The 72,089-nt window shown below is 35.4% G+C and overlaps 1 protein-coding gene across 3 annotated transcripts; it reads right to left on the reverse strand.

The window, feature by feature from the left end:
- Positions 1–14,336: 14,336 nt before the first annotated feature.
- LOC131161977 (tubby-like F-box protein 8) lies at positions 14,337–31,212 on the reverse strand. Of its 3 annotated transcripts, none has more exons than XM_058118057.1 (6): positions 30,960–31,212; positions 30,234–30,310; positions 29,050–29,514; positions 28,847–28,934; positions 20,215–20,347; positions 14,337–15,300 (listed from the first exon to the last, which is right to left on the reverse strand). In XM_058118057.1, exons 3-6 carry the CDS (start codon positions 29,395–29,397, stop codon positions 14,592–14,594), a joined length of 1,278 nt encoding a protein of 425 aa, XP_057974040.1. In that variant the 5' UTR covers positions 29,398–29,514; positions 30,234–30,310; positions 30,960–31,212; the 3' UTR covers positions 14,337–14,591. The 3 variants fall into 3 exon arrangements, with proteins under 3 accessions (XP_057974040.1, XP_057974042.1, XP_057974041.1); XM_058118059.1 differs by having other exon boundaries at positions 29,050–29,383; positions 30,960–31,176; XM_058118058.1 differs by lacking the exon at positions 30,234–30,310 and having other exon boundaries at positions 30,960–31,194.
- Between the last annotated feature and the right edge of the window lie 40,877 nt (positions 31,213–72,089).

Raw genomic sequence — 72,089 nt, forward strand, 5'->3', positions numbered from 1 at the left:
GATTGAGATTGTGAATACATAGAAAAACCCTAGGTTTGTGAAATACTGTTTGTTAGATTAGTTGAACCTAAGGGATTAATTTTTGAATACCCAATTCACCCCCCTCTTAGGAATACACCAAGGCTTACAATATGTTTGAAAGCTCAGAACGACCTTAGGCTGACCATAGTGGACCCAAAAATAGCACCAAAACTCTTTTTCTAAAAGGTTAAAATTAAACCAAGATTTTTGAAATAGCTTCAAGGTCAAAATTGGGGAAAAAAACAAAGCCTTTGGTCTACCAACATTGGGTTTTTAGGCTTCATTCAAAAAGTCTTAGTCGACCTAACCCTTTTAGTACAAATCAGCTCGATTGACCAAACTAGCCCTAAGTCAAATGTTTGACTTGCTTGGTCGACCGACTCACCTTTGAACTAACCTTCCTCGATCGACCGTCCCCAGAGAATTTCACTTTTCACCTTCCTTGGTCAATCAAACTCAAAGTTCAAAATACCCTTGGTCGACCAACCCTCATAAATGGTCAACCAATATTTTGCCTTGGTCGACCGAACTCAGGAAGGGTTCATAATCGCCCAAAAATGGTCAACCAAACTTGTACTTCAAATTTGCATTGGTCGACCGAACTTATAAAAGTAGTGACCGAACATTTTCCTTAGTCAACCGAACTTCTCGGGTTGTCAGGTTTTTACCGTGGTAAACAGGGGTTGATTTTTAATTAAACATGATTAAAAATTTTCCAAAATTCCCTTTGTATCCCCAACGGTCATCTTTTGGCCAAAGTCTATATATACCCCTTCATTTGCTTAGATTAACAACTTTGATTAGCCATAATTTTCTCTCAAATTTATTTTAACTTTTCCTAATCAAAGTTACCCCAAACCTATTTTTATTGCAAAAATCTCTTCTTTCGGGCAAAATCTTTTAAGCAAAACTCTCCAACTCTCTTTCACTCTTTCATTTCAAAATTATTCTTAAAAAGTATATTTATTTTGGGCATTTATTTTTATATTTACATGGACTTACTCTCACTTAGGTTTTATCTTGAAAATCATTTTTGAGAGTAGCCTTAAGATTTCTTCCAGTTAGTTTTTCTTGATAAATATTTTTGGAAGAAATCCTTTACTGCACAACTATTTTTCTTAAGCTTAAACTCCAAATTCTCCAAACATTTTTATCAACAAAAATCTTTGTGGAAGAACATAATAATCATCTGATATATTCATATATTTATTTATACAAAATTATTTGATAGCACCCTTACTTTACTGAGCATAATGCATATCATTAAAGAGTGCATGTATTGAGCTTAAATGTGTACATTTCTACTTGTATGTTTCAAAAGCATTTTTATGTACAAAAATAATTTAATTATTTCAATTGGATTCAACCCGTAATTGAACTGGGGAGTCTCAGCCCCATAAGTTAGATTGGTTGTGTTTAGCCCGTAAATTGAACTGGGGAATCTCAGCCCTGTAAGTGAGACCGATTGGGTTCAACCCGTAATTGAGTTAAGGTTTACCTTGCCCCGTAAGGAAAGGTTGTAATAGCTTCTGCTCCGCCTGTTTAAGTGAGAAGGGATAGTGTAATCCTTGGGGGGTTATGCCCAAGTCGGGGACGTAGGCTAGTTTGATCGAACCTCGATAACAAATATCGCGTGCGCGCGCGCGTGTGTGTGTGTGTGTGTGTCTCTCTCTCTCTCTCTCTCTCTCTCTCTCTCTCTCTCATTTACTTTATGCACAATTTTCATATTTGTACGTTTTTTTAGTTACTGTCATAATTATTTGCATGCACACATTTGAGTTAAATGAGATATGCCGCACATGTATGTTTGAACATATATTTTTCATCATTTTTCATACATACTATTATACTGAATGAGATATGAACTGTGGTGAATTGGTGTAAATCTTTAAATTAGCCGAAATATTTTTAAAACCCAGTTCACCCGCCCTCTTGGGATCACACTAATTCCAACAAATAGTTTTACCACTATTTTCTTTTGGAAATAAATTTTATTTATTTATAATTTTTAAAATAATTAAAAAAATGTCACCGTGTTTTCCAATTTTCAAAATTTATATCAAAATGTTGAAAAACACTTTTTTTTTATTAGTTTTATAATTTCTAACTATTACTTTACATTTAGGAGCATTGAACTCGTATCTTGGACTTTCTTTTGTATGCATTATGTTTATAGTTCCTTCTAAATTTGCACAAATCTAAATTCAAACCCCAAAATCTATGATTTCGAATATTACCTAATATAATTTTTTGAAAATTGAAAATAAAAATTGTAATTATTTTGAAATCTAGAAATAAAAATATTTTACACATTTAAACAAACTCTTTATTTTTTACATTTTCTGTTAGTCAACAGCGTTACGAAATCCTATCATAGGGCTCCAAATCCTTGTGAGCTTTGTATGCATAATGCTATTGTTGCATTTGGGGGCATGAATTTTAGGTATTAGATTTGGACTTGTGTGGATTTGGACAAAATATAGTATAAATTTGTATTGGATTTTTTTCAAATTTTCATAAATCCTAATTCAAGGCTTGAAATCTTTGCTTCAAACACTACATATTGTCACAAGTCAAGCTTGTTCAGAGTATTATACTTGCCTATGACCACCTGCCTTGAATGGACGAGATAGGTTATCATCATGTAAATACTAGTATAAGTTTTATGCTTTGAGCATATGTAAGCCACAGTGTAAAATGGGAGTATGACTTCTCGGCCAATTTGATGTCTCTTAGTGTTAGAGTGAAAAGAGCATATAAAGCTCTTTAGGCGAGGGTGAGTGTTTATCAATCTTGTAAAACACACTAATTTTTGTAAACATGTTTAGTCTGCTTGCCTCTCTTGCTAAACATATGTTACTTATGGAGGTGTTGTTATATCTTTGACCATCAATCAATTGACTAAGTAAATTAATAGCATCCCAGTTTTGGCAATTACACATTTAGTTAAATAATAAATTATATAAACACAATTAACTTTGAAAAAAAAAACTTTATCATTACTTTTATTCCCATCAAGGATCACAAATTAAATATAGTAGAATCCACTTAGAAGCTAGTGATACCAAGTGTCACGGGCCAACCATTTTCACACATTTGTGATAGGACCGTGCAACGCTAGTTAAAGCACTCCTACTTAATGATTACGCGTCTAAATTACGTAATTAGGTGTTTAAAATCATACATTAAATATTATATTTTTAATTAAATACTTAATTATGTTCAATAATTTAACGTTGAGCTCGAATTACAATATTTGGATCATTACTCGATAATTTACATATTTTTGGTAACTTATTATTGCAGGATAATTTTTGGACATTAAAGCCGAGATTAAAAATGTACATGCATGTACGTGAGATGGAGTTCAAATCAAGGTCATGTGCATGAAGCCAAATATCGAAGACCGGACTGTGAGCCACATGCCTGCAAATGATGAATCATGCATGCAGTTGTTTGAAGTCGTGTGCGTGTGTAAAAATTGAAGAATTTGTGCTATGCAATGTGATAATTTTTAAAATTAAAGGAGACATAAAAGAGAACCGAGTGCCATGTGATAAGACTACGTGGGCTTCATGCACATGAATTCGTGTTATGCAATGAAAAGTGGGTAATAATCCAAGTCCGAAATTCACTAAGAGACATCCTAAACGTATTTCGGTAGTTTAATCATAACTCTTTCACTTGACATCGGATTGGTATGATTCAAGTGAAATTGAAAAGCTTACTAAGATATCTACAATTCATTGTAAAATAGCTTTTTGCTAATTCAAACGTTTACTGGGTCAAAATTGGGCTTGAAAGTGAAGTTGTTGCGTTTGGCCGTGTGCAATGCTTAAGGAAAAAAGGAGTCTTGGGCCACCAAAAAAATGGCCCATGCACCTATCTCAATAGGAGACATGGCTAGGGCAAAATATTAGAGGAGGAATAGGATATTTTATGGAGGATGAGGGTTTATGGGGGAAGAGGGAGCATCGGGAGGCGGCAGTGCATAGGACAGCAAAAGACTCTCGGCCTCTCTCAGATTTTCGGCTATCTCTCTTCTCTCTTCTCCCTTACTCTCTCATCTCTTTGTCAATTACTCTGATGCTGACTTTCCCGACAGTAAAGTAGATAGAAAAAGCACGAGTATCACTTGTCACTTTTTAGGACAATCTCTAGTTTCTTGGTTCTCTAAGAAACAGAACTCAGTTGCACTATCCATAGCCAAGGCTAACTATATAACAGCTAGGAGTTGTTGTGCTCAAACACTCTACATGAAGCAACAACTTATGGATTATGGATTGCACTATGACATGATTCCTATAAAATGCGAACTAAGTACATAGAGATTCAACAACACTTTATTCGTGACCATGTGCAAAAAGGGGATGTGGCACTTGAGTTTGTGTGCACAAATGAGCAATGGGCCGACATATTCACGAAACCACTTCAGGAGGATAGGTTAATCCAAATTAGACGTGAATTAGGCTTGATGCATAGTAGAGAAGTTGCCTAGACATAAATTGGAGTGCATAACTGAGGGGGGGATCTTGAACTAAATTGTTTGCATAGATGATTGATTGCACTATGATTTCTTGCTCAAAATGATATTTTTCTTCAGAACAATTTGTTAAGGAGATTTCTCTAAGCTAATGATGTATTTCAATGCTTATATCCTTTTGCCTTAGCCCTTTTTTGGTTGATGTCAAAAGGGGAAGAAATATCCTAGCAAAATTTAGGCATAAATCTTGAGTAAGCAAACTTGGGGAAGACTAAATTGTGTAACCTGTTTCAAATTACATTATTGAATATTGTTATTGTCTTAATTCTACAATATGTTTGGATTACATTGCTTGCGATATTTTTTTAATCATGCATATTCTTAGGGGGGCTTTTTTAGGCTGAACCTAATTTTTTTGCTTGTATAATTGTCATCATCAAAAAAGGGGAGAATGTTGACTCTATGAGTTCAATCCTGTTTTGATAATGACAAATCACATAGGATCTTACCTGTGCATTGAGCTTTTGAACAGGATCATTACTTAGCATGCATGGATGGTAAGGATAGTATGGAAGCCATAAGTAACTTGAAGCACATACGGTTTGGCCTAGTCCATGGAAGTAGAAGAGCAAAAGGATGAAGAAAAATTAGCCTTTCAGTTGTAATTTGTATTTAGTCTTATTTGTATTTACATGTCTCATAAGATATGATAGGAAGCTCAAAATGACCAATATATTGACCCTAGAATGCATGTTTTTCATGAAATATTCATATACACTTGACCTAGGTTGGATCTGCATTTTAAAAGGTTAATAAGGCTGAAAAATAGGGCACTCATCAACTAGTCCCCTGGCCTCGTCAACGAGCAAATACCGAGACCCTAATTTTCTCAGACAGACCACTCATCGAATAATCCCCCGGTCTCGTCGACGAGAGAGTGAAGGACATTCGTCAACTAGTTCTCCACTCATCGACAATTCTGTCGAGCAAACCTGATGCTCCAGCGCTAAACAGGCAAATTTTTTTTTAATTAAAATATCTTTTATTGATCCAACGGTTAGAAAACGTCCACATGCTGAAAATTCCTGTAAATATCAAACCCTAAAACTTATTTTACAACCTTTTGTCAACACTTTATCAGATTCAAACAATTTTGGGCATTCTCTACTCTTAGTTTTCAAAGGGCATTCACTCACATCTCTTGCAAGCATCTTTGGTATTGAGGTTTGATAAAGAAAGTATCCTTTGTTTTCAAAGGGCATTCACTCACATGTCTTGCAAGCATCTTTGGTATTGAGGTTTGATAAAGAAAGTATTCTTTGGGCATTCAATCTTCATCTTCAAAGTTTTTCTTCTCTCATACTTTTATATTTAAAATCTTATTGAGAGCAAAAACCCTAGTTTTCCATATATCCTTTGTTTGAAAAATATTTTGGAAAAAAGTTTAAACTAGGGCTTGAATCTTTGAAGTATTCACTTTCATATTTTTATTCAAAAATTACATTTTTGCAAAAGCTATTTGAGAGCAAACCCTAGGATCTCCAACACATATATTATTTGAAAAATCATTTTTTGGTGATATATTGCATTAGGTTTAGATTTATACAAAAATCATATTCTTTTATTACAAAAATCATATTGAGATCAACACATTTACTCCATTGAACTTCAAGTTATATCTTGTGAGAGTGTTTAGATTACTTATTGGGAAGCATCTGAGTGTATTCAAAATTATCTTTTGTCACTTGTATTAACGGTTCAGATTATGAACCGGGAGGAGGAAGCTATGCCTTTTGTAAGTAGTAGATTGCAACGAGAAGCTCCATACCAGGTTAAGGAGCAGTATAGTGGAATCCTTGAGTAGTTTGCCTAAGACGAGGACGTAGGCCGAGTGTGGCCGAACCTTGTAAAAACCTTGAGTTTGCATCTCTCTCCCTTATCTATTTTTATTTCTTCTTGCGTTTGATTATTTTTTGAATTTTTGAGTCCAATCTCTGGTTTTGATTATGACAAACTGCATATTACTAATGTGTGTACCTAGTACTTGAACAGGTCATTAATTCAGTGCACACACATGAGAAAGGATTGATGGAAGCCTGAAAGTCTTAAAGATCATCCTCTTGGCATATTCAATGAGAAAATGAAAGGCAAAAGAAGAAGACCTACTTATGCTTCATTTGTAATTGCATTTATTATATTTGGGTTTGTAATAATTTGTATCAGTCTGTAATAATCTCTACATGTCATGCATGTAGGTAATTGTAAGTTCAACATGACCATAGATTGACCATAGGTACCGAATGACCTTAGGGCACCCTTCGGTCAACGGACGCCAGGTTTTTGGGACTAACTCAAAAAGGCCTTTGACTGACCTTAGGTCCTTACACAATCGCACAAAATAGTCCCCAAAATCACTTAACATATCAAGGGAATTAATTGAAGTGAAAATGAACTTAATAGACAAATTTGTGAGAGGTTGGGCGACCGAACTCATTGTGCTCAAAACACTTTGGGCGCCCGAACGGCTGAGAAGTCAGCGGGTTGACTTGGTTTTGGGTGACCGAACTAAATATGAACGTACCGTCTACAAGCTGTTAGATTTATCATGATCCCAAGAGGGGGGGTGAATTGGTATTTTTAAAATCTATCCCCTAGGTATTCCTCCTAACAGCAGTATATTCACAATCCTATAGTCAATCTAGTGCAAGTAATATCAGAAATTAAATAAAGCAGTTTAATCAATTTCACAAGCACTAGAAAGCAGTAAGAGAAGGGTGACACACAGATATGTTATCGAGGTTCGGCCAACTGCCTACGTCCCTGCCTTGGCTAACCAGCATAAGGATTATCACAATGACTTGCTCACTTGAACGGGTGAAGCAGCACCTATACAATCCAGGTCAAATTAACACAGGGCTAAGCTCAACCTTTACACCAATCCTTACCGGGCTGGATTACAGCCCCCTCAGGCCACGCGTGGAATCTCTCAGATATACAATCAAAAGGTACAGTATAAGGGTGCTTTCACCTAAAGCAAATTTGTACCACAAATGCGCACAATCACAAAGACCACAGATGATTTAAAATGTAAGCTCAGTGTGGTCTAAATAGTTCAACTCTCAAAAATATTTTCCATCAGTGTAGTGAGTACGTAAGAGTATCAACAACAATCTGTGTATTTCAAAATGTTTTAATCAAATGTGTTCACACAGAATATCAAGCAAGTCTCAAGAATATCAATCACTAGAATATCTCAATCACATGAATATGTATATGCTTGGATTGTAAAATAGATAATCTTTGTATTTCAGCAAATGATATAGACTTGAATGGATATTGCCACAAAGATTAATGTAACAAACACAAATATCTTTTCACAAATAGTTCAATAAAGATTCCACAAGATATTTGAGTAAGTTTGAAAATGTTTTTGCAAACCAAAAACAAATACAAACTTCCAAAGATATTACAATGAGAATGCAATACTTAGAAGTTCACCACAAGCCTTCTTAGGGTAGGCTTATTAGTAAAGCCTCCTAAGAATGCTTAGGTTATGCTTTCGCTAGAAAAATCGATTCAAAATACTTCAAACAATGAGAGCAAAACCTTTTTGAATATACACTCAAAGCTCTTACAAATGATTTTCAACTTGAGAAGGAAAGCTGGAGTGTTTGTAGGGAAAGTATGACCAATAGGAATCAAAAGAGAGTATTTTTTTTCTTGAGAGAGAAATTTTTAATCCTTTTGCTAATCAATGATCAATTCTCCCAAATGAAGGAGTATATATAGACATACCGAAATTTTTAACCGTTGAGGACCTATTAGGGATTGTTAGAAAAGTTTAATGACATTTAACCAATTTTAAACCTGTTTAAAAATTTTAACTATGGTAAAAAATTAGGTGCAACCCGAGAGGTCCAGTCGACCAAAACAAGTTCGGTCAACCAAGTCTTATATGGTTCGGTCGACCAAGGGACTTTTGAACTGAGGGCTCGGTCGACCATGCGAGGCCTATTTTTTAATTTTCAGAGGTTCGGTCGACCAGGCCATTTTGAACTAGTTGGTTCGATCGACCAAACCGTTGGGAATTTTCCCAAGGACCCTCGGTCGACCAGGTAGTTGGTGTACAAACCTGGCTCGGTCGACCAGATGGTCAAAATGTTGACTAGAGAGGGTTTCGGTCGACTGGGGCTTTTTGAACTATTCTAGTTCGGTCGACCAGGTGGTCAAAAAGTTGACCCAGAGAGGTTTCGGTTGACCGGGGCTTTTTGAATTGCATAGGTTCGGTCGACCAGGACCTTAGTCAACAGTTGACCCAGGTCTGGTTCGGTCGACCAGGCCAAAATGAACTGATTTGGCTGGTCGACCGAAAGTTCACCATGTGTGCATTTCAGTCCAATTTTGAAACATACAAACCCTATTCAAGTGTCTAACAAACATAGGTGCAAATGTGAGTGCCCTAGGGTCACTTGGGGTCTAATTTGAAGACACCGAAAAAGTTCGGTGTCGATCAACCGAAGGAAAAACCCTAAGGTCACTTTTAGTTCGCATCTGGTTTAGGCTTACAAAATAAATCATACATGTGATGTGTGTGAGCTTATTACAAACCAAATGTCCTAATTACTATTACAGACCAAATAGATATGAAATGATTACAAAAGGAGATTTGGTCTTCAACTTCACTTTCGCTTCGTGCCATCAATGTATCTGCTAATGTAGACCTGCACAAGAACTAGATATTCATCAAATACAAGAGTATTTGTCATTATCAAAATTGGGCGTGACTTATAAGATCAACACAAGCGACCGAAATCCTGAATTGACCTTTTCCACCAATTCAGCCAACTGAACGTCTACATTCAAATTGGGCCTCGGGCGACCGAACACATGTGTTTGGTTAACCGAATCATAGATCGGGCACCCGAATTGCGGTGTTTTGAGGAATCGCATAATTCAGCAAACCGAACTTATTTTCAGGCACCTGAACTTCAAATTTGCCTTTTTCTGTTGTGTCTATTCGAGCACCCAAAAGCTCTCAGGTTGCTTATTTTTTATCGAGGTTAAAATTTATTAAACAGGGTAAATTTTCCTGATTTGTTTTAAAACAATTTTAATAAAGACCCCTATGTCCCCAACGGTCATAATTTGGCCAACTTCTATATATAGGGCCTCATTTGTGTGGATTAGCAAGAGATTAGTGAAAATCATCAGTAAAAATCCTCTCAATCTCAAAAGCACATTTTAGTGCATACTACTCAAAATACTCTCATACATCTATTCCTTTGATTTATCCTAGCTTTGTGAGAGTTTTTAGTGTGCTATAGCTATATTATTGATTGCTTAATACTCTCAACATTGTGTTTGATTGTTTGTTAATTTTTGAAAGTTAAGCAAAGAGTTATCCCACAGATTTTATTTGATAAATCTAGTGTTGGAAAAAACTCATTAGCTTGTGGATCATTGCATTGTCATTGCAAGATTCCTATAACTATATTTTTTTTGTGCAAATAATTTTTACAAGCTATAATATTTTTCAAACAACTCTTGTGCCTATTTCATTGAAGAAAATATTTTTAAGTTGATTTGAATATTTGATTGACATCTTTGAAACCCTGATTTATTGTTGAGATTGAATATCTTGTTTCAAAGAAATAGCTTGTGTGTACACTCTTGAGCATACTTGTGATCATACTTTGCCGAGTGTTTGCTTGCACAAAATCATATCACTAAGCTTACATTACCTATACTATTGATGTGTGGTTGATTAATTACATTTGGTACATATCTTCTTGATTGAGAAGCATAATCATTGTACCCAGTTTATTATAGAAAAATATTGTTGCATTCTAAGCGTTGCCTAAGTGGGCGGTAATCCATCCCAGTAAGGATTGTATGTAAAGGTTGAGGTCAGTCATATGTTATTTGACCTAATTGTAAAGGTTGAGGTCAGCCTTGTGCTAATTGACCTGGTTGTTTAGGTGCCGCTCCACCCGTTAAGTGAGCCCATAGTGTAACCCTTGTACTGGTGAGCCAAGGAGGGGACGTAAGCAGGATTGGTCGAACCCCGATATCATATTCGGTGTCACTTTTATATTTCCTACATTATATTCTTCTTTGTGCTTGATTTAATTTTCCCACTGAATATACTGCGTATCTGATTGACACTAAATTATATCTGGTTGAGAAATATTTAAATTGTGGTGCATGTACTGAGAATTATTTAATATATTGTATCTACAATTTCATATAAGCTTAGACTGCTCCTAGGTTGCATTATACTGTTGCTAGATTAGCTTAACTTAGGAGGAAATTTTTTAAATCTCCAATTCACCTCCCCTCTTAGGATTGCACTATTTCAAATTTACTGCATTTGGAATTTATTGGGAAATAATGATTGGTTGTGAAATACATAGCTTGAATCTATTAGGTTGTGTAATACTAAAATCTGTGTATCTCCAAACTTGTGTTTGTATGGTTGTGCTATTTTAAAATTATGACTTAAAGAATTAGAAATTTTAAAATACCCAATTCACCCCCCCCCCCCTTCTTGGGATTACACCTAATTTCACAGAGGCTAGAAGATAAGAGAACAAGGTTAAGAACACAGTCAAAGTCTTGTACACAAAGTTATCAAAATCATAATTCTAATCATGTAGGACTTCCCAATCTAGTTAGTATTTTCAAATCCTAGACCTAGGATGCCACAATAAAAATCTCACATATAATGTCAAGAAAAATAGTCCAAATAATTAAATCTAAAAGGTTAGAGGTTATAGACCAAATTCAATTACCAAAATGAGGATTTGAAGTCATATAAAAATTAAGGGAAAAAAAAAAAGAATAATACAGAGAGAGAGAGAGAGAGAGAGAGAGAGAGCGCTTTTTGGCGAAGTATCTCTTAAAGGTACAACCAATGAGGCATGTAGTCTAGCGCAGATGATAGTAATGCACAATCAATCTTGGTACTATAACTAGCACAAAGAAAGGATCAAAGAATGATTAGAGAAGTATGGTTGTTAAAGAGAAACAAATAGAGATTATAAATTGAGAGGTAATAGGCTTACTGTAAGTGCGATTGGATCTTTGTAGTGGTGGTGATAGGTTTGCTTCTTATGCTTGACTACGAATCTAACCATAAAGATGTGAAATGAAAGGTCTTCGATGAAGATTTGAGGATCAAAGTGATGATGGACGAAGCAACAAACGCGATCTTAAGCACTAGTGAAGGGTTGGTTGATATATGATGGTGAACAATGTTAGCCATGAAGGCAACAATATGCTAACAAAAGAGCTTTGAGGTTCGAACCAAAGGAGCAATTGAGTCAATGCACAAAGGTCGGCATAGCAACATCGCAGTGACCATGGAATCGAGAGGCAAAGGTGCAACGACCCATTAATGGTTGTGGTTTAGGATTTGAAGAAAAGGATATGTAAAAAAGATCAAGGTTTGGTATGACATCTAAAATTTGGTGTTAATGTTCAAAGAGGAGGCTAAGGCTAGAGATGACCAAAGCTAGGGATTGAAGAAGGTAACAACAAGATCTTGAGTGAGAAGAGAAGAAAGAAATTAGGGTTTGAGAGTTTTAGAATGAGAAAGTTGAAGCAAGGTTTTTGTAGGGGTAGGGTTTGGGTTTGAGTGCATCATTAGGTTTACGTAGGGACGATTAGATAGACCGGTCAATCCCTAGCTAAATTGATCAACCCGAGGTCCAACCAAATAACTAGTTCATCTTTTAAATAATTTTAAAAACAATAACAATAAAATGGAATTTAGGATGTTAAAAAATAGGAAAATTGCAAATAGATTGGAGAAAATTGAGGAATACCATTGGAAAATTAAAATTGGTTATAATTTAGGTTATAAAATCCCTTGATAAAATGAGTATGAAATTAGAGGAAAAAAATCATTAAAGATCCATTAAAATTATGAAAAAAAAAATGTGTAAAAATCTAAAAAAAAATTACTGAAAGAAATTTTGGATTACTAAAAATACTTTAGGGGTTATGTCTTATGTATGCCTTTATTTAATTAAAATTTAAAAGAGAATTCTCTTGCTTGAGTAGGTTTTCTCAAATTTTAAGTGATTAAATGCATAAAATAATAATTCATATAAAAAAAACATGTTGAAAATTAAAATTAAGGTGACGTCTTATGCATACCTCTAGAATCGAGGATAAAGAAAATGCTCTATTCAATGCAGCTTTTCTTAAATTTTAAAATGGCTAGATAAACTAATGATAGTTCAATTAAACAAAGATTACTTCAATAGAGCAGGTTATTGAAGTCATCTCTTGAGCATACTTCTAAACTTAAAACTATGGTTATTATCTGTTCTTATGCGAATATTCCTAAGGTTAAAAATGAAAAATGATAACTAATTTAAATAAAATTATTTAGACAATTTATTTCAAAATTGTATCTTGTGAATATCTTGAAAGAGAAAACAATGGCTTCTATCTTCTACAGAGCAAATGAAATTAATGATTGAATAAATGAAAAAACCCAAGTCATAATCAATGGATTTCAAGATAATTTTAGACTAATCGGGGGCGGGTGCGTAGAAGGTGCTAATACATTCTCCTCGCATAATCAGGCTATGAGATTAAGGTATTCTAACTGCAAACAAGAATAATATAGGCTAGTGACAATTTCAAAAAAATCAATCTACAAAACCCTCAAAGACAAGATTTACCATCCATGTCAAGATAATTCGGAATATGTCCATCCGGTGGGCAGCTGACTCGTCAAGACGCCGCAACACTAATTTCCAAAAAACAACTCACACGACATAGTCATCACTTCACTTGTTGAGTCATTTTTTTCACAGAATGAATTAAAATCCTCCAATACTTTGATACTATATGTTGATATGCCCGTACATTGCACCTCTGTTTTGAATGTTTTAGATTTTGATGCGCAATGGATAAAATATCTTATTTAAAATTATATACATAATTTAATTCATATTTTGTGATATTCCTTGTCAAATCTTAGGCATATAGAGTAGGGGTGCCATTTGCATACATAACAAAAGAGCTAGCAACATTAATATGAAGTATCAATTTTACATCAACCGCTATGCTAGTTAATTAGATCCCACTATAGATGATATAATAATAGGGCAAATGGGATTGACGGCAAATGGAGTTTTAAGATCTTCTTCTATTGTGACATGAGTTGGGGAATGCAATGGGCCATTTTGACGTGCTCAAGATGCCATGGTCATAGGTGCTCTTGGCTTGCCAAGAAGCATGGAATGTACTTTTTGTAAATGATTTGGCAATAAATGAAAATGCATAACTTTCAAGGCTTTGAGTTTCAATTTGAACATTAAAATTCCATGCTTCAAAAAAATAAGATACAAAATTAAAAATATAGAAAACAATTAAAGGATATCTTTCAATTTCCCTATATAAACTTTAAAAGTAAAAAAAAAAATAATAATAATATGCTTTTAATTACTTCAAAAATTAGAAATGAAAAGTAAAACTATTTCCACATACAAATACTGACTATTTTTTTGTTATCTTTTTATTTTTAAACAGATCATGAACCTAAGCAAATAGCCCATTTTTTTTTTTAGATTAAAAAAAAATATATCCCAAACAGGCCATAGTCTTAAGTAAAAAATGGAGCTGAAAAACAATTATCGACGGGCTAGTTATAATACCGTATTAGCGTTGTTGTAATAAAGTATTAGGGCTTGCCAACCAAATGGAATGGAAACGAGAAACAAAGTCTCACCTGACAACTAAAGGTATCATCAGGTCACGCCCTCGAACGTCCACATTCCCTCAAAAGCTTTAGCTTCATGCTCCCCCCAGACACAAGTTTTAAATCCCATTTGATTCTTAAAAAGTCGAATGGGAGATTGGATGAACACCAATCCAACAAGAAAGGGATGAAGGGTTTTGACAAGGAAAAAGAAAATTACAAAATCCTCCCAGTGCACACATTGTTTTGCACCCTTCAAACTGCAATGACTTTGCACATTAACTGCACAACCGCACGCCATGCCATGCAATGAAAAACCATTAAAGACTAAATGTTCTACCATTTTAATTGTCCTTTTCCCCTTGTTTTCTTCTATTCACAGGCTAATTTGGTGTCAAAGCTGCTCAAACAGATGGCGAAAGCCTGAAATGCAGAAAGTGGATATCTGTAATCCATGGTAAACATATCCTTACCAACCTTACCAAACTGCAGAATGATCTTGTCATGCTCGGCTGGGGCAGGCTGGGATGGTGTTGGTGCACCGGCAGCAGGCTGTGCAGCAGCAATCAGCTGAAAATTTTTGACAGAGGCAACAGTTACTCTTCCCCTGAAGTTAAGACACCAACACTGCAATTGCTCATGCCATCTTGGTGCCTTGTTCCGAAGAGTCAAGGGTCTCTCTTTACCCTCATTTTCTTCATCACGAGATCCAAAAATGTCAGAGAAACGGGAACTGCTAAACTCCGTAGAGTTGTCAATTGATTTGGAGAAGGAGATGCTCCGGAAAGAATCCTCAAGGGAGCAAGGCAGCAGCTCAGGTTGGCCGGGAACAGTACCACCAGGATCCAGAGCAGAGGCAGGGATTGAGTGCATTGTGCAGTGCATCCGGCGAGGGCCTCTTGTACCAAGCACATTCAGCTCATAAGTCACCTGCGCAATGTTGTAACTTCCGGATGGGACTTTTGGAGAGACCTTTTTTGAGTAAAACCTACGGCTTGTATGGCCAGGTGTAGAAAGGTGGCCACTGTTATACGGAGGCTGTGTGTCGTAAATTATAAATTTTGTACCTAAGAAGTTTGACCTGAAACAATAAAGAGTACTTTTTCAATTAAATTTTGGACCACATGCAGGGGTTAAAACATGTGAACAAGATAGTAGCATTAAAACTGCACATATGAAGGAAAAAATGAGGCCCTTTGCATCACAACTTTTAGCATAGTACAGTAGGCTCTAAAGAGAAATAATATGGGTGTACAATAATTATACCATTTATTAGAAAAAATTATTTGAAATAACAATCAATTAAAAAAATACAGCATCCCACCTAACTGATGAATACTCAACAGTCAATGGGTAAATATCTCCATCAAACGACAAGTGGAAAAACGAGAGCAGCTGTTATGACAGGACATGCAAGATTAAATAGGAAATAAATGTCTCAGCGAGCAGCCATAGGTAGCTCAAACTGATGATGAAATGGGGGGAAGCCATCTAACAGTGAATATTATAACTATCAACAGAATTCGTAAGGCATATGTTGGTGCGACTCATGCAAATCACAAAGGAGGGAGTAACCAAGTCAGAAAACTACTGTCAACATGTGATTACAAGGGGAAAAATAAAAACCATATAAAGGAGATCAAGCAAGATTCATGCAATCAACCACAATATTGGAATCTACATTCATCTGAATTCAGAGATCTGTCCATCAGTGCATTTATTATATGTTGCTCCAATCATCATTGCAGGCACATTCGCCTTTACACCAATACACCACCCTTCATATCTTTTCATAGTAGAATATGCCCAAAACATTGACCATATCCCAACAATTCAAACAACCCAAAATATCAATTTCGAGAAATTTTATCAAATGTTTCTCCAAATATATTTTTTAAAAAATTAATGACTAGCTCCAAAAAATAAAGCAATAGTTTACATATCAAATTTGAATTTGTAAATCCACACCATGTAAACCATACTATCAAGTATAGTATAGCATCTTTGAAGATAGAACAACAACAACAACAACAAGCCTCGAGTCCCACTAGGGCTACATAAATTCTTTTCCACCAATTCACCCAATCAATGGCATTATCCTCCTCTAACTTATCAGCTATTAAGTCTTCTCTCTTAATCTCATTCCAAGTTATTTTAGTTCTACCCGTACCCCTTTTAATAACCCCCAACAATAACTCACTAAAGTGCTGCTTGGCCTCCATTTTAGATGCCCAAATCATCTACATCGCCCATCCCTTATCTTGTCTTCGAACGATGGTATGCCTAACTTATTGCGTATATGTTATTTACTCAATTTATATTTTAATGTTATACCTCTCATCCACCTTAACATTCGCATTTTGGAAACTTTTATTTTTTGCACATATTGTTTCTTAATTGCCTAACATTCTGATCCACAAAGCATGGCGGGCCATATAGCAGTCCTATAGAACTTTTCCTTTAATTTTAAGGATATTCAACAGTCACAAAACATGACTGACGCACTCCTCCATTTTACCCATCCTGTTTTAACCCTATGTGTTACATCCTAATCAATTTCTCCTTCCGCTTGGATAATAAATCCCAAGATAACAAAGTCTATTAATGTTATTAATTTCTTGATTATCAAGTTTAACCTTATCTCCAATACTTCTCCTTACATTACTAAATTACGTTTCATATAGGCTCTTATTTCTAGTTATACCATTTTAGACTCTAAAGCAGTTCTCGAAATTTCTAAATTAAATTTAATTTCAAATCACTCGTACTTCCATCAATCAAGAAAATATCATCTGCAAAAAACATACACCAAGGGATCTCGTTTTGGGTACTCCTAGTGAGTTCGTCAATCACTAAAGTAAAAAAAGATAAGGGCTCAAGGTAGAACTTTGATGTACACCTACTATAATTGGAAATTCTCTAGAATCCCCTCCTATAATCATAACACTAGTCGTTACTCTATCATACATATCCTTAATAACCTTAGTATATCTATAGCAAACTCCCTTCTTTTCTTAACCCGCCAAAGAACTTCCCTAAGTACTCTATCATAGGCTTTCTCTAGGTCAATAAAAATCATATGCAAGTCCCTCTTCTTTTCCCTAAGCTTTTTTTCATTAATTTTCTTAAAAGATAAATAGCTTATGCTTTTGATTTCATAGGCATAAAACCAAAATGATTCTTTGAAACTCTTGTTTCTAGTTTTATTCATTATTCAACTACCCTTTCCAACAATTTCATCACATGACTCATAATCTTAATTCCACGATAGTAATTACAATTTTGAATATTACCTTTGTTTTTTTATGAAGGTATTAATGCACTTTTCCTCCATTCCTCTAATATTTTCTTGGTTATTATAATATTGTTGAATAGATTAGTTATCAACATATTTCTTTTATCCCCTAAACATTTTCCAAACTTTAATTGGTATGTTACCTAGTCCTATAAATTTCCCACTTTTCATCCTTTTTAAAGCCATCTTAACTCCAGTGACTCTAATGGCGTCAATAGTTCTCCTATTTTTACTCTTTTCCTCTTTTGTCACTTCCAAGTTCAAGCTTTCAATTTTATTTTCATTAAACAACTTATTAAAGTATCTCTGACATCTCTCTTTTATGTCTTCTTCTTTAGTTAATACATTTTCATTCTCATCCTTTATACATTTTACAATAGCTGAATCTTTGCATTTTCTCTAGCTCCTGCAAGTTTATAAATGTCTCTTTCTCTTTTTGTATCTAGTCTAGCATATAAAGTATCATAAGCTTTATGTTTAGCTTATGTAATGGCCTTTTTAGCATTTTTTTTTTCTTGCCTTTTTATACTTTTCAAGCTTTTCTATGTTCCTTCAACTTTGTCATGTTTTATACTAGTTTCTTTCTGCCTTAACGGCTTTTTGGACATCTTGATCCCACCACCAACTTTCTTTACTGCTCGAGTATCTTTCTCTAGATTCACTTAAAATCTCTTCTGCCAGCTTTGTGATAGAGTTTGCCATTCTATTCCATACAATGTTCGCATCTACCTTACCCCTATTTTTCAATCACTCTCATCGATCATTTTATCCTTTTAACTTTTACTATATTTTCTCACTTCAAGCTCCAACCATCTCGTCCTCTTACGTTGATTTATGTTACTCTTTCTCTTCCATTTTTTTAGAATATATATCTAATACTAGGACTTTACATTGTATTGTCAAACTTCCACTCAGGATAACTTTACCATTCTTACATGATAGATAATCCTCCTTCCAAAATAAGAAGAAATCTCTTTGGCTTTTATTTTACCCACTTTTGAAAGTTATTAAGTGTTCTTTTTTTATAAAACAGCCAAACAGGTAGTCAATATAACCAAATCATAAGACATGGCAAAATCTAAAATCGTCTCACCAACCTCATTTTTGTCTCCATGTCCATGACCTCCATGAATCCTCACATAACCTATACCATCATTTTCCAATGAAATCATTTAAATTAGCTCCCATAAATGTCTTTTCAGACCTTGATATCCCTTGTGTAATACTACCCATATCTTTCCAAAATTGTCTTTTTAAGTTTTGTTGCAAAGCCTAATTGGGGAGCATACGCACTAATGACATTTACTATATCTAGGCCTAGAACTATCTTAATTTTTATGATCTTATCCCCTATTCTTTTAACATCTACTATATTATCTATAGGTCTTTGTCTACAATGATTTCCACTCCATCTTATCTTTTCTAGTGTACCAAAGTCTAAATCCTGATTTTTCAATTTTCTCTAACTTTCTTCCCTACCCAATTCATCTCTTGAAGGCAAATTAGGTAAATTTTTAATTTTTCTTCTAATAATTGCATCCAGAATCCCCAAGCTTTTACTTGTAGAAGTCTCATATTCCAAGTTGCTAATCTGATCCTAGTTATTTGTGCTAACTTTTTAGCTCTCTCCCGTCTAGAATAACTCAGTCTAGTTTGCAGAAGTCAAGTTTCAAATCCCAAATTTAATACATAAACTGTACTAGTTTGAAAAGGACAATCTAAAGCAATTTCCCTCACTCCACTACCTAAATACTACTACTTGGGTGTTATTGGTTTCCTAAATTTCGAGGGGATCAATATACTAATGCAAGACCATGCACTACTTAAAATCATAGGGCACCCACACTCTCTCCCTCGGTTTGGTTTGAACATGACAATCTAAAGCAATTTCCCTCGCTCTACCTAAACACTTTCTTAAATGCTATTGGTTTCCTGCTTTATGCACAACTCATTTTGTGATTGCTTATGGAAGATAGAACCAGTTTCCATACTTTTGGATGCACTGCTGTGTTCTGATAAACATGAATTACGAGAGAATTGATTTTCTAATTCAATTATTCAACATACCAAGCACTTGGATTCACTGATATGTTTTTTTAAACACAAATTTTGAGGGGATCTAAAGCAATTTCCCTGACTCCACTACCTAAACATTGTTTCTTAGGTGTAATTGATTTCCTGCATTATGCACAACTCTTTTAGTGGCTGCTTCCTCAAGGGGATCAATTTTCTAATTCAATAAACCATGCACTTGGATGAACTGATATGTTACAGTAAACATGAATTTTGAGGGGATCAATTTTCTAATTCAATAGACCATGCACTTCTTGAGCAATAATAGAGCTCCCTCCCTTTAGACAATGCGCTTGAATGCACTGATGTTCTTGTAAACATGAATTTTGAGGGACCAATTTTTAATTCAATAGACCAGATGCGCCTCTTGATCAGATGTTCCTCCCTCCCTCCAATGATATTCTTAAAAAATTCTCTACTAGTCACAAAAAAGACATTAGCTGTAAACCATGGAAAAGCGTATACTCCTTGAAAAGTTTTGTAAGAAATAAAAAACAATATTGTGCATTTGGGATATTTTTAATTGAATGACATATTTGTCCAGCTATCATGCTGCATAATATTCTTCCATCAACAGGAAAATTAAGCATGCAGCAGCACACAATTGGGGCAGGGAGTATAGAGTACCTCAGTTTTCCAATGTATGTGCTGCTTGATCTTGATATATGGTCTGCATCCATGGAGATCACATACTCGGTGCAAGTAGTTCTCCGAGTTCGCTTTGCAGAAAGAAGAAATTTCCCATTTTCAACAAGCAAAGCTGGAAAAGCAAAGCATTGTAAAAGCATATCCCGAGAAAATTTCATACATCACAAGAAAAGAAAAACATCACCAATATATGTGTTTATTAAGTTCATTCAACAGCAACGTTACAATACAATATCAATTTTATTGACATTGTCGACATATGCTTTAATTTAATTTTGAGCTGCTAACATATGCTTTAAATCATTGTTATTATTGTTATTATTATCACAACACCATATCCATTTATTGAAAAATGACATATGCAGGCGCATTTGTGTATTTTGGAAATGTCAAATGCTCAGATGATTGAATGAGATGAAAAGGTCAGTGAGGATGGTTGTCTTAAGGGGAAAAATAAATGGAGTTTGATTAAAATGGTAATGAAACCAGCGAGTTTGCCCGTCATGAGGTTCAGGAAACATAAGATATGTTTCCATTCCTCTAATTTAGCGGGTGATAATCTCATGTGCAGCAACTTCACTTCATGGTCTGGAAGTTGCTCCTAGTTTCATGGAAGATGATATAGGTGACAAGTACCTTGTTATGGAATAGAATAGGGGTGGTGTTTCACCAACCCATCTCATCTGCAGTATCAATGGGAAGGATATTGAAGCCCAAAAACTTGTAGATCATATGGACTTGAGTTCACACCAGTAGGTCAAGTAGATCAACTGAGAAGTGGTAACTAAGTGGTAACTGGTAAAGAATAAGACGCATTCAGTTAATTATGGAGGAAAAGATTTAAAAAGAGATTTTTTTTGTTTAGGTAGCTTAGGTAATCTTTTCATTTTTTTTTCCCCCATCAATCTTTTTCACATTATTTGTCTTTTCTTTTTGTGGACTTCTCTTGATCCTTTCATTGAAAGTCTTTGTTGGCCTAACAAGGCTTACGAATCTTGTTCAAAGCAAAGGATCTTAACATGTTTTGCTAAGATACGTTTCAGGATTCAAAAGCTTTCATAAAGAGATCAAGCTCAAGTGTTTGTAAACAAGCTCACATGAAGATTATGCTTGGCCCATGATGAAACAAAAGAAAATTGAAGAAAGAAAAGTTTGGATTCAAAGATAGAAAAATCTAATGAAGCTTAAAGTATAAACCGAACCTCGTAAAAAACTCTGTCTCACTCTCTTTCCCTAAACTCTCTTTAATTTCCTGCACATATATAACTGCGTGGTTGTTCATTTCAAATCTATAAATTGTGTGGATTGGATATTAAATAAATCAAAAATTAATTTGACCTTGGGATTGCAAAAACCGAAAGGGAGTACGTTGGTTGATAAATACTTATTGCGAAGACCATAAGGAAGTACGTTGATTGATTAACACCCAAAACTTATTAATTGAAAGTTTATTTAAAATCTGAGTTTCGGAAGAGTGTTGAAATTTTCAGTTGTGCTTCATTAAAACAGGGCTTTTATCAAACTCTACTTTGAGTTACTCAATCGCTGAATCTCGGAAGCTTTGCTGAATTCATTCTTTAGTGTGAATCTTGTTTTGGTTATCTTGTTGAGAGGATTGAATTATTCAAAAGCTGAAAGCATTACATTGTGAATCATTGGTTTGTGTTGATTGAATCAATTTACTGGTTGGGTGTTAATTGACATTACTGCAAGATCAAGTTGATTTACTCATTCTTAAAGTTTTAAAAGTGAATATTGATTCCTAACTGATATTGTAATACAAATCATCCTTGTTTGAGTACTAAATTTACAATAAGTTGTGAATCTATAAAAGGAGTTAAAAGAAACTTTTAAAACCCAATTCACCCCCCCCTCTTGGGACTACACCTTACTTTTCAATTGGTATTAGAGCAAGGTTGTAACAAATCTTAACCTAGAAGTGACAAAGATCTTTATGGCACACCTAGGCGTAGCTCCCTTTGCTGAGGGTCAATCCTCATATAGACCTCCTCTCTTTTGCGGAGTCAACTATACTTTTTGAAAACAACGAATGAGGATATACCTGCAAATCATGGATTGGAAGGCTTGGAAAGTTGTCACACACAGTGACATTGTCCCTACCAAAAACATAGATAACAAAGAAATAACTAAAGAGGAAAAAGAAAGGTCCGACAATAACCATAAGATGTTGCAAGTAAATTCAAGTGTTATGAATGTTTTATATTGTGCTCTTGATGTAAATGAATTCAATAGGGTCATGGCATCTAAATCAACTAAAGAAATATGGGATCAACTAGAGGTAACCTATGAAGGAACGGTTGATGTTAAAGATAATAGAATCGACATGCTCACAAGCGAGTATGAGGCCTTTAGGATAAACCCGGATGAAACCATCACTAGTATGTATACTGGGTTCACCTATATAATAAACTCACCCAATGCCTAAGGAAAGAATTACTCAACTTATGAGATGATCCGAAAAATTCTTAGAGGACTTCCACCGATTTAGGAACCAGAGGCCACTGCAATAAATGAAGGAAGAAATTTGAAAAACACCTCCCCGGATGAATTAATAGGTTCTCTACTCACTTATGAAATGGCAATAAACGAAAGAAGTGGAAAATCTAAAAATAAGGAATCCATTGCATTTAAAGCCTCGAGTGAAAGCTCTAGCGATGAAGATGAAGACGTAATGGATGATAACGATATAGCCCTCATAACCAAGATACTTGCAAAAAATCCTTAGAAAGAAGAATAAAAGAAAATTTCGGGACTCAAAATCAGATGAAAAAGAAACTAATAAGAAAGAAACAAGGAAAGAACCTCCTACATGTTATAATTGCAAGAAAGTTGGACACATAAAACCAAATTGTCCATAGCTTAAGAGGAATTCTAAGAGGAAAAAGAAAAAGACAATGAAGGCAACTACATGGAACAATATAAGTTCCAGTAGTTCAGAAAGTGAATCAAGTGACCAAGAAGTTGCTTATACTTGCTTTATGGCATGGGACGATGATGAAGAACAAAGTTCCATATCCAAATCATTAAATGACTCATACAATGAATCTTGCTCATATGATGAATCCAATGATGAGAGTGTGCCATTTTATGAAGAATTAAAAAGTGAACTATTCAAGGTTCATAAAATTCTTGTTAAAGTAATTAAACGATACACTTCATTGAAAAATAAAAATGAAACTGTTATGAAAGAATTAGAATCTAAAAATCTTACTGAAAGAGAAAAGGATTTAAAACTTAAGAGATTAGAAAGCAAGAATGAAAAAGGTGATGAAAGAATTGGAAGATCTAAGATCCCAAACTTCCATTGATAAGGAGAAAGATCTATATATTTCTAAACTAGAAAACAAAATCAGCAAAATGTCTCAAAATCAAGAAAAGGGTAAAAATACACAAGACCCGAAAATCTACGATCTTGAAAAGAAAATTAAGGATCAAAATAAAATAATTTACAACTTCACTAGAGGAAAAGTAAATCTTGATAAAATGATTGGTGCACAAAGAATGTCCTTGAATAAAGAAGGCATAAGATTCAATGGAGTTGAGAATACAAGGAAAAAGAACCTTTACATGGGGTACTTTGCAAAAGCCTCAAAAGACTATGCTAGCACCTCCTCAAATGCTTACACTCACACCACATGTTTTCTATGTAAAGAGAAGGGACATATAAAATTTGAATGTCCACTAAAGAGAAAGGGTGTGAAAATTAAACAAGTTTGGAAAGTAAAAGAAATATTTCTTGGTAAACCATCCGGACCCAAGAAAGTACGGGTACCTAGATAAAAAACCCAGTTCACAAACTAAGGACTCCAAAGATATTAGGATTAGTCATTCCCTTTTTAGAAATTAAGAAAGCTAAATCTATACTAAATTGAAAAGGGATGCCTCCATAGCCTACCAAATTCAAGATAGCCAATTCAAATATAAGAAGAAAATTTCTCCTTGTTCAATATATGGAAAGCTACTTAATCCAATTTAATACAAGGATATTGAACTAGTCAAAATGGAAAATCTTAAAGAAGAGATTATGAGCTTGTTGACGACTATAACATTGAAACAAATGAATACAAAAATGGTATTATTGGTCACAAATCAAGAAAGCTTGGATTGTACAAGGCTTATCTTCGAAATCAAGAAAGTCATTTGAAGCTTTGATAAAATGATAAACCAAAAGAGAGAGAGATTGAGTTGCAAAATTGAAATAACTTGTTAAACATGAGCATGTTATGATATTGATGATATTGATATGATATTAGTATTATTCTTGATATTGGTATCCATGAGCACTTACATGAAATTAATTGATATTTGAGCATGGCATGATAAATTCAAAAGCATGATTGATAATCTTGACACCTTCATGAATACATAGTTTATACTTCATGAATGAAATTATAAATTTATTGAATATGAAATACATTTCATTTAGGGGGAGTTAGATTTGTTATGTAATGATATCATGACTTATGCAAATCACTAAAAAATCTGATATAAAATCATTTATATTATATCATGTTATTTTGGGGACTTATTGTCTATCTTTTTATGCATGATGAATACAAATTTTTGCTTATGGTTGCTCATTGCTTGATATTTATAATTTTTTTTTAATCTTTTATTGATGTCAAAAGGGGGAGAATTTTTTGACAAAAATTAAGCATGACACTAGCATGACACTGCATACCTAAGCATGTATATTGGCTCAACTATTAAATGATGTACATGAGCATGACAATTAATCTTGATATATGAGCACGATATTGAAATTGATCTTGATATTGCAAATGGTGTTAAGATAATGCTTATTGAAAGGGGGAGCCTTTTTAAGGCTTACTCAATTTTTTGCTCCTTATTTGTCATTATCAAAAAGGGAAAGATTGTTGGCCTAACAAGGCTTATGAATCTTGTTTTGATGATAATAAAGCAAAAGATCTTAAAATGTTTTGCTAAGATACGTTTCAGGGCTCAAAAGCTTTCATAAAGAGATTATCAAGCTCAAGGTTTGTAAAGAAGCTCACATGAAGATTATGCTTGGCCCATGATGAAACAAAAGAAAATTGAAGAAAGAAAAGCTTGGATTCAAAGATAGAAAAATCTGATGAAGCTCGAAGCTTGAAGACAAGATGGAGTGAAAGAAAGACAAGCATGAAGACTTAAGTGCTTAGAATGTCAAAGTCTTAATAAGTCTTTATGTAAGTATTTCAAACAATTTCAATACGGATGCATGAAACTCTTAGGTTAATTTCTTAGACCTAGATACCTTTTAAAATACCTGAAAAATATTCTTATAAGGTCAAAAGTTATTTCAAAAATGTTACAATTATTTTTGGAATGAAAAGCACCAAAACAAGACTTTCTAAATTATGTTATTTTTTCTATATCCGCATTGATATACATTTTTCTCTATCAAACACTCCTTATCTTAAAAAGTGTTCAACATGAAAGTTGTGGAATTTTCTCTAACTTTCTGTTGATACCAAAAACGTCTTATTTCAATTGTACAAAAAAAATTACGATCAAAATACAGAAAGGTGGTCGAAGCTGTCAGGCGGCTGACCTTATCTGTTCAGGCGACTGAACGCAGATAGAACAACTTCAAGCGACTGACCCTTGTCTGGTCAGTCGACTAACCCAATACTGACTTCAAAAGTACACTGAATTTCAAGTTCAGGCGACTGAACCTCGTAATGGCTATTTTAAAACAGCGTCTAAAACTTTCCAAAAGTGATTTCTTGGCCACCAAACTTTGAGAAAACTTGGGAAATACTCTAAGCAACTTGGACAACACGAAAAATACTCTTTAAACTCTATAAATAAATGATTAAACCCAAGGATCAAACACACCAACAACCTACAAGTAGCAAATCAATCAAATTCTTTCTACTCTTCAAAGCTACCTTGCCTATACTCTTGTTAAATTACTTGCCGCAAGTTTGCTGAGAAAAGCTCACGGGTCTTTGCATTTTTACTGAGTTATCCAACCTAAGAAAGAACCCCAGTGATATATAGACTTGAGCTTCATATTTCTATATTGTTATTTGATTGAAGTATATTGTTTTTAAATTGTACTAACCAGCTCTTTTGAGCGTGTCTTGTACACCAATTTGTTTCTTGATTTTTCTTTGACGATTCGGGTTATTGGATCGTTGTACCAAACGTGAGATATTATTTGGAGAGACGTGCTCTAGCCTATTGAAGGAGAGATTGTAAAGGCTGCTCCTACCCGTCAAAGGAGTGTAAAACGGTTTGTTCCAACTTCCACCCATAAAGGAACGCTATAGTGGAATCCTTAGGTGGTAATGCCTAAGGCAAGGACGTAGGCTGGGTATAAACCGAACCTCATAAAAAACTCTGTCTCACTCTCTTTCCCTAAACTCTCTTTGATTTCCTGCACATATATAACTGTGTGGTTGTTAATTTCAAATCTATAAATTGTGTGGATTGGATATTAAATAAATCAAAAATTAATTTGACCTTGGGATTGCGGAAACCAACAGGGAGTACGTTGGTTGATCAATACTTATTGCGGAAACCATAAGGGAGTACGTTGATTGATTAACACCCAAGATTATAAATTGAAAGTTTATTTAAAATCTGAGTTTCAGAAGAGTGTTAAAATTTTCAATTGTGCTTCATTAAAACAGGGCTCTTATCAAACTCTACTTTGAGTTACTCAATCGCTGAATCTAGGAAGCTTTGCTAAATTCATTCTTTAGTGTGAATCTTGTTTTGGTTATCTTGTTGAGAAGATTGAATTATTCAAAAGCTGAAAGCATTACATTGTGAATCATTGGTTTGTGTTGATTGAATCAATTTATTGGTTGGGTGTTAATTTAACATTACTGCAAGATCAAGTTGATTTACTCATTCTTAAAATTTTAAAAGTGAATATTGATTTCTAACTGATATTGTAATACAAATCATCCTTGTTTGAGTACTAAACTTACAATAAGTTGTGAATCTATAAAAGGAATTAAAAAAAACTTTTAAAACCCAATTCACCCCCCCTCTTGGGACTACACCTTACTTTTCAGTCTTTTTTCTCTCTCCCTTATTATATTCCTTTTGTTTTAAACAATTGTCATATATACGTTAATTAAGTTTATTGAAAAGCTAGCTTGTGCCACCATATTCATTGATTTTATTAAAATATATGCTTAATTTTGAGTTGCCTGCAGCAAATTTCTAATTAGACCATAAATTACCACCTCCACCATAACCACCCCTACTACTTCTATTTCTATCAAAGGCCACATCCACACCTTGATGCAAACCATTTGAGAAGCACATACAGATAGTTTAAACAGTCAATAATTGATGATTTCCAAGCAAACATGCAGAACAAATTCTTTATGGTACGAAAGAGAACGATCCTAGACATTGTTAACCTTGCTGACCTTTGAGTCATTTAGGAGAAATGGGCCAGAGTGCATAATCAACCTCAGTTAGCTAGTAATCAAGACAATCAGAATTTGATTTGCCCTAAAAATTAAGCAAAGTTTCCAATAGCTACACAACTACCTACCATGGAATTATTATGTTTCATTTGGCACTACCCACCACTCCCCCTCCCCACTAAACAACAAAAAGTGATGGAAGAAAAAGGGATAGAAGCCATATGTGGTTAGCCAGACATCTTGTTTTCTCAAGCAACCCTAACTTTTGCTCCCACAGTTATATATTTCTAAGTAATCAAATACAGATGAAAAGGTCCAACATGGAATAACACATAATGGATATGAGGTCACGTGCATGAATTTTGTTTATGATAAGGCAACATCAATGCGGCAACAATGCTTACCTGGCTAGTTAAATGTCTTTTTCAGTCAAGAAAGTTCCATGTTTCTATCATTCATTATCTTGGATTGCACATACGCAGAAATAAACTGTTTGGGCTATTAAACTGGTAAGAGGAGAGAGAGGGAAAGATTTCTATTAGATGTCATGACCGTTTTTAACAGATGTGTCACTATCTCTGCAGCAAAGAATAGTTAATTGCTCCAAATGCAGATAAATCATCTCCCCTCATTCGCCACATAGATGTACAAGAGCGACTCCCACATTGAGAGAGAACCATGCAAAAAAGAAGAGTAATGCAAAAAGCATTTGGTTTTCAAAATTTTCCTCATATGCAACATCAGCTCAAGCTTCAACTGTCAACTCCTACTGCATTGCTCATCAGCACCCTTTTATTATCCATGTGTTCCAACTGTAATTTTGTTTGCTCAAATTTAAAAATATTCCCACCCACACCCCCTCTATTCCATAACATACACCAGCAGAATGGGTGTTACATTCTAAGCCAGTGTATAAAAGCGGCATGGTTCCAAATAGCAATATATTAATAATCTCCTATGATGATCAAAGATAATTAGTACTAAAATTATTTAACCAATTAAAAATTTTTACAAAAGAAGACATAAATTCCATAATTAGGTTCTCATCTAAAAAATGTTATTTTACATAATTATACTGCCGCACAAACTATTAATGAACTTTCAAAACCACATTATGCGACAATGATAACTGACTGCTAAAAAGCATGACAAATTCACAAATTAGTTGCACTTGAATCATTGTAACAAAAGCTGACCTGGGCTAAGGCACAAAAAAAGGTGGTAGGTTAAATTAGATTTATCCCTCTTAATGAAACATTGAATGGTTCCATCCCGAGGCCCCGGCTGCAAAAGACAAAACTTTTGATTAATTGCAAAGCAGCTGCATCAAGAGGGCAGTTCTTGTATAAAACTCAATAACACATAATAATTCAAAAAAAAAATCAAAACAACACAATACCTGCTTCAGGGAAATTGGAAATGTAAGCTTCCCAGAAAATTCAGGATTTCTGACAATTTCTTTGCACATTTCTCTCCATGACCTGCAAACAGCAGCACAGGCAACAACACTCTTGCGAGCAGGCCATGTGCCCTCACTAGCCTCCAGTCTCTTAATTACATCGCGTAGGAGCTCAGGTGGGAGGCTAGCCCAAGGGCTATTCTGGATTACCAAAGGCTGATCCTGCAACTCATGGACTGATCCATGGGATTTCCCCCTATGTTGACCAGGAATCCTAACCTCAAAGCTCCGTCTTGATAAGCTTCCAAAACCATCCCTTACATCACGAACAATGCTGCGGAATGACATCTATGCCAATGTAAAGACACCCCAGAAACTAATATTTCTTTCAATATGATTGCATAAATTACAATCCACCTAGGTTGAATGATGGACACAGGCAATTACATGCTTATATCCATGCATCTGCATTCCAAAAAAATTAATTCAAATTTCTGCTACAAAGCATAAAACTCGAAGGAACAAAATAAAGGAGGGGGGGGGGGGGGGGAAAGTAAAGAGGTCAAATGGGGCAGCACAAAGCAAGTAAAGGTGATTCCTAAAGAAAATAAACTCGTACATGGATTTAAGGATGCCTAAAATAACAGGTTTTATTAGAAGCAATTTTGCAGTTCTTAAACTTTGTTATAGTTTAATCTATTTCTAGCAAGCTCGCTCTTATCAAAAAATAAATCAACTTAAACAATCTCTCTTTATATCATCCTAAGAAGCAACTGAATTAAGCTTCTATTAAGCAAATATCATTTGAACAAATAGAAAATAAAACAAATGCTCTACAATTCTAAGAAGTAACGCATCAAATAAGGAGAAAATGGCTTGACAGATCCCCAAAACGAATGATATATACAGAAATTGAGCATGACAATTGCCTGATTGTAGTTCAAGAGTACAGCATCTAGAATGCAGGAACACTTGTATTTTCAGGACAATGAATCAGAAAAAACCTACAGAATGGCATACCTAGATGTGCATGTGATGGTGTTTGGGTGGATGTCGGCTTGTGATTCATGTTAAGTGAAAGAACATACATACGTAAAGAATTATTGTGTGGAATAGAAACTGTAGGTTAGAAAACTAATCCGCAAATTAAAAGGTTACAGAGCTCAAACAGTGAGGAGTCTAACCAAAATCAAGATCCATTGTTTCAACTGCGATTTTCAAATCTTAGTAGAACCCCAGATCAGAGGTTTCCTCGACAACACTGCAACAACACAAACTGGCCTCAGAAACGAAAAGGTTCAACAATTCTAACTCTATATGCATACAGCTAAAGCTAAAATCTATGCCAACTTCAGAATGTCAAGAAAAACCATAAATTAAAACCCAGAAAACATTTTCACGCACATAAATCGCACGAAAAATTGCAGTTAAGAAGCACTACAGTCAAAAAAGGAGGGAAAAAAACTCTGCACAAGCAACAAAAACTAAAAGGAAGGAGAGTCTCAAAGTCAACAAAACAAAGGGAAATGTGGATTCTGTCGAATACCTTGTAAGAAAAGGCAGAGAAACTTTAAGAAACCTTAGCTTAGCAAAAAAAACCAATTAAAGAAAAGAATGCAAAACAAAACAGTGAGAACTCAAAAAATTTCTGTTTGTTTTTTTCTCTTGTTATTGCAAGAAACTAAGGAATCAGAAGACAAACATGAAAACCCAAAGTCCAAACAAAGTCGTAGAAGGTTTTTTTTTTCTTAACAAAAAAATTCCCCTGAAATTAAAACATAAGAAAGGACAACCAACAACAAAAGGAGAAATGAAATCTGAGAGATCTACAAACTGAAAACGAAGAGAACCCAAACAGTGGAACCAAAAAACCCGAACAGCCCCGAAAAGAGAGGATCAGAGTATCTCACCGTCTCCAAGCATCAACACTATTACCAGATCCTTCGCTTTAGCACACGGTTTCTCTCCCTCTCCTGCCTCCCTCTCCCTCTCCTATCCGGAATTCAACCCTTATTATCAAATCCCATTCACGAACGACTTAGAAAAAGTAATTTATTTGTGCGTATTAATAAAGTATGATTATAATAAATCCGCCAATACTTTTGAAATTGACGCTATATTAATCATTATTATATTTGTATACTACATTTTTAAAATATACACATGACAGACTGCCTAGTTCCTACTTTATAAAGTTAAAGGAGTGAATTAAACTGCAATTTCCTAAAATTCAATTTAATTGCACTTTATTCCTTAGATTTTTAAATTGTAATAATTTTTATTTTTTAAATTAAAAATTATAATAATTTTAAATTCTTATTAAAGCTTTACATCTAGTGTAGTTTAAATTCCTTTTTATAAATTTTATCAAAGTTAAAATTTATACTTTAAAAATTAAATTCTCACAATTTAAAATTCAAAGAGTCAACTACCTAAAAAAATATTAACTAAAATTCTCTTGCCATGATTAAGTCAACGAATTTACTCTAATTAGATTATTAATTTTCTTTTTATATGCATTCATAGATGAATTAGCAGGCTTTTTTACATAAATATTATTAAATATTTTGTGCATAAGCAATTTGCAGGTGACTTGTATGTCGGTAGGTGCATATGAGGGTGATAACAAAGAGCATGTGTAAATATATATATATATATATATATATATATATATATATATATATATATATATAAACCCACAAAACAAAATATGACATAAAATAAACATAAAAAGGAGCAAAGGCAATCAAGAATAGCAAATTGAGGAATAAGAATCTCTAAGCAATGTTGCCATCTCCTAAGTAGGGATTGGTGGATGATCAAGGAATCTCATATTTGAATTTCACTGCTGCTACCCAAGATGCCAATTTGTGTGTTGCTCTATTGGATTTTCTTGATGTAAAGGTGAATGTTGCTTGGAAGGATGTGTTCTGAAAAATAGGCCCTCAAATATACACAGCGGAATATATATTTGTGTATAAAGAATCAAAAACACAATACAGCAAATGATGAATATACAAAATTCATCCACAACCACTATAAGTAAATGAAAGCAAGAACAATCACACTGACACCAGGAATTATGTGATTTGATAATGTCTACATCCACGGAATCAAATGACAAGAATTCACTATTTTCTTATGGAAATTACAAGAGTAATACAAGAATCCTCTCAATTATCTCTTCAACCACACTTCTATCTTTATATACAACATATTATATATAAGCCCCCTTGGGGGTTTCCCCCCAAAACCCAGCAATATTAACATCCAATTATTCAAATTTCAAAAATCTACACATATTGTTTCAAGCCAATTAGTCAACTAATTGGGTTAGTCAACTAATTGGGTCAATTAATCGATAAATTGAGCCAATCAGTCGACAAATTTGGCCAATCAGTCAACTAATTTAGACAAAATGTAATTGTTATGAACTCTGTATCTTTTCAGTAAACTGATTTGGAATCACAATGACACCAAGAATTATGTGATTCGATAATGTTTACATCCACATAAGCAAATGACAAGAATTCACTATCTTCTTATGGAAATTACAAGAGTAATACAAGAATCCTCTCAATTCTCTCTTCAACCACACTTCTATCTTTATATACAACATATTATATATAAGCCCCCTTGGAGGTTTCCCCCCAAAACCCAAACATAATAACGTCTAATTATTCAAATTTCAAAAATCTACACATATTGTTTTGAGCCAATTAGTCGACAAATTGGGCCAATTAGTCAACAAATTGGGCCAATCAATCGACAATTTTGGCCAATTAGTCAACTAATTTAGACAGAATGTAATTGTTATGAACTCTGTATTTTTTCAGTAAACTGATTTGGAATCACAATGACACCAGGAATTATGTGATGCGATAATGTCTACATCCACAGAAGCAAATGACAAGAATTCACTATCTTCTTGTGGAAATTACAAGAGTAATACAAGAATCCTCTCAATTCTCTCTTCAACCACACTTCTATCTTTATATACAACATATTATATATAAGCCCCCTTGGAGGTTTCCCCCCAAAACCCAAACATAATAACGTCTAATTATTCAAATTTCAAAAATCTACACATATTGTTTCGAGCCAATTAGTCGACAAATTGGGCCAATCAATCGACAAATTTGGACAATCAGTCGACTAATTTAGACAGAATGTAATTGTTATGAACTCTTTATCTTTTCAGTAAACTGATTTGGCCTATCAGTCGACCGATTGCTACTGCTCCATCAACACAAGTGATTTTAACTATGTTTTCTTCCTTGTTTATGCACTCCTTCAAGTATATAAACTACAAAAATATAACAATCTCCACCTTGACGAATATCACCCCTTAGGAGAACCTAAAAACATATCTCGTTGCTCCACCTTGACTTTAGAATGTTAGGCTGGGTCCTTCTCCCTTCTAGCACTTGGAGACAAACACCAAGTCCAAGTAATGCCGCTTGAACTTATCATTGACAATTTCAGCTTTTACCATTAACCCCGATACAGTTATAAATGCAATACCTAAAGACTTCACCCTAAGCTTCCAACAAGACCATCCCACAATAGTAAACACAAAAGATGTTGCAAATCTTATATCTCCCAAGCCCCCTGCATAGTCCTCAACAAAACTTACAAGTAACAGTCCACTCAGTTGCCTGCTGAAACATCCCATTGCACAATCATAGGGGACATTTGACATATCCCAGACATCACAGCCTATCCTTAGGTACCGAGTGGTAGACATTTCACAACGATTCTCCATAGAACCCCTTAAGACAGCAAACAAAGTCTCCCTACAGTTCCGTTCATAAAACCACCCTAAGATAACACTAATCTCCCTACAACTCTGTCCATGTGAATCAGCAAACCAAGACCTATCTTGGTCATATCCAACACATTCATGTCAAAACCTTTCAACAGAGTTCTCAACTGATAAGCCTCAGTCAAAGCATTCACAGCCAATAACATGTCATTCATACAAAATAGATACATCACTCCACTGCATCCTGTCACCCTCTTCCCAACTAGAAGCCTCACCAACTCACACATCTAGTACGTATGTAATACTTCCATTTCCTCCACCATAGCACTCATCCACCTTTTTTTTCCCTTTGCCATGCGTTGCAACTTGAAAAATAGTAGGAACTTTGCTGTTGATAGCAATGAATGCATAAAACTCCAGTATGCTAATGTTATACCCAAGTGGTGGTTTGATAGTGCACACAAGCCCATTGATGATTCTGCTAGTCTAACGAGTTGAAACTCCCTGCAACATGAACTATTTCATCTCTGCCCTGAATTTGTTGCCCCACCTGCATCACATGCCCATTCATACCATGATACAGTTGACCTGAGATAGAACTCCTAGCATTTTTGCCCAAAAACCCTAACTCCACTTGAATAACATGATTGCTGCTGATTACGTGTCAAAGATGCGTAATTGGGCATTTAAATTCATGCATTAAAGATTATAATTTTAATTAAATGTCTAGTTATATTTAGTATTTCAAAATTGAGCCTATTTGAGTTAATTATCCTATTTTGCCATAAATTTATAGATATTGGTATTTTATTATTGTAGGATAATTTCTAGGAATTAAAGTCGTGCGCAATATTAAATGAACTGGGTCGTGTGTGAGATGCCATGCGTGCAACCCGTAAGCTTTGTGGGTTAATGCAATGCACATGGAGAAGGGCTTTGAAGCCCATGGAGCAACCTAATACAAGACAAGCCCAAGCTTTTAATTAGAAAGAGGAACGACCATAGAGACTTGAGGCCTGCACGGAGTGAAGAAACCAAAGGAGAAACAGGGCCTTATATGGCATTAAGGGTGGGCTGCGGGCCATGCATGTTTGGGTCGCCAGGCTGCATGCAAGAAGAGTGGGCTTGCTGGGCCGTGTGTGTGCGTGTGCCTGTGTGTGTGTGTGAGTTGAGAATTAATTTGAAGCAAAGAACAAAAGGAGGCCCATGGCTTTGTGTGTACTAGAAGAGAAACGGAAAAGAGAAAAAAAAAAGGAGGGTCGGGTCTTTGATGTGACCCGGCCATGCAAAGGCTAACAAAGTGGTCATAGGAGGGCTGCATTAAGGGGCTGGCAATTGGAGGGAAGTGTGTGTGTGTGTGTGTGTGTGTGTGTGCAGGTCGTGTAGGCTGGGGCCAGTAAAGGGCGTTGGCCTTGGAATGAAGAAAAAGTAAAAAAGGGAGTAGGTGTTGGCAGTAGGCAAAAAGAGAGTTTGAAAAAGAAAAGAGAAAAAGTGGACTGACTTTTCAAAGGTTTTTGGTGGGGTTGCTATTGTGTTAGAGCATCCTCATGGCCAGCCACATCTCTTCTCCTCTCTTCTCTCTCTCCCTCTCTTATTCTCTCTCTTGCCTTTGTTTACTTGTATTATGTTATGTTAATGTCACTTTAAATTTCTTGTTGGAACTTGCTGTATTATTTTAGTTTAATGTCATTTTAAAATACTTTGTTGGAACTTGCTGTTTATTAATTTACTTTAATTTCATCTTGATTATCTTGTTGGGTTATATCTATTTTTAATTTCAGTTTATTTGAAGTTCTTAATTATTATTGTGTTTGAGTATGTTGTTTTCCATTTAAGTAGTTAAAATATTGAGTTTATTTTTGTTCGAATTTATTGTTGGGTTGATTTTAATTTCTGTTCACATTATTGATTAGGTTATTGTCTTCATGTGAGGTTGATGTTGGGATATGACTTTTGTTTAAGTTAATTAGTGTGCAAAGTGTTTAGTTGAGTTAATTTCATTGTTGAGATTAGTACACCTTCACTTAAGGTCAATGTTGGAGTTGAGATTTTTTTAGGTTTAAGATAATTAGTGTGTTTGTTTATTTCAGTGTAGTTCTTCACTTTAACGTTACTTTAATGCTTGTTTAAGTTTAGTAATTTTGCTAGAATTATTTTAATTGAGAGTTTAGTCGTTTTCATTTAAACTTAGTGTCGAAACTGAATAATTGGTCTTTAATTAGTGAATTAATTAGTGTGTTGAAATTAAATATTTGTTTAAGTTAACGGAGGTCTTTGCTTTGATTTATTATTTGAATGTTTATTTAGCGAGTTGTCCGTTGATTTTGTGCGTGTCAGGTTCATAGTTTAGATGTTGCTTGTTTCAATTCCATCACAAATATTTCAAAACCCCAAAGATTTCAAATCTGAACCATGTTCAGTAAAATTGTTTTCTTATTTTCTTTTCTTGTTTCACGCTAATTTAAAACTAATATGCATTCTCTAAGGAGACGATTTAACTTGTTTAGGCTAATTATTACATGACGTAACTCCTATACCTGGGATAACCATAATGCTACTTATTTTTAGAAGTGAGTCAAGTTTTTGGTATCGTTATCAGGGGATGTTAGTTTTAGTTTCAAACTAGTGTTTTTCCCATTATTTTAATTTTTCTTATGAAAAAGGAAAAGAAAAAAAAAAAGAAAAAAACCTACATGCACCATTGCACCATCTTACACTATTTTATCTGATAACGCACTTAATTTCATAACTCAGTGTGGGAGGACGTCATTGATGCCTCAATTCTATGGGATGGAATCCGAGTGTCCTTATCGACCCCTGACAAAGTTTGAGTTGAGTTGCAATATTTTTTTCTAGTGCTAGAACTGATGAATTTATTAAAGTTCGTTTATTTACTTCCTCTTTGAAGGATAGAGCGAAGATGTGGTTTAATTATTTGATGTCTCATTTAGTCTCTAGTTGGAATGATATGGAATGTGAATTTTTGCACAAATTTTCTCCCTCACAGAGAACTCAATTTTTGTAGGAACAGATCAGTCAATTCGAGCAAAGAGCTGGAGAGAAATTTCATGAAAGCTGGGAGCGATTTAAAGATCTGGTTAGTATGTGTCCCTACCATGGATTTGAATCATGGCTCTTGGTCAACTACTTTTACACTGTGTTGACTCCTGACTTGAAACAATTCGTCCATACTATGTGTTCAGGAGATTTCTTCGACAAGGAGCCTAATGAGGCATTGGGTTTTCTAGATCATTTAACTGACTATGCTCAGTAGTGGAACACTAGGATTGACAGAAGACCAATTGCAGCTCAACCATTAAGAGTAATACATGGTGGAGAGTGGTAAGAGACACCTAAAGTTCCAACTGAGACAGATGAAGTCAAAGAAAAATCAGAGGAAACAAGCCCGGAAGTGAAGAAGTCAGTTAATGAGGAGGTTGAGACTAATAAGGAGTATCAACCTGTGGTACCTTATTCTTAGAGATTGGCAACTGTGGAATCGTCTCTCCCTACTGGAGTAAATGTCAATGAGTGCAATGATGAAACAAATCCCTAAAGTCGTAAGGGGATGGGTACACCAGATAAAGAGGGTGAGCAAAATTGTGAACTTTTAAAAGAACTAGGTAAAAATTCTAATGTTGATGTTTAGGAAGAACCGAAGGTAAATGTTCTAACACTTTTTCCTCAGAGATTGGTTCTTAAGAATTGAATTTCCTGGAAAATATACTGAATAAAGATCCTTTATTATTAAAACAAGGAAGCGAACCTGCATATGTTTTGTTCGATACCTTAGAGAGCATTGATTTAATTGAGACTAACTTTTATGCAGTTAACAAGACTAATTCATTGTGGTGACTCAAATTTGGAGACTCGCCGATTTAATTTCTAGACCTACACCCACCAGATGAAATTCCTCCAAAGCCTCCACCAGACATACTGTGCTAATTTTCTTTCCTTTACTTTCATTTTGTTTTATTTTGTTTCATTTTTAGTTTATTTTCAAGTACATTTTCCTTTAGTTTCAGTTTTTCTTTTTCCTTACTTCTCTACCCAGGTACGCTTCTACGTCCCTCAATATCATTCTTTTGCTTCTCTTTTCAACCATTGAGGACAATGCTACATTTTAGTTGGGGGGAGAGCATTTGCATGTGATATTGTGTGTTGTCATGTGATAGAGTTTCAATGCAAAAATTACATGTGATGTTTGCATATTAGTTAGGTCCACCTTTTGAGAAATACTGGTATTGAGCTCAGAGCATGCTAAATTTCTTATTTGTGAATGTTACATGCCAAATTTTTTTCATTCTCTTTTTGAGGATATGAAACATTTAGGATGTAGTGCAAATCAGAGTTTAAATCAAAAGAAAGCTTTATCCATTTCATTTAGTTGTAACCAAGGTAAGGATGTTGAAAGTCTTGCTACACACACTACACAGGTTAGAAGACTTAGAAAGACTACTTTAGATCATTTCCGGTTGATATACACTTAAGTTGTTTGGGACTCTAATGAACCATATCCTAATGGCTTAAAAAAAAAGTTTGAGGCAAATGAAAATAAGAAATAAGCCAGGGCTCAGTTGCAAAAAAAATAAAAGAGGACAAAATAAAATGAATAAAAGGAGGGGAATAATTGTGTATTGGAAATGACTACCTATTACCGAGGTTCAAACTAAACAAAAAGTGGGTACCTTTTAAAATGTAGTAGCCTGACCTACTACCGCGGTCCTAACTAATCAACAAAGTGGGTGCCTTTTAAAGTGTAATAGTGTGAAATCCATCAATATAGTGGTTTTTAATTAGAGTAAGACCATGTGGTTGTCTCAGATTAATTGGTGTGTTTGAAACCGTTAATGTTCGCAAGTGGTCAATCTTAAAATTCTGACCCTCTCTTGTACACGTGAGTTTTGTTACACTTCATTATCTTGGTTGTTTTATTAAATGGTATATAAATCTTTCAGTTGAGACGTAGCTTGGGTTAATCTGTATCCTATGTTCCTAAACTCGTTAAGTATATTTCATGGCAGGTAAGAGGACAATGCTACATTTTAGTTGGGGGGAGAGCATTTGCATGTGATATTGTGTGTTGTCATGTGATAGAGTTTCAATGTGAAAATTGCATGTGATGTTTGCATATTAGTTAGGTCCACCTTTTGAGAAATACTGGTATTGAGCTTAGAGCATGCTAAATTTCTTATTTGTGAACGCTACATGCCAAATTTTTTTCTTTCTCTTTTTGAGGATACGAAACATTTAGGATGTAGTGGAAATCAGAGTTTAAATCAAAAGAAAACTTTATCCATTTCATTTAGTTGTAACCAAGGTAAGGATGTTGAAAGTCTTACTACACACACTACACAGGTTAGAAGACTTAGAAAGACTACTTTAGATCATTTCTGGTTAATATACACTTCAGTTGTTTGGGACTTTAATGAACCATATCCTAATGGCTTAAAAAAAAAGTTTGAGGCAAATGAAAACAAGAAATAAGTCAGGGATCAGTTGTAAAAAAAAGAAAAGAGGACAAAAAAAATGAATAAAAGGAGGGGAACAATTGTGTATTGGAAATGACTACTTATTACCGAGGTTCAAACTAAACAAAAAGTGGGTACCTTTTAAAGTGTAGTAGCCTGACCTACTACCGCGGTCCTAACTAATCAACAAAGTGGGTGCCTTTTAAAGTGTAATAGTGTGAAAGTAGTCAATATAGTGGTTTTGAATTAGAGTAAGACCATGCGGTTGTCTCAGATTAATTGGTGTGTTTGAAATCGTTAATGTTCGCTAGTGGTCAATCTTAGAATTCTGACCCTCTTTTGTACACGTGAGTTTTGTTACACTCCATTATCTTGATTGTTTTATTAAATGGTGTATAAATCTTTCAGTTGAGATATAACTTGGGTTAATATGTATCCTGTGTTCCTAAACTCGTTAAGCATATTTCATGGTAGGTAATTTTCATAAGAATTGGAATTTTAGAAGCTATTCCCCTAGTTTGAATGCAATCACGTTATTTGCTAGGGACTAGCAAAATGTTAGTTGAGAGTATAATTACGCATCAAAGATGCGTAATTAGGCATTTAAATTCATGCATTAAAGATTATAATTTTAATTAAATACCTAGTTATATTCAGTATTTCAAAATCGAGCCCATTTGAGTTAATTATCCTATTTTTTCCGTAAATTTATGGATATTCATATTTTATTATTGTAGAATAATTTCTAGGAATTAAAGTAGTGCACAATATTAAATGAACTGGGTCGTGTGTGAGATGCCATGCGTGCAACCCATGAGCTTTGTGGGTTAATGCAATGCACATGGAGAAGGGCTTTGAAGCCCCTGAAGCAGCCTAATACAAGACAAGCCCAAGCTTTTAATTAGAAAGAGGGACAACCATAAGAACTTGAGGTGTGCGCGGAGTGAAGAAACCAAAGGAGAAACAGGGCCTTACGTGGACATAAGGGTGGGCTATGGGCCATGTGTGTTTGGGTCGTCGGGTTGCATGCAAGAAAAGTGGGCTTGCTGGGCCATGTGTGTGTGTGAGAGAGTTGAGAATTAATTTGAAGCAAAGAACAAAAGGAGGCCCATGGCTTTGTGTGTACTGGAACAAAAACGGAAAAGAGAAAAAAAAAAAAAAAGAGGTGGGACGGGTCTTTGATGTTACCCGACCATGCAAAGGCTAACAAAGGGGTCTTAGGAGGGCTGGTTTGAGGCATTGGCAGCTGGAGGGAAGCGTGTGTGTGTGTGTGTTGGGCGTGTAGGCTAGGGGCAGTAAAGGGAGCTAGCCTTGGAATGAAAAAAAAGTAAAAAATGGAGTAGATGCTAGCAGTAGGCAAAAAGAGAGGTTGAAAAAGAAAAGAGAAAAGGTGGGCTGACTTTTCAAAGGTTTTTGGTGGGCTTGCTTTTGGGTAAAAAGGAGACAGGCTAGGCTTGAAAGAAGAGAAGGGGCGTGGCGTGTGGGACATTTTTTGGGTGCCTCAGGAGCCTTTGCGCCGCAGCAAAAAGGGAGAACACAGCAGCTACTGCTGCTATGTTGGAGCATCCTCACGACCAGCCACATCTCTTCTCCTCTTTTCTCTCTCTCCCTCTCTCATTCTCTCTCATGCCTTTATGTACTTGTATTATGTTATGTTAATGTCACTTTAAATTTCTTGTTGGAACTTGCTGTATTATTTTAGTTTAATGTCATTTTAAAATACTTTGTTGGAACTTGTTGTTTATTAATTTACTTTAATTTCATCTTGATTATCTTGTTGGGTTATATCTATTTTTAATTTCAGTTTATTTGAAGTTCTTAATTATTATTTTGTTTTAGTATGTTGTTTTCCATTTAAGTAGTTAAAATATTGAGTTTATTTTTGTTCAAATTTATTGTTGGGTTTGTTGGCCTTACAAGGCTTAACATCCTATTTTGATACTAACAAACAAGTAGAACTTAACATGCTTTATTTAAGTGATGTATTTTTAGGACTTAATGATGAATGCAAGGTTAAAGGATTCATGAAAGCTTATATTTCAAAGAAGGATAGTCAATATCAAGCTTGAGGCATGGATTAAAACTTGAAGATCATGAGAGCTTTGAGATTAAAGAAAAAGCTTTTAGAATAAAAGCTCAAGTGATCAACATGGAAAGCTCAAAAATCAATAAAGCTCAATGTCTGAAAGATCCAAGATCAGTGACAAAAAGAACTCAAAGCAAAGAACTGTCAAAATTGTTTTTAGAACAAGCTTGGTAAGTACTTCCAGTTGATTCAAGTATGAATATTCATTTTGAAGCTCATTAGGCAAAGAGACTAAGAGACCTTAGTTTTAAGACTTGGAACTAATTTTTCAAGGAAAACCAAATTAAGATTCTAAGTCAAAATAAACAAAGGAGAGAGGAATAAAAAATGTCTTAAAATAAGAAACAACTACTTGGCAGACGACTGTCTGTCAATGGACAGACGACTGACATATTAAAGGAACTTAAACAAGTAGGTAGAAACATGACAGACGACTGTCAGGTACTTGACAGATGACTGTCAGTGACAAATAAGATGACTGCGTAGGTTTTGCCAGTCGACTGCCACTCTTTTGTATGTTGTTAAAAACTTGGTTGTTCAGTGAAAGACGATTGCCACCCTGATAACGGGCGACTGCCACCTTACTGTTTGAGAAATATATACTTGAAATGCATGGACAAACGACTACCAAAGAGCTCACAGTCGTCTGGCTCGCGGTAGATTTTAAAATACTCAACGGATATATTTTTGAAATTTCAATTAGTTGAGGCCCAAATTAATATAAAACTTGGACCCTACTCCAAGTAAGCTTAGGGAACAAGTTAGAAACCTTTCTACATCTATAAATACCCTTAAGTTACATTGATTTGAATACTAAGAATTCAATTCAGCAATCAAATTTCTCTCAAGCATTCTGAAATTCTAAAAGCTCTCTATTGCTCACATCTTTCTGTAAATTGGCACGAAGTCTACTAAAATCTTGCTGATTTTCTCACTGATATTGTGCTTCAACTATCAATTCTTTCATCCATAGAAAGAATCAAACAATGAAAAATTTCTAAAGCTTCAATCTGAATTTCGTATTGTGAAATTTATTGAAGTATATAGTTTTTGAACTGTACTAATCAGCTCTTTGAGGAGTAAATTCTTTGTACACAAATATTTGATTTGTATCTTGAAGATTGACGATTCCAAGGATTGGTTGGATCGTTGGCTAAGCAAGGGGATATTACTTAGAGAGGCGGGCTCTAGCCTAATTGAAGGAGTGACCGAACGAGAGTACATCGTTTGAAGAGGTGGGCTGCTCTAGCCTACTGAAGGAGTGTGTAAACGACATTGTTCCACCCAGCAAAGGAACTGAATTTAGTAATATTTTGGTGGTTTGCCAAAGGCGAGGACGTAGGTTGGGTATAAGTCGAACCTCGTAAAAATTTCGGTCTCACTCTCTCTTTCCCTTACTCTTTATTTTCAGCACATATAAATTGCGTGGATAATTTAAATTCTTAATCATTTATACTACGAAGTTTGGAAATTAAGTAAATTGAAGTATAAATTGTTTTTGGGCTTGCGGAAACCGAAAGGGAGTAAGTTGGTTGATTAATACTTTGCGGAAACCACAAGGGAGTACGTTGTTTGGTTAACACCCAAAAGACTTTTTAACTAAAAGTTTATTAAAGTCTAGGCTTTTGGAAAGAGTGTTGGATTTTATATTGCACATCATATTGAAGAAGCAAATCCATTAATACAGGACTTTATATCAGCAAGCATAAATTATCATTCACTACAGGGCTTGGCTCAAATTTATATCCATAGGGTTTATATTAACAAACAACCATCTTAAGTTCTTACATTACCTAAAGTGCTGTATATTTTAATCTTAGTTTGGTTGGTTGCTTTCAAACTGTGGTTGATTGGTTTGGTTGATTGATTACTTGGATGATTGAATGATTGTGTGGTTGTGGATTGAATTAAGAAATAAGCTTTTGCTAAAAGTTTGAAAAATCAACAACAAGTTAAGAATTCCTAAAAATATTTAAAAGAAAATATTTAAACCCAATTCACCCCCCTCTAGGGACTATACCTTGTTTTTCAATTGGTATCAAAACAGGGTTATATCAAATCTTAATTAGTAGCTATAAAAAAATCCTAATGGCTCACTTAGACGTAGCTCCCTTTGGAGAGGGACAATCTTCAACTTGGCCTCCTATCTTTTGTGGGTAACTATACCTTTTGGAATAAACAAATGCAAATTTATCTTCAAACTATGAATTGGAAAACTTGGGAGGTTGTTATGGATGGGGACCAAATTCCTTTTAAACTAGTCGATGGAGAATAAGTTCCCAAGGAGAAAATTGATATGACAGACATAGATTATAAGATGTTGCAAGTTAACTCTAGTGCTATGAATGCTTTATATTGTGCTTTAGATGCTAATGAATTTAATAAAGTAATGACTTGCAAATCAGCTAAGGAAATATGAGACAAGCTAGAAGTCACTTACGAAGGCACTATAGATGTTAGGGATAATATGATCGATATGCTTACAAGTGAATATGAAGCTTTTAGGATGAACTCGGATGAATCCATAACTAATATGTTTACTAGGTTCACTTACATAATAAATTCCTTAAATGCACTAGAAAAAACTTACACTACTTATAAGATGATAAGGAAAATTCTTAGAGGGCTGCCACCTATATGGCAACCAAAAGCCACTGCCATAACGGAAGGAAGAAATCTGAAAACCACTTCTTTAGATGAACTTATAGGTTCTCTACTTACATATGAAATGTCAATGAATGAAAGAAGTGGAAAAACTAAAGTCCAAGAATCTATAGCCTTCAAAGTTTCAAAAGAAAATTCTAGTAGTGAAGAAAAAATGGATGAAGATGAAGTAGCCTTCATATCTAAAAAGCTAGCTAGGATACTAAGAAGGAGAAACAAATTCAAAAGAATAAACCAAGACTCTGAATCAGAAGAAGAAGAAATTAGCAAAAAGAAATCTAAAAATAAAACTCCTATATGTTATAATTGTAACAAAGTTGGACATATAAAACTGAAATGTCCATTACTAAAGAAAGAGTCTAAGAAGAAAAACGAAAAGGCCATGAAAGCCACTACTTGGGACAACATGAGTACAAGTAGTTCGAAAAATGAATGAAGTGACCAAGAGGCTGCTTATACGTGCTTTATGACTTAGGACGATGAGGAAAGCTCCTCATCTAAATCTTTATATAATTCTTGTAGTGATGAATCCAATGATGAGTGTATGTCATCTTATGATGAATTACAAAATGATTTATTCAAAAGTCATAAGATGCTAATTAAAGTAACTAAACAAAATACTTCATTAAAAAATAAGAATGAAGGTATAATGAAAGAGTTAGAATCCCTTAGAACTGTTGAAAGAGAAAAAGATTCAAGAATCAAGAAAATAGAAAGTAAGAATGAAGTTATGACAAAGGAGTTAGAATCTAAAAATCTTGCTGAAAATGAAAAAGATTTAAAAATCAAGAAACTAGAAAGCAAAAATGAAAAAATGATAGAAGACCTTTGATCCCTATCCTCTACGGAATATGAGGAAGATATATATATTTCTGAATTAGAGGATAAAATAAGAAAATTATTTCAAGAAATAGAGAAATCACTAAAGAGGGTTGACGACAAGAAAGAGATAGAGATAAATGATCTCAAAAATCAAATTGAAGATAAAGAAAAAATAATTTATAACTTTACAAAAGGAAAAACAAACTTTAACAAAATGGTAGGCTCACAAAGGATGACCTTAAACAAAGAAGGTATTGGATTTAATGGAGTTGAAAATAAAAAGAAAAAAAAATCTTTACATGAGTTATTTTTCGAAAACATCCAAAGATTATACTAGCACCTCCTCTACTGCCTACACTAACACCATATGCTATCAATGTAAGAAAAATGGACATATAAAGTTTGAATGTCCTTTTAAAAGAAAAGGTGTGAAAACTAAACAAGTATGGAGAATTAAGGAAACATCCTTTATTAAACCAACCGGACCCAAGAAAGTATGAGTACCAAGATGAAAGAAACAAACTCCATGGATTAAGTCATTCCCTTTTAAAATTGAAAAACTCCATGGATTAAGTCATTCCCTTTTAAAATTGAGAAAGTAACTTAATTCATGATCAACAAACAAACTAGTTGAAATAAAAAAAAAAAAAAACTTAAAGATGAGTTTTAGAGCTTATTATAACAAATTCAAAATGGTATTGTTGGAAAATATCATAGGATGATTTTTACGAGGTTTAACTTAAGAAAATATCAAATTGAGCTTATTACATAAGTACCTTGATTAAGAAAAAGATATTTGAGAATGAAAGCCTATATGCTACATGCTTACATGCCTATATGATATGTTATATGCTACATGTGTATGACTTGACTTATATTGATAATTTATGGCTCACTATGTTAAAAGTTTGAGCATGAGATTATTGAGCATAAGCATAAATTTTGATATAAGATTAATTATTGACCATGCATGCTATTGGTGAATCACATGGATAAACTTATTGCTCTTTATATTGATATCTATGAGTTATGAAAGATATAATAGTTATATTGGTATCCATGGGCTATGCATTATGTGATAATGACGTTGGTGTCTATAAAGTACTTTGGTATCCATGAATATTTTAATTGATATCAAAATTTAAAAGCTCACTTGGTATCACAATCTAAAAGTTAAATTTGTTTTTGAGCATGACAAGTATGATTATATCTATGAGCATGATATGACATTGATAATATTAGCATGATATTTATTTGATACATGATGTGAATCAATGTGTTGAAACATAGGATGATAAAAGCATAATTGGTGACAAAACTGAATGTATTGAATTCAGGTGGAGTGTTATGACTTATTGTTTATATTATGATTGTTTCCCTATTAATCAATTGAAATCATGAATTAATAAAATTTTAAATTAATATCATTTTTATCATAAAAATAACAATTGGTATCTTGAATAATGACAAAAGGGGAAAAAGTTGTTAGTAAAGATGTTACAATACGAATGCATGACTATTAAAACACACTACACATGCTATATTGAAAAATAATAAATTGTGTACATATGTTTGTTATGCATGTTTGATGATATGCTCAAAATGTGATTTTACTTGAACTTAATCATTTTTTTTCTCTTTTTGATTGATGTCAAAAGGGGGAGAAGTTTTAAGCAAAAATCGAGCATGGTATTGCAAAAATTGAACATGAACATAATATATCAAAAGGAGGAGAAGTATTTGATATTGATTGATAAACTTAATGAAATGATGAGCATGATTGTAAAAGAGTTTTTGAAATTAATATTGATCTTGCGAATATTGTTAAGATGATACTTATTGAAAGTGGGAGTCTTTTTAAGGCTCACTCCATTTTTTGCTTCTTGTTTGTTATCATAAAAAAAGGGGAGATTGTTGGCCTTACAAGGCTTAACATCCTGTTTTGACGCTAACAAACAAGTAGAACTTAACATGCTTTGTTTAAGTAATGTATTTTCAGGACTCAATGATGAATGTAAGGTTAAAGGATTCATGAAAGCTTATATTTCAAAGAATGATGGTTGACTCACTCGAAAAATAAGCAGCTCGAAAGCTATCCCAAGTATAGGAGTTTTGTCGTGTAATATTGAGCCCAAGGGATAGATCATCTCCTCAGAGAATGCGTTTTAATCTCAATTTCACGTTCTCCCAATCGAAAATAAAAGTGTATTGAACTCAGTTCAGATTCGGGGAATTTAAGATTGCTGAGATTTATTCTAACCAATTGAAATAACAGACAATTTAAAAACTTAAAACTAACAAGTACTAAATTAACGAACTAAGATGGAAACCCTAATCTACTCAAAGAAACATTGGGACATGCGCTAATTAAAGATGGCAACTTCGAACACGTAATTAAACATGTAGGAATGGAAACTCAATCAACACATACGTGCGCAATAAAAATCGGATCTTTAACACGAATCAAGAATGCGAATTAAAATTAAGCTACCAATCAACGTAACCGATAACAAAACACAATAAAGAATCAAACTTCAATAAGATAAATCCTAACTAAAAAGAAAACCTTTTTTTTTCTTCCTTTTTTTTATATTTTCCCTTATTTATTTATTATATATTTTAAGAGAATGATAAATAAAAACAATCAATTTAAATTCTTCAAAGCTAATGAGAATGTTAATTAAAAGCAAGATAAATAAATAATGATTAAACTTCAACTTCATAAGAAAGAAAAAAAAATATTAAAATCACATAACCCAATATTCAAATCCTAAACTACACAATGAACCTTAATAAAAAAATAAAACATTCAATTGCAAATTAAAAAGAAGAGGAAAGAAAAGAAAAGAAAAGAAAAGAAAAAGGAAGAGAGAGAGAGAGAGAGAGAGCAGAGGAGAGTTGCAGCAGGGGCCATGGCTGGAGGTACTCGGGCTGCTGCTGCTTCGTGGGACAGCAGCTGGTATAGCAGTAGGGGACTGCTGTTTGGAGGTAGAGCTGTGGCAGCAAGAGGTCTCGGGCTGGTGTTGGAACTGTGCTGGAAGTTGGAGCTGGGGCTTGCTGCTGTCTGTGGTGTCTGCTAGCAGCACACTGCTGCTGTGTTGCTGCAAGGAGGGACTTCTCTGCTGGCCGGAGCAAAGTGGACAGCAGGGGCTGTCGTGGCTGCTATGGAAGACTAGTATGTGCAGTTGGAACGGAGCTTGCAGCAGAGGAGATTGTAGAGGCTGCTCTGCTGTGTAGCTACCGGAGAAAAGAAAAACAGAGGAATACAGGGGAAGGAGAAGAGGAAACGAGAAGGAGAAAGATAGAGAGAGCTGAGAAGAGAGACAAGATGGAAAAAGATTAAAGTAGAAGAAGAAGAAAGAGGAGAAGGAACGAAGAAGAAGAAAGAGAGTAGAATGGGGAGCCACAGGGGCTGCCTACGCAAGAAGAGGAAGAGAAGGGTTAAATAGGATAGGGGGGAAAGCCCTAGACCCGGATAAGAGACCCGACCCGGCAACTTGACCCAATTGGAGTTGACCCGAATTGCTATATTTTTTTCATTTTTTTCATTCTCTGTTCATCGCAAATATGACTCTTTTGGAGCCCGTATCTCACAAAACTCAAAACATGAAAGTTGTAGATAATCCTTTCCTCTTTCTTCAAAAATTTGAATCGTCTCAATCAGAGCTTGGATGGAAAAGTTATATATGAAATACGAACAGGTGTCGGTTTTGGTTCCCGGGAATTTTCCTACGATAAAAAATTACCAAAACTTCATAAATAGTGCAATAAAATTCAAGAATGATGATTTTGGCACTTTATTAAAATATTGGACAATTTTAAACATTTAATTAAAAATATAAACCGTAAAGCTCGGGTTAAGATGCCCAATTACGTAGTTTCGGCGCGTAATCACACCCCCCAACTAACGTTTTGCTAGTTTCTAGCAAATGACGTGAATGAATCTCAGGTGGTGTCTACAACTACATACTCCAGGAATCATGAAATCAATGCACATGCAATACAAGCATACCATTTCATATACGAGAATACTATTTAATTTCACACACACTTGTTCATATTCAGTATACATAACTCCAAAACACGTCACTCATGTAAGTTTCATCGTTTATATGTGATTTGAGAGCAGTATACTTCACATGAAGTTAATCAGTGGCACATTCAGAGTTAATGCAATCATATAAGTTCGAGTATAAACAGGTAAACTCTCGAGGTGTGTGTGATGTGTGTGACTCAGTACACCTAGGACGCCAGTAGACTCTTACAGAACGATCGCTTTGACTCGGCCTAACTAGAATACCCTAAAAAACACTCAAAGAAAATGGGTTCACTCGTCATATGTGAGGAGGAGTGTCGCGATCAAACATCCCACATATTAAAAGGAACAACGCTAAGTATATGGAGTGGACTAGTCTGGAAAGGATCTAGCCTATCTATGAGGTGTCGGGTCCTTCACCATAGCATCTTCTCACCTACTCGCCATATCCAACCGAGACCACCCTAGATCAACTTATTCACAAACTTGTCGTGAATACATCTGAGGCATTAACCGGTTGAAGAATCTTCATACGTGGAAAAATATGTGTTGTCATTGACTTTTTGTGATATGTATTTGGGCCGGCATTGACATTTCATTTCATGCGTATGTGTATTGCTTATTCTTTTTTCTGCTCATTCTTTATTTTCTATCTTTTCTTAAGCAATAAGGACAATATTAACACTTCTTTTGTAATCTTCATACCATCAATGGGAATTGAGCTCGAATAGAAGTTCATGAATTAAGTCTATCTCTAGGGGTGGCTCAGCCTTCACATTTTGAGTAGGCTACAAGACCTAGGTTTCTATCTCCCCACTAGGTGTCACCTCTAGGCTAGCAAATCAAAAACAGAGACTAGTGTACAAAGAATCATCCAGAAAAAGAGAATTGAGTTCTATGAACTCTGATTTGATATAACGCTCAAAAGGACGATAAATAGATCAAGGATATCTCACAAGGTGTCATAGTCTCCACGGATGTTCTCTTAATGCTCACAGGAAACCCTAAGTGCAATGAATCACGTGAATGTGTTTATTTAGCCTCGTGAGATGCATGTAGATACAGGAAATTATATAACCAAATTAACACGAATGTACTACCAATCAATTTTTCATGGAGTCATAAGATCATATAAAGAGAAAACTACACATGATTTGTAACACCCCGACCCCGAGGGGCCTGGGATATTAACTTTTTACTACTAATTTACAGCGGAAGCAAATAAACTCAATTTTTATTAAACCAGAGCACTAATATTCCATATTACAATCATTTATTTCAAAAGAAGAAAATTACACAAACGTAAATATCTGAAATCATACTATATTTCTAATTAATCTTTATTTTTCTAATCCCCACCCGCATGCTTGCTAAGCCTGATTTCCGACATGTCCTTCAGAGTTATCTGAAATAAAATATGATTGGGGTGAGACGACGCTCAGTAAGTAAATAAGATTATTATTAGTGTGTGGCCAAAATGAGCTTTTAAAGAATTTCGTAAAATAATATTTAATACTATAATTTCAAGATTGCTTTTAGAATAAACATAAATTTAAAGATTTCTGCATAAAACTTTTGTCATCAATTTCGACAGTAAATTTTTACAATCATATACTATAACTGAAAAATTAAACTTTTAACTTTAAAACTGTAAAAATATTTAATGATAAACATACATATACTTTTCCTTATACGTGTTCCTTAGATCGTCATTTAAGTACCAAAATGATCATTTTCACGTAAACTTACACTTTTCCTTCAAATCATCAGTAACTTTGTACACGTAATTAAATATGTATAAACATATATTATAAAAATCCACCCTTAGGCCTGTTTACCGTAAGTCATGTTTACCCCCATGACTGGGTTGTGCGGTCCGAAGACTGGACTTAGCTGGCTGGCCGACCAAACTAAATCAACGTACGTAAACTTTAAGTGAGATTTTCCTTATTAAGTCCTGGACTTAAACCAGGTGTGCACTCAGGAGAAATCCACTAACATAAATAACCACTCTGTAAACAGTGTGGGTGCACTCTGATCCGTAAAAACTTTAAGCTGCGGTACCGAGCATCTGTAACTTTGAACTTTCGTTGCCATAAGGGGTTTTAAAATCATCTTATTATAATTTATGCAATTTAAAAATAATATCGTGAAAATCTCATCTTTACTCATATTTTCATAAAAATGCAACGTACAAATAAACTCATGCCACACAATTTTTGTGTTAAATATATATATAATTTTATTTTTGAATAGAAAGAAATGCTGAAAATTTACCCGAGGGGATTGGAACATTTCTTAACCCAAAAATAGATACAAGTATATTAAAGATAGAACTGGTATAATTAAATTTGCGTAAAAATAAACTCATGGAAATTTTGTGGAACTAAGTAACATAATTAAAATTTACGTACAAAATAAACTCGGGTATGAATTTAAAATAAAAAGAAACTAACATAATCAAAATTTACTTACCTTCTTCTTTTACCGTGTGCTACGAACACAATAATTATCTTTAAGAAATGAGATCGGAAAAAGTGGGTGATTGAGAATTTATTCAAAAATTCTCTCTCCACCACAAATTCTTTCACTCACTAATCCTTCTCTTCCTTGGAAAATTGTTGTGAAAAATGAAGGTTGAGAGCTCCCTATTTATAGGAAAATTTTGGGGAAGAAATAGAATTTATAAAAGTGTGGGGAGATGGGTGAAATTATAATTTTAAAAATTTAAGAATGGGCAAAGGATGGGCAAGGTATGGGTTGAGTATGGGATGGGGATGGAGGCCATGTGGGAGTGCTTGCCACCATTCCCATTAAATAAATTCTTAATTTATTACTTACCTAATTAATTAATCAATTAGTTAATTAATTATTTTATTATTTTATTATTTTATTATTTTTCTTTATCATTATTATCATTATTATTCTTATTATTATTACTTTTAAACTATTTTTAGTAATCATTTATTTTATTATTTATTTTTGAATAAGAATTAAATTTGAATTTTAAAAACTCATGTGGGCCCCACACGGTCTTGTGGGCCCCACACAACTTCGAGACCCGAATGGATCCTACGTAACTCGAATAATTCTTATACGATTTTATGCATTCTAAATAGCTTTGAGACTCGTGTAAACCTCCATACGGCTTCGGGACTCATGTGGGCCCCACACAGTCTTGTGGGCCCCGCATATGATACTTACATTATTATTATTTTATCATATATTTCTACAAATTATATCAGTTAAAACATTATTTTATGTACTTATTTACGTATATAAACAGTGTCTTGTGGCTCCGGGACTCATGTGGACCCCACATAGTCTTGTGGGCCCCACATATGATACCTATATTATTATCATCTTATTATGTATTTTTACAAATTATGTCTGTCAAAACACTATTTTATGTATATATACTTATTTACGTGTACAAACAATGTCTATCCTGTTTATCCTATGAAATTCCATTTTGACCAGGCCGACCTCCAGGGAGCGACTGAGCCGCAATGGTCTCTGAGCACTCGCTAAGACAAGGTCTTTCTTAGGCATCAAACATGGAATCAAGGATCCTACAGAAAAACACTTCTGTATTGATATTAACTTAATGACTATTTTTATTATTTTATTATTATTGTACTTTAATCATATATATATTTTTGGGTCATCACATGATTGACTCAAGTGTGTCATTCTTAAGTTATATGCAAGTATGCGAAAGGTATGAGTCAGTGTTAAGCATGACATAATGCAATGTAATCCTTCAGTGCTCCTCCTTTATTTCTCTCTTTTTTTTTTTTTGCTTTTTTGTTTTTTTGTATTTTTGATTTTTTTTTTGAAATATAAAACCCGGTATGTGTACGTGCACAGTGTTACATGCGAATGCTCATCCCCCCCAACTAAAATGGAACATTGTCCTCAATATGAAAGCATATGGGAAATAGAAAATACTGTGCAAGGGAAAAGTAAAGTGTACCTGAGTGGCGAAATAACAGAAATCGAACTATGAGAAAATGGTCTTGAAAACTAACTAAAAATAAAATAAGATAAAATAAAAGGAAAATAAGGGAAAGAAAAACATCACAATTGTCTGGCGGAGGCTCAGGAGGAATTTCGTCTGGTGGCCGCAGGTCTATAAATTGCATCGGCGGTTCTCCAAATTTAAGCCGCCACAATCGATCAGTCGCCATACCTGCACGAAAATCAACCTCAAATGAATTAATGCGTGTCAAAATACCAAACAATTTGTGTGCAGGTCGACCCTCTTGTGTTGACAAGAATGGGTCTTTATTCAACATCGTTTCCAGGAAATTTGCTTCTTTACGTAACGGTTGAGAGAAAGTGATCGGAATAATTACCTGCAGTTCTTCAGAAGCATTAACATTAAAGGTTTTACCTGGTTCTTTGAAAATTATATGCTCACCAAACTGGTCACCCTCTTTATCGGGTGTACATATCATTATACTACTGCAAGAGTCTGCCTCTACATTAGGCTCCTTAACATCTAATTCAGGCGGGAGTGACAATTTCACGATTTCTGAGCTTGGAGTAGGAGGTACCACAGGTTGGTACTCCGTATGAGTATCAGTCTCACCATCAACTAAATGCTCCGCTTGTGGCCCCATTTCCTTTGATTTTTCTTTGACCTCTTTTGGTTCAGCCATGACTTCTAGTGCTAGGACAACTGGTTGTTCGACGATGAGCATCTCAAGTTGGGGAAATTCTTTCTCGCTTCTCGAAGTAGTGGTGGCCTCTACTATCTCAAGAAAAACATCGTGTATTTGCTGGTGTGGCGGCTGGTACTCTTGAAAACCAGGTTGAGGTTTCACGGGCAATTCTTCGTTTTCTAAAATGTGCAACTGCGTGCTTATCGCATTAATGGTGTCCCGCAATTCATTATTATGATCGACTTGAATTTGCATGAACTGCTGGAGCATGTTCGCCATCTGTGTTATGCTATCCTCGAAAAGGTCTGACGACGTACAGCTCGAAGAGATCTGTTGTGGCTGATATTGAGGCGGAGGGTTGTTTGAGCAGTTTGGTGGTTCATATGCATCACCACCACTAATTATGCTGATAGGATGTGCAGTCATGGGTGCCTGAGTGTATCGTGTGTTGCACTGTGGGACATTGTCAGTTAAGTAATCAAAGAATGATAATACCTTATCTGGATCCTCGCTGACGGGCTCTCCATTAGACATAGTCTGGACAAAACACTTGCAATCAGAGGCAAGAGCAGTATAAAAATAATCAGTTAACCTCTATGAGTCGAACTCGTGATGTGGACAAGTGCTTAGTAGATCCTTGAATCGCTCCCAGCAAGCCTGAAATGTCTCGTCATCCTGCTGCACAAAATTAAGAATCTATTCCTGCAAAAATTGAGTTCTCTGTGAGGGACAAAATGCATGCAGGAATTCATGCTCCATATCAACCCAATTAATGATAGAGTGCGGTCTCAAGGAATGAAACCAAATCAGTGCCCTATCCTACAAAGTAGTAAGAAATAAATTCAGTCTAGTAGATTTGTCAGCTCTAGCATGAGAGAAAAACATGTTGCAGGTTAACTCAAACTCTGCTAGATGTTGATAAAGGCACTCAGATTCCGTCTCATAGAACTTGGGTAGCAATGACGTCCTCCCGCGTTGCATCATGAAATTAAGCTCGTCATAAGGCAAAACAGTGGAAGAGGATGCAATGGCATATTCAAGTTGCAAAAAGTCCATTATCGTGCGCGGTGCAGGTGCAGCTATTTTTCAAAACTCAAAATTTTTTCTGTTTTTGTTTTCTGTTTTTTTTTTCTTTTTTTATAAAGCTAATAAAAATGACGGGAAAAACATAAATTTGAGACTAAAAACGACATTCCCCGGTAACGGCGCCAAAAACTTGACTCACTCGAAAAATGAGCAGCTCGAAAGCTATCCCAAGTATAGGAGTTCTGCCGTGTAATATTAAGCCCAAGGGTTAGATCATCTCCTCAGAGAATGCGTTTTAATCTCAATTTCACGTTCTCCCAATCGAAAATAAAAGTGTACTGAACTCAGTTCAGATTCGGGGAATTCAAGATTGCTGAGATTTATTCTAACCAATTGAAATAACAGACAATTTAAAAACTTAAAACTAACAAGTACTAAATTAACGAACTAAGATGGAAACCCTAATCTACTCAAAGAAACATTAGGACATGCGCTAATTAAAGATGGCAACTTCGAACACGTAATTAAACATGCAGGAATGGACACTCAATCAACACATATGTGCGCAATAAAAATCGGATCTTTAACATGAATCAAGAATGCGAATTAAAATTAAGCTACCAATCAACGTAACCGATAACAAAACACAATAAAGACTCAAACTTCAATAAGATAAATCCTAACTAAAAAAAAAACCTTTTTTTTTCTTCCTTTTTTTTTTTAATTTTTATATTTTCCCTTATTTATTTATTATATATTTTAAGAGAATGATAAATAAAAACAATCAATTTAAATTCTTCAAAGCTAATGAGAATGTTAATTAAAAGCAAGATAAATAAATAATGATTAAACTTCAACTTCATAAGAAAGAAAAAAAAATATTAAAATCACATAACCCAATATTCAAATCCTAACTACACAATGAACCTTAATAAAAAAATAAAACATTCAATTGCAAATTAAAAAGAAGAGGAAAGAAAAGAAAAGAAAAGAAAAAGGAAGAGAGAGAGAGAGAGAGAGAGAGAGAGAGAGAGAGAGAGAGAGAGAGAGAGAGAGAGAGAGAACAGAGGAGAGTTGCAGCAGGGGCCATGGCTGGAGGTACTCGGGCTGCTGCTGCTTCGTGGGACAGTAGCTGGTATAGCAGTAGGGGACTGCTGTTTGGAGGAAGAGCTGTGGCAGCAAGAGGTCTCGGGCTGGTGTTGGAACTGTGATGGAAGCCGGAGCTGGGGCTTGGTGCTGTCTATGGCGTCTGCTAGCAGCACACTGCTGCTGTGTTGCTACAAGGAGGGACTTCTCTGCTGGTCGGAGCAAAGTGGACAGCAGGGGCTGTCGTGGCTGCTATGGAAGACTAGTATGTGCAGCTGGAACGGAGCTTGCAGCAGAGGAGATTGCAGAGGCTGCTCTGCTATATAGCTACCGGAGAAAAGAAAAACAGAGGAATATAGGGGAAGGAGAAGAGGAAACGAGAAGGAGAAAGATAGAGAGAGCTGAGAAGAGAGACAAGATGGAAAAAGATTAAAGAAGAAGAAGAAGAAGAAGAAGAAGAAAGAGAGTAGAATGGGGAGCCACGGGGGCTGCCTACACAAGAAGAGGAAGAGAAGGGTTAAATAGGATAGGGGGGAAAGCCCTAGACCTGGATAAGAGACCCGAAACGGCAACTTGACCTAATTGGAGTTGACCCGAATTGCTATATTTTTTTCATTTTTTTCATTCTCTGTTCATCACAAATCTAACTCTTCTAGTGCCCGTATCTCACAAAAATAAAAACACAAAAGTTGTAGATAATCCTTTCCTCTTTCTTCAGAAATTTGAATCGTCTCGATCGGAGCTTGGATGGAAAAGTTATTTATGAAATACGAACAGGTGTTGGTTTTGGTTCCCGAGAATTTTCCTGCGACAAAAAATTACCGAAACTTCATAAATAGTGCAATAAAATTCAAGAATGATGATTTTGGCACTTTATTAAAATATTGGACAATTTTGGACATTTAATTAAAAATATAAACCGTAAAGGCCGGGTTAAGATGCCCAATTACGCAGTTTCGGTGCGTAATCAATGGTCAATATCAAGCTTGAGGCATGGATTAAAACTTAAAGATCATGAGAGCATTGAGATTAAAAAAAAATTTCTAAAATAAAAGCTTAAGTGATCAACATGGAAAACTCAAAAATCAATGAAGCTCAATGTCTAAAAGATCCAATATCAGCGATGAAAAGAACTCAAAGCAAAGAAGTGTCAAAATTGTTTTTAGAACAAGCTTTGTAAGTACTTCAAGTTGATTCAAGTATGAATATTCATTTTGAAGCTCATTAGACAAAGAGACTAAGAGACCTTAGTTTTAAGACTTGGAACTTATCTTTCAAAGAAAACCAAATTAAGATTCTAAGTCAAAATATACAAAGGAGAGAGAAATAAAGAATGTCTTAAAATGAGAAACAACTACTTGGCAGACGACTGTCTGTCTATGGACAGACGACTGACATATTAAAGGAACTTAAGCAAGTAGGCAGAAACATGATAGACGACTGTCAGGTACTTGACAGACGACTGTTAGTGACAAATGAGACAACTGCGTAGGTTTTGCTAGCCGACTACCACTCTTCTGTATGTTGTTAAAAACTTGGTTGTTCAGTGACAGACGACTGCCACCCTGATGACAGGCGACTGCCACCTTACTGTTTGAGAAATATATACTTGAAATGCATGGACAGACGATTTCCAAAGAGCTCATAGTCATCTGGATCGAGGTAGATTTTAAAATACTCAACGAATATATTTTTGAAATTTTAATTAGTTGAGGCCCAAATTAATAAAAAACTTGGACCCTACTCCAAGTAAACTTGGGGAACAAGTTAGAAACCTTTCTACATCTATAAATACCCTCAAGTTACATTGATTTGAATACCAAGAATTCAATTCAGCAATCAAATTTCTCTCAAGCATTATGAAATTCTAAAAGCTCTTTATTGCTCATATCTTGCTGTAAATTGGCACAAAGTCTACTGAAGTCTTGCTAATTTTCTCACTGATATTGTGCTTCAACTATCAATTCTTTCATCCATAGAAAGAATCATACAGTGAAAAATTTCTAGAACTTCAATCTGAATTTCATATTGTGAATATTATTGAAGTATATAGTCTTTGAACTGTACTAATCAGCTCTTTGAGGAGCAAATTCTTTGTACACAAATATTTGATTTGTATCTTGTAGATTGATGATTCTAAGGATTGTTTGGATCGTTGGCTAAACAATGGGATATTGCTTAGAGAGGTAGGCTTTAGCCTAATTGAAGGAGTGACCGAACAAGGGTACATCGTTTGGAGAGGCGGGCTCTAGCCTACTGAAGGAGTGTGTAAATGACATTGTTCCGCCTAGCAAAGGAACTGAAGTTAGTAATCCTTTGGTGGTTTTCCAAAGGTGAGGATGTAGGCTAGGTATAAGCTGAACCTCGTAAAAATTCCGATCTCACTCTCTCTTTCCCTTACTTTTTATTTTTAGCACATATAAATTGCGTGGATGATTTAAATTCTTAATCATTTATACTATGAAGTTTGGACATTAAGTAAACTAAAGTATAAATTTTTTTTGGGCTTGCGGAAACTGAAAGGGAGTAGGTTGGTTGATCAATACTTTGCAGAAACCACAAGGGAGTACGTTGTTTGGTCAACACCCCAAAGACTCTTTAACTAAAAGTTTATTTAAAGTCTAAACTTTTGGAAAGAGTGTTGGATTTTATATTGCACATCATATTGAAGAAGCAAATCCATTACAAGAAGGCTTTATATCAGCAAGCATAAATTATCATTCACTATAGGGTTTGGTTCAAATTTATATCCATAGGGCTTATATAAACAAACAACCATCTTAAGTTCTTACATTACCCAAAGTGTTGTATATTTTAATCTTGGTTTGGTTGTTTGCTTTCAAATTGTGGTTGATTGGTTTGGTTGATTGATTACTTGGATGATTGAATAATTGTGTGGTTGTGGATTGAATTAAGAAATAAGCTTTTGCTGAAAGTTTGAAAAATCAACAAGAAGTTAAGAATTCCTAAAAATATTTAAAAGAAAATATTTAAACCCAATTCACCCCCCTATTGGGACTACACCTTGCTTTTCAGGGTTGATTTTAATTTCTGTTCACATTATTGATTAGGTTATTGTCTTCATGTGAGGTTGATGTTGGGATATGAGTTTTGTTTAAGTTAATTAGTGTGCAAAGTGTTTTGTTGAGTTAATTTCATTGTCGAGATTAGTACGCATTCACTTAAGGTTAATGTTGGAGTTGAGATTTTTTTAGGTTTAAGATAATTAGTGTGTTTGTTTATTTCAGTGTGGTTCTTCACTTTAACGTTACTTTAATGCTTGTTTAAGTTTAGTAATTTTTTAGGAGTTATTTTTATTGAGAGTTTAGTCGTTTTCATTTAAACTTAGTGTCGAAACTGAATTATTGGTCTGTTATTAGTGTGTTAATTAGTGTGTTGAAATTAAATATTTGTGTTATTAGTGTGTTAATTAGTGTGTTGAAATTAAATATTTGTTTAAGTTAATGGGGGTCTTTCCTTTGATTTATTATTTGAATGTTTATTTGGTGAGTTGTTGGTTGATTTTGTGCGTGTCAGGTTCATAGTTTAGATGTTGTTTGTTTCAATTCCGTCACAAATATTTTAAAACCACAAAGATTTCGAATTTGAACCATGTTCAGTAAAATTATTTTCTTATTTTCTTTTCTTGTTTCGCGCTAGTTTAAAACTAACTTGTATTCTCTGAGGAGACGATCTGACCTGTTTGGGCTAATTATTACATGATGTAACTCCTATACTTGGGATAGCCATAGTGCTACTCATTTTTAGAAGTGAGTCAGCAGCTGCCGTAGTTTTTTGGCATTTGTTTCTCTTTGTTTAGCTAAATACGCTACTTCACGGTTTTATCACCAAAAACGATATCCTCGATCACCCCTTTGTTTGCCACAGGATCATCCACCTTGCACCCCCTTTTTTATAACCTAGAAAGATATATTGCCCGGACGTAACACCGAGTCTAGATCCTCCATCACTAGAATAGTGCACCAGTGGACTTCCACTCACAATCGAATAGTTTACCGCAAAACTTGCCTACAATTCACCTGCAACTCTCCCATTTAGCGATACCATTGACGATCGGTCAGACGAGAAATCAGCCATACTCACTAATTTCATGAAGAAGTACCTTGCAAATAACTTCTTGAACAAAACCAGCGTACTTAGTCCCAATGTCTGACTTGAGGATTTCTCTCCCGATCTGGTACTCCACCTCAACCACAAGTTTAACCTGGTAAATACATTAACATCAAGCTTGTGCAACATAAGATAAACTAAGACCTTTTGTGATACACCCATGAAAAAACATATGTCTACCCTGTGATGCTATCCTCATTGATACCCAAATATCTGAATACATGTAGTCACCCATATGCTCTAACTGCATATGCCATAGAATATTTAACTCAGATTCTACAGCTACAGCTCCACCTATAACCATAACACCCTGTAGTGCATAGATATTTCCTGCTATCTTTTCTCCTTTCATCACTATCGAGTTGCCTCCACACACTTTCATTTCCCCACTTTTATACTTGTAACTATACCTATTATAGTCTAAAGTGCCTAATGAAATTACATTCTTCCTTAGAATCGGTACATGTCTTACATCATATACGGTTCTCACAACACCATCATACATTTTGATTGTTGACATTTACAATACCAAGCATTTTGCATAAAATATTATTTCCCATCAAAACACAACTAGTATTAATTGACTTGTAGGTGTCGAACCATTTTCTATTTATTGTCATGTGATAAGAGCATCAAGTATCTAGGATCCAAGAATCATCCGTGAGGTACTCCATATAATGTCCCGAACCCGAAAACCCGGTCTGGTGCGTTATACCTATATAAACCGTGCTTCATGGCACCCCGAACCCACCTTGTGGGACCTGGGTGCCACATAATCCATTTTCCTATCTGTGTTATACCATTTACAATTATGCAGTGGAAAACATAACTACAGTCCTCAACCAATATAATACTAGAGTTTTCTATATCTATCTACATTTCAAAATAAACCATTCATCCATCTATATTCACATATATACATATCTCCAAAAACATAATCTACAACTTCTAGTGTTCACAACTCAGAAGACTTAAAACATAAAACATAAAACATATACATTGGCCAAAAGTATCATAAAAGTTTATACCCTTTTTCTTTCTATATCCAAAAATGTCATAACAACCCCGAGCTCTCTAAGCTCGATCACGTGGAGGTCCTGAAAAAGATAAATTTGTGTTCGGGTGAGACACATATCAGTAAGGGGAGAAACAATATATTAAATCAGCGTGTGACCAACATGAGATTTGTAAATAACATATGTATATGTATTCATAATTTGCAAATCATTATCATAATTTCTAAAATCCTTTCCTTAGCCTGATCAAACACATGTAAGGTATTTTAACCATGAGAATACCTAAGGATTGGGGTGATTACCCGTCCATACAAGTAGCACCCATCTGCTTTGATACTTTAGGCAACCAATGGTCACAACTGAAGTATATTAGGGCACTTACTGTTGACCTTATAGGTCACGCCCTGGTTTTGATAATGACAAATACTCTTGTATTTAATGAACATCTAGTTCATGTGCAGGTCCATATTAGCAGAACATTAATGGCATGTGAAAAGCTTAAAGATTGAAGACTAGTTCGTATTTTCAGTTGTAACATATGTAATAGTCTATTCGGTCTGTAATAGTAATTAGGACATTCAGTTTGTAATAAGCACACACATCACATGCATGATTTAATATGTAAGTTCAAACCAAATAGTGACCTAGAAATGATCTTAGGGCTTCGGTCGATCGACACCAGATTTTTTCGGTGTCTTAATTTTGGACACAAAATGACCATAGGACACTCACTCATGCATATATATGTTTGAATATTTGACTTAGGTAATTGCATGCTTGAAAAAGGACAAAAATGTACAAATATTATACTTTCGGTCGACCGACCCACACAGGTCATTTTCTCCTGGTCGACTGAAATCGGTCCAAGTCAACATGTTGACCACGGTCCAGTCGACCAAGCCCTTACAGTTCATTTGACCCCGGTCGACCGAATCACCTGGGAGTCAACATTTTGACCTCCCGGTCGATCGAGAACTTTTGTTCTCCAATTACCTGGTTGACCGGAGGGTCATTGGGAGAATTCCCATCTGTCTAGTCGATCGAACCAAGCAATTCAAAATGGCCTAGTCGACCGAACCTCAAAAATTTAGAAAATCGCCCACGTTCGGTCGATCGAGCCCTTAGTTCAAAAACTCCCTGGTCGACCGAACCATATGAGTCTTGGTCGACTGGACCTCTTGGGTTGCCATCATTTTTACCGCGGGTTAAATATTTTTAAACAGGTTTAAATTGATTTAAATGTCATTAAACTTTTTCGATAATCCCTAATAGGTCCCCAACGGTCAAATATTTTGGTATGTCTATTTATACTCTTTCATTTGGGATAATTAAGAATGGATTAGCAAATACACTCAAAAATTCTCTCTCAAGCTAAATACATCCTACTTCTCATACTCTTATAGAATCCACTCAAACTTACCTTCTCTATCCTTCTATATCATTTGTAAGTGCATTGAGTGATATTGCTTAGAGGTTTGCTCTCATTGTTTGAAGTTCTCTGAATCAATTTTTCTAACGAGAGCATAACCTAAGTATTCTTAGAAGGCTTTTCTAATAAGCCTATCTTAAGAAAACTTGTGGTGAATTTCCAAGTATTGCATTCCCATTGCAATATCTTTGGAAGTTTGTATTTGTTTTGATTTGCAAAAACATTTCCAAACTCACTCAAATATCTTGTGAAATCTTTATTGAACTATTTGAGAAAAGATATTTGTGTTTGTTACATTAATATTTGTGACAATATTTATTTAAGTATATATCTTTTGCTGAATACAAAAATTATTCATTTTGCAATCCAAGCATATACATATTCATGAGATTGAAATATTCAACTGATTGATATTCTTGAGGTTTGCTTGATATTCTGTGTGAATACATTTGATTGAAATATTTTGAAATACACAGATTGCTTGTTTGACATTCTCACGTACTCACTACACTGATAGAAAACATATGTGAGAGTTGAAATATCTAGACCACACAGAGCTTACATTTTAAATCATCTGTGGTGTTTGTGTTTGTGTTCATTTGTGGTACAAATTTGCTTTACGTGAAAGCACCCATACATTGTACCTTTTGATTGTATATCTGAGAGATTCCAGGCATGGCCTGAGAGGGTGGTAATCCAACCCGGTAAGGATTGGTGTAAAGGTTGAGGTCAGCCCTGTGATAATTTGACCTAATTTGTATAGGTGCCGCTCCACCCGTTCAAGTGAGCAAGGTATTGTGATAATCCTTGTGCTGGTTAGCCAAGGCGGGGATGTAGGCAGTTGGCTGAACCTCGATAACATATCTGTGTGTCACCCTTTATTTACTACTTTCTGGTGCTTGTGCGATTAAGTAAACTGTTTCATTTAATTTATGATATATTTACATTATTCCATTAGATTGACCATAAGGTTGTGAACATACTGTTGTTAGGAGGAATACCTAGGGGTTCAATTTTAAAAATACCAATTCACCCCCCCCTCTTGGGTTCACGGTAAAACTAACACTTACCTTACTCAGTAAGCCCTCAAGTGAAAAAGTAATCTCGTACTCACACAGTTCATATAATGGTTTACCAGCAAAGGTTCCCAAGAATAAGGAAATTTACTCGCCTATAAAAGTAATTTCTCTCTGCCCTAATACGTTATGCAACCTACTGCTACATCTGATACCTATTAGGGCACTCGCCTTTCTCAACAAGCCCTCGGGCGAAGAGTTTGCCCCACCCATATAAATACATATCATACTAGCATGAATATTGATACTACAATAATATATTACTCTGTCTATCATTCATTCTATATTTCTCATCTGTTCATGTTCTCAACTTTGACATTTCATAGCATTTCACTTTACGTGGCTCTTTCCCATTTTACATTGTTCACATTTCACATTTCATTTCCATTTCATTCATATTGCATTTCATTCTCATTTTCATTTCATTTCTTGCATTCATACTACAGCTCCTTTTCACTGTACATCAGTTAGTCCACATAGATATGCGCTATTCTGCTACTACAACTCCTTTTAGTTGTTCATCAGTCAGTCTACAGCTCCTTTCAGCTGTTCATCATTTACGTGGTTACATTAACAATCACATGCAACATAACTCATATAACATTTTCATTCTCATTGCATTCCTTATATAACCTGCATCTCATACATATCACATAATTCAACACAGAATTCCCATTTTACTCATGCCACACAATTTAGCAATATATTTCAAACATTTTCTATAAAAAAAAGTCAACCCTCATTTATCATTCTTATACTGAAAATATGCCTCTAATTTCTTACATATTTATCCTAAAAAATCTTTCACTTCAATCAGTCCATTTTCACAAATACATATCTAATAAAACAACCCTAGGCTCAGAAATTATAATTTAAACGATTGGCATTTTAAACTCATATGGAAACATATGCATATTTACATAACATAATCCATTTTATTTGTTTAATTCATAAAACCTGGTTTAATATATATATATATATATATATATATATATATATATATATTCCCCCTTACTTGTATTATTGAACTACGCCAACAAGAACCCCAATTTGATGCATGTGGCGCTCACCCGAACCCTGGATCAAAAACCTTAGTTTAATTAGATAATCCCCAAATAACCTACTATTTCAACATTTTCTCAACTTATAAACCTCAAAAAAACATTTAAAAACCCAAAAGCTAGAAATCCTAACCCTTACCTCAACTTTGGAGCGTTTCTCAAAAAGCCCAATTTAGAAATCTACTCCGCTAGATGTGTAGAAATTCTCCCCTAGAACACTGTAGCGGTCTTCAATCATTGATTTGGGCTGAATCTGGGTCGGATTTGAAGAGAGAAGGTAAAGAGGGCATTTTAGAGATAGAAAAACAGAGGAAAAATGAATTTTCTTTGCCAAGAAGCTTCTTTGGATCTTTTATACTCAATGTTGTCACGTGGCTTCGTCGACGAGAAGACAAGCTTCGTCGATGAACCATAGAAGGGACTTCATCGACGAGAGGATGCGTTTGTCGACGAAACATAAAACCTGAAATTCACTCACTCAGGATCTCTTCGCCAACAAGGAACTGAACTTCGTCGACAATCCCTAGAAAAACACTCGTCAATAAAGACAAGAAATTTGTCGACGAGGTTAGCTATTATCCTTTCAAACTTCCCCCTTTTCCTTTATTATTTATTTATCTATTCCATTTATTATTTTTCTAATTATTTAATCATTATAATTTTTCGGGTCGTTACACTCCAAACCCGATGAAACACATAGCATATCCTCATCACTGCATTCTGAATCTCCTTCCACTACATTTGTAGATTTTAATAGACCTTGCTGATTTTTAGACTTTCGTTTCTTTCACTCCAAACATTCTAGTCTTATGCACCTAATTTTACTGCATTTAAAACATTGTATGTCCTTCCTCTTTTCGGATTACAACCAATATCTATTCTGGGACTTACGTATCCCATGTTCTTGGTTACTTTTCACAACAAATCATTCACTATATGAAGCTTCATCACTAACCATTTCTCTTTGATGAAAAACGAGCAATGTGCTTGTCACCTCTTCTAAATTCAGGCTTTCCTTACCCCATGTAAGAGTGATAACCAAGTTCTCCTAAGTTTGAGATGCAGGTAGGGAATTTAATAGCATCAATGCATTGTCTTTCTCCTTGAACTTTAGATCAACACACACCAAATCACTCACAATCTGATTGAAAGTGTTGATATGCTGGTTCAAATTCGAACCCTCCACCATCTTAAGTCAATACAACCTTTGCTTAAGAAAGAGTTTGTTCAATAAGGACTTACACATATACTGACTTTCTAGTTTACACCAAACTGCTGCCAGAGAATCCTTATCCATGACATGATACAACACGTCATCAACCAAACACAGTTGGATGGTTGATATTGCCTTTGCTTCCAACTCATTCCAAGTTGCTTCATCCATACTTTTTGGTTGAACTCCATACAATGCCTTCACCATCGCTTACTACACCAAGAGATGCTTCACTTTTCTCTGCCATAAATCAAAATTTCCGATTCGATCAAATTTGACAACATAAATTTTCGCAGATGAAGTTGCAGAGGCCATTACAACATCGCTTTGGTACCAATTATTGTGAAAAAGAGGCTCTCAAACATGCACAACAGAATATATATTTGTGTATAAAGAATCAAAAACACAATGTAGAAAATGATGAATATATAGAATTAATCTACAATCACTGCAAGTAAATGAAAGCAAGAACAATCACAATGACATCAGAAATTACGTGGTTAGGTGATTATGTGTCAAAAGTGCGTAATTAGGCATTTAAAATTATTAATTAAAGATTATTGTCACAACGTCCCGGACCCAGCCTAGAGAACCACTCTCTAGAAAAAATGAGTACGATTGCGAACTGGGAAAAATGGGACGTGTATTTTGAAAATATTTGTTGTGGAAAACAATGTGTGATGGAGTCACCACTAACTTTTTGAAGTGCGGTTAGAACACTTGATTACTACCCCGTTAGGGATAGAATCAATCTGCGTCACCAGAGTCAGGTTCTGGAGTACAGTTACGCAAGAGGAAGGTATTAGCACCCCTTACACACCCGTTTTTACGAATGCTACCAGTTTAATAAAAAATTATCCCAAAATAAATATAATAAGCCTTTCAAAATTACTCCCTTCCAAAAATCAAAAGAATGAAAATATTATATAGGTATTTCCTCAGAATCGGGGCAATCCAATACTCCGAAGAGTCCATGCCCTTTGTTGCAATCATTGGGAAGGAAAATCAAGAAAATAGGATACAAAAATACACTCCCGGAGTTTTGAAATCTGTAGAATTTTTCTAAGTATGAAAATAATATTTTGGGAAGTTTTTGAAATTTGTTCGGGATGAAAATGATTTTCTGTGCCTAAAAAATAATTTTTGTGATTTTTTTCAAGTGTGAAAACATTTTTTTTTTTTGTGATTTTCTGCGATTTTTCAACATTTTTCCCGAACTTCAAAATAGCACAAAATAAAAACCATGGAAATCAAAGTATGAAAATATTTGTGGGATTTTTTTTTGATATTTTGTGATTTTTCTTGTGAATTTTCTGAATATCTAAATAATAAACAAATGAAATGGAGAAAACCGGCGTGAGCCGGTCGAGGGAAAATGAATCGGTCAAACGTTGATTGGTTCCACCAGTTTAAGGTCTAGGTCGAGACCAATGATTTTTTTTTTGGGATTTTTCAACATTTTTCTGAAGTAATTAAATAAAAAAAAAGAAATTAAAGCAAAATCCGCAAAAATTAAAAAAGAAGATGAGAAATAAAATGGAAGACTAAACCGGTTTCATACCGGTTCAAAAAACCCAATTGGTTCGGGAAAAAACCCATCCAAGGAGGGTCGATTTGTTTTAAACCCGGTCAAGGCCAAGTCAATCTACGACGCCCATGGGGCACATGTATGAATGTGTATTTCAGTGTGTGCATGAGTGCGTGTTTTGATGTGTGTTGTGTACGTGTATAAGTGTGTGTGCATGCGTGTGGGTTGTGTACTTGCGTGAGGGTGTGTGCATGTGCATGGGTGGGTAGGTTGGTGTGTGTCGTATGCGCGCGTGGGTTATATGTGAATTGGTGGTGTATGAGTTAGTGTGTGTGCAGGTTCTGCAATGATGTGTTGGTGCATATTTTAATGTGTGTGTGCAGGTGTGTGTACAGGTGTGATAGTGTGTGTTTTATTATGTATAGTAGTGAGTGTTTTCTTGTGTTTGTGGTTTAGTGTGTGTAAAAGTGTGTGTGTTCTTCTTGTGTGTGCATGTGTGTGTAAAAGTGTGTGTTTTCTGTGTGTGTTAGTGTGTATGCTTTAACGTGTGTTTTTATGTGTGTAAATGTGTGTGTGTGTAGCCATGTGTGTAAATGTGCGTGTTAGGAGGAAACTGCTGGGTTGGGATGCTGCGGTGTGTGTGCATGATAATGGTGTGGCAGTGAGGCGGTTACTATGGTCATGAGGAATAGTATGGTCGTGAGGTGCATGTTGTAGCCATGAGAACAAGTGTGCCGCGTGGGAGTGTACTGTGTATGTGTGTGTTTACATTGCCAAAGTTGTGTGTGTGAGAGGGTGTTAGAGTGCAGGCATTATTATGTGTGTTGTTTAGTGTGTGTGAGAGTCAGGGGAGCTGGTGAAGTGGCCTGAGCTGTGGCTAGAAATGGTGGCAAAAGAAAGTGTGGGATGGTTGAGACCTGTGCGAGGTTGGGGGTGAAGGTGAGCGCACCTACTGTTAAAAGAGAAACTCTCAGTATTTCTTATTAACACTGTACATGACTTTATAGCTAAAGGAGGAAAGGTATACGAGGGTAACATAGGAAATATACAAGGGTACAAGGGTAACTTAGGAAGTATACTAACATCCCCCCTCAAACTCAAGGTGGTATTGAAGATGTCAGCTAGAGTTTGCATACTAAAGCACGATGGAGACCAGGTGGATGAGCCTTTGTGAAGATATCAGCCAATTGATCTGTCGAAGGAACTGACAGGAGGTGAAGTGTCTCTTCCTGAAGATGATGACGCACGAAATGACAATCGATCTTGATGTGTTTGGTGCGTTCATGAAAAACATCGTTGTGAGCGATATGGACAGCATTGTGATTGTCACAGTAAAGCGAAGTGTGTGAGGGAACACCCATATCATGGAGAAGCCAACGAAGCCAAAGAAGCTCAAAAGTTCTATCAGCAAGAGCACGATACTCAGCCTCAGTACTAGAGCGAACAACAACAGTCTGCTTTTTGTTTCGCCAAGAGATAAAAGAGTCACCAAGTAGAAAAAGAAAACCAGTGGTAGACTGACGATCAGTAGGGTCCCTTGCCCAATCAACATCTGAATAAACCTACAACGTCAATGATGAGTGAAAGGAAAAGAAAAGCCTATGAAATAGGGTTCCCTTCACATATCGCTGGTGTAGCCACGGCTATGAAGAAAGGAGCGATGGAGGGTGGTAGTTTGCCGAGGTTGCTGGGCGACACTATTATGACGATGGTGCTCGGTAGGAGGGTTGCTATGGTGGTGCCAGAGTTGGACACGGCCGAGAGGGAACCAGAGCTAAAGAAGATGGAGGTTCCAGGGGATGAAAATCTATGGTGTAGTTAAAAGCCAAAGGATGACCGTGAATATATGACAGAACACAGGGCGCAACTCTTTGATTCCATTGGCAAACTGGCAGTGGTCATCGTAGGGGGCACATGCCATCTCTTGCCATTTGTTGCACAACTCCGTCTTGAACATGCCTTGGCTATACACTTCCAGCTCTAGTGCTTCCTCTAATTCTCTGTACTTAGATGATGCAACATAGCAATAGAAATAGCAGCATTGCCAAAACCAGTCTGCTAAGGAAGATTTTACAGCATCTGCAACTAATACTTCATGCTTTCTATCAACACATATATTAACAAGTTGGAGAATGATATCACATCCTATAAAGAAGCAACTGGGATTAAAGCCCAAATACTTCCCATTTCCACATCTTGCATCCAACACGAGAGATCTTCTTTTCAATTTCTAGGGTAGAGTAAACACTTGACAATGAACCACTCTAATCCCAACTTCCCAATACAAGTTGCTGAATATGAGGTTCTCCATTAGTTATCTCAGCAGACAAATTAGAACTATGAGATACTTTGACTTCTCCTATAATGTAGATGATTTTTGAATAGCAGAAACTTATTCGAATCCTTGATAAGCTTCGGCTAGTTTTTGAAAGCATTCGGTGGACCCAAATGACAATTTTATTCCAAGTTCTCAAGGTTTTTGAATAAACAAGTGCAAGGCTTTGAGGTTCCTGGAGAAGCTTATAACTATTTTTCTCTCTACACTCTGGAATGAAGTTAGTTGAAGGGTTGGTGACCTTTTGACGAAGAGAAATGCAGCAATTGAACAGGAGCCATAGAGCTTGAAGAGAGTGAGATGCCAAGGGTGAGATGAGGGTGGAGCTGGGTTACCAGGGAGGACCGAGACGATGGTGACTTTGAACTTTGCTCAGGTTGTCGCTGTGAGAGAGATTGGTGGAGCTAGGTGTGTGATACCCCATGGATGAAAGACTTAAAAGGATTAGATGTTACTACCCATATCAATAAGGTGCACCTTTCTTTTCGGGAGCTTTCCCATAAGAACTCCATAGTTAAGCGCGCTTGGCTTGGAGCAATCTTAGGATGGGTGACCACCTGGGAAGTTTTCTCAAGAAGTGTGTGAGTGAGGACAAAACACACTGAAAAGGACACGTGTTGGTTTGTGAGGCCAGTCATTAGTCTGATAAGGCTTGCCCCCTGTTTTCTAGTCCAGATGGAGGAGGAGAGACGCAGTGCTCCCTGGCAGACCCAAGTTGGGGCGTTACAAATGGTATCAGAGCCAACACCCAGCCAGAAGTGTGATGAGATTCACATCGCCTGGGTTAGGAAATGTGGGTTCACAATGAGGACGTTGCGTTCTATAAGTGGGGGAGAATGTGATACCCCATGGATGAAAGACTTAAAAGGATTAGATGTTACTACCCATATTAACAAGGTGCACCTTTCTTTTCGGGAGTTTTCCCATAAGAACTCCATAGATAAGCATGCTTGGCTTGGAGCAATCTTGGGATGGGTGACTACCTGGGAAGTTTTCTTAGGAAGTATGTGAGTGAGGACAAAACACACTGAAAAGGACACGTGTTGGTTTGTGGGGCCAGTCATTAGTCTGATAAGGCCCGCCCCCTGTTGTTTGGTCCAGGTGGAGGAAGAGAGACACAATGCTCCTTGGTAGACCCAAGTTGGGGCATTACAAGGTGGTCATGAGTTAGAGGTGAGAGTTGGGTGTAGGAGGTGGTCGTGTTAATAGAATTGCAGGCAGTTTGTGTTGGTTGGTTGTATGGGTATGTATCAGTGTGTAGATAGGAGAATGAGAGGGTGATGGTGAGAGCAGGGAGAGGATAAGGGTGAGGATAATGGAAGAGTGGGTGGCGAGGGAGAGTTGTAACTCTGGCTGACGGTGGCCTAAAATAATGAAGATGATGGTCGTGCGTGTGAGGGTAGTGATGAGAGTGTCGGTTCTACACCATGCACATCATGAAGAGCAAACTAAGACTGCAATAACAATAATGCAAACAAATCAAAATCAAATCCAGTTAAATCACCAGCACGTTCGAAGTACCACACATGAAACACATCGAAATCATCAAGATCAATTAGCACTAGTACAAAAATAGAGCACAGAAATAAAAAACAGAGATAGAGGAAGTGAAATCCAACCTTCGAAACCTGAGGAGAAAACAGCTACACAGCCAGAGAACGAGATGCTTGGGTGGGTAGCCGGCAGATATGGTTGTCGGGGACAAGTTCAGCGAGTGCTTCTAGCCGGTGCTGTTGCTACGGTAAAACTGGGAGGGTGGAGTTTGGGAGTCTGGAGAGTTTGATGACAGTGGAGTGCGAGGGAGGTGGAGAGAGGTAGAGAGAGATGGGCGGACGTGAGGCTGAAGAATGGTGAGGGAGAGCCAGGTGAGTAGTTGTAGGAAGGAGATGAACAGTGAAAAAAATGCCTCTCCCCTGCTTTTGTGCGTGAATGCTCACCTTTATAGAGTCTGGGCAGTGCGAAATGGCGCCAAAAAGCCCACGGGAAAGAAAAACAGAAATATTCCCTGAACTGCCCACAGCAAAATATTCTCTCTATGTGCATGGTTTTATTAAGGAGTGTGTGTACACATACTTTCCCTTTTCGTATTTTATTATTTTCTTTTGTATTCATTATTTTTGGTTGGCCAAATTTTTTGTTTTCCTAAAAAGAAAGACTCGGGTTTGAAAATAAAAACCCGGTTCCCAGGAATTGGAAGGACTCGGACTCAGAAAGATGACTCGATAAAAATGTTCATAAAAAATTCATTTTTAAAAATTAAAACGACTTGACTCCGAAAAATTTGAAAACTTGGAAAAACTCAATTTAAAAATTCATTTTAGAACAAAAAGACTTATTTTATGAAAATACCGTGACTCAACTTAAAAATATTATGACTCATTTTTGAATTTTTATTATTATTACTTTTTTGAAAACAACCTGGATGCATTTTTTGAAAATAACTGGGATGGGACTCAAATAAAAATACCGGAACTCTGTTAAAAACACTGGGACTCATCGAAAACAAACTGAGACTCGGCAAAAACACAGGGACTCAAATAAAAACACCGGGATTTGATTAAAGACAGCTGGACTCAATTTAAAACATCGGGCTTTTCAAAAAGGGTCCTCCACTTTTCGGGATTTGAA

Source organism: Malania oleifera, chromosome 8 (genome assembly GCF_029873635.1).
Source record: "Malania oleifera isolate guangnan ecotype guangnan chromosome 8, ASM2987363v1, whole genome shotgun sequence".
In the NCBI taxonomy this organism is placed as follows: domain Eukaryota; kingdom Viridiplantae; phylum Streptophyta; class Magnoliopsida; order Santalales; family Ximeniaceae; genus Malania; species Malania oleifera.

Bases quoted from the DNA above. Each gene is read 5' to 3' on its own strand.
- LOC131161977 (XM_058118057.1), bottom strand. From the start codon at position 29,397: ATGTCATTCCGCAGCATTGTTCGTGATGTAAGGGATGGTTTTGGAAGC. The intron at 28,935-29,049 runs GTATTGTGTTGT...TGTCTTTTGCAG, and splicing joins TTCCAATTTCCCTGAAGCAG to CCGGGGCCTCGGGATGGAAC. The intron at 20,348-28,846 runs GTCAGCTTTTGT...TTGCTTTTCCAG, and splicing joins TTTTTTGTGCCTTAGCCCAG to CTTTGCTTGTTGAAAATGGG.